This window comes from Apium graveolens, chromosome 7 (genome assembly GCF_009905375.1).
Source record: "Apium graveolens cultivar Ventura chromosome 7, ASM990537v1, whole genome shotgun sequence".
Classification (NCBI taxonomy): Eukaryota; Viridiplantae; Streptophyta; class Magnoliopsida; order Apiales; family Apiaceae; genus Apium; species Apium graveolens.
This window is the reverse complement of record NC_133653.1, coordinates 49,016,427-49,088,515: the sequence shown is the minus strand read 5'-3', so window position 1 is coordinate 49,088,515 and position 72,089 is coordinate 49,016,427. Positions and strand designations below refer to the sequence as shown.

The 72,089-nt window shown below is 36.4% G+C and overlaps 1 protein-coding gene, 1 long non-coding RNA gene and 1 other non-coding gene across 4 annotated transcripts; 2 read left to right on the top strand and 1 right to left on the bottom strand.

The window, feature by feature from the left end:
- Positions 1 to 1,091: 1,091 nt before the first annotated feature.
- LOC141670449 (uncharacterized) lies at positions 1,092 to 4,390 on the top strand. Of its 2 annotated transcripts, none has more exons than XR_012554543.1 (2): positions 1,092 to 2,551; positions 3,487 to 4,390. It is a non-coding gene; the product is annotated as an uncharacterized LOC141670449 (long non-coding RNA). The 2 variants fall into 2 exon arrangements; XR_012554544.1 differs by having other exon boundaries at positions 3,462 to 4,390.
- A 1,446-nt stretch (positions 4,391 to 5,836) lies between these two features.
- LOC141676224 (small nucleolar RNA R71) lies at positions 5,837 to 5,943 on the bottom strand. The gene has a single exon (XR_012556825.1). It is a non-coding gene; the product is annotated as a small nucleolar RNA R71 (small nucleolar RNA).
- A 47,082-nt stretch (positions 5,944 to 53,025) lies between these two features.
- LOC141673603 (uncharacterized) lies at positions 53,026 to 53,900 on the top strand. Its single transcript, XM_074480356.1, has 2 exons — positions 53,026 to 53,259; positions 53,373 to 53,900. Exons 1-2 carry the CDS (start codon positions 53,026 to 53,028, stop codon positions 53,898 to 53,900), a joined length of 762 nt encoding a protein of 253 aa, XP_074336457.1.
- Positions 53,901 to 72,089: the final 18,189 nt, after the last annotated feature.

Here is a 72,089-nt window from a genome sequence, read left to right as displayed (position 1 = left end):
CTCTAAGAGGGGAATAGAGGCCAACCCCGACAATATCAAAGCCATCCTAGACATGGAGCCACCACGCTCCATCAAGGATGTTCAAAAGCTGTCAGGAAGAATTGCAGCTCTAGGGAGGTTCATCTCCAAGTCTGAAAATAAATGCTTGCTGTTAAGTGGCATTTATATCCATATAGAACGCTTCGTAAAGGCTCAAATTGGTGTTTTGTACTCAAGTTATATATGTATTTGATGTGTTTTGTAGTGTTTTGCATTTCAGGGCATAATCGGAAGCAGGAAAGATTTTTACATTATTTTTATGCTAGAAGAGTGATAGGATGAAACCTCGTTCAAGTGCATAAAAGAAACCAGCAAGAAAAGCCAAGCAAATAAGTTTTTCCAGAGAGTCAGGGCGGCCGCGCCTAAGTCCAGGGCGGCCGAAGTGGCATTTATTATAATGATTCGTATACTTTTATATTATTTAAAGATATAATTATTAAATAATTAAATAAAAAAAATATGTGTATCGGTTTTGTTAGTTGTGTGTTGCTTTATTCTTAATTATGTGTGGTCTAGTGGTATTCGAGGATTATCCGTATAATTAATTACTGAGTTGTATTGTTTGTTTTCACTTTTAAAAGTGATTTATTGAAGATTTATTTTTCATAAATGTTTGAATTGTCTCTAAAATTATTTTTATGTTTTATAATCTCAATAATTATTTTTGGGATTTTATAAAATTTAGAAATTAATATTTCAGTAATTATTTAGCCCTAAATGATTTTCTGATTTCATTTAAGTGTAAATTCAATATTTAAATTTTCGAATACTTCAAAAATTACAAAACTCATATTTTATTAAGTTTTGAATATTTCGAGAATTTTAAAATTATTCTGGGAATTTTTAGGATTAATTCACCCACACGTTTGTTCGTTAAATTGTAAAATGCGGGTATGAGGTGAGACTGAAAAATGCTTTAAGAAGTATGAAAATTTTAATCTGCTAGTTTTTGATTATTTTAGGAATTTTGAGATTTATTTGAAGTTATTTTGACTTGTTTTATCGGCGAAATATATCGTTAATAATTAAAAAGGCAGTGTCAGACTTGGTAATAGGGGAAAGAAAACAGATAAGTATAATCACCTTATCCCCTGTTTTTGTTTATCTGGATCGACTTCTTCCCCTCTCTAATTCGCTCTCTCTCTCTCTCTCTATAATCTCTCCCTCTCTACACTCTTTTTTTCTCTCTCAATGTCTCTTCCATCTCCAATCCCTCAAGAACAGATATATACATGCTACTCTTAGTTCCTTTTTCTTCCATTTTCTCCTCGCTGGAATCTTCTTCCTTTCCGGTACTTGTGTCGCCGTCCGTACTCCATTTCCGGTGACCTTGTCACCGCCCCCCTCCCTCCTGTGCACGTGTATTCGCGTGTGGTAGTTTCTCTGCTGTTGCTATGGTTCACTGTGTGTGCCTAATTTCGATTCACTTGTATGATTTATAAGTTGTCCGAATTGTTGGTTTATGATGCTCGGTTTCTACAATTAAATTGTGATGAAACTATTCGATGTCTGCCTTTGATTTGTTTGAGTTATTTTCTGGAAAATCGAATGAATTTTTATGTTTATTCGAATTATTTTAAGAAAAATTCGAATAAATTCTTATGGTTATTCGAATCATTTGATTATTGGGATATCCATAGTTATTTGTCGGTGAAAGTTTGCGATGAAAAGCCGAATAACACGGGCACCCGCGAATTTTTGCCGCCGTCGGCGATGAGCCTTGGCGAGCCAACGGTGGACTGTGATGACGCGATTCTGAGTCCTAATATAATTATTAAAATAATAAAATAATAATAAGTGTGTAAAACTAGTTTCTCGGAATGAAAAATTTGTTATGTTATGTCGGAGTTGGGTAAATAAATGGGATTGTGAATTGTGATTGTGAATTGCGCAATTGATTTGATTTGGTGACGTTGATTATGTTTCGACGGGTAGGCTGATAAACAGAAGAGACGCTGCCCGATTTTCGGAAAATTAAATTCGAAAAACTCGGGAACGTATCTTGTAATTGTCGAAAATACCAGTCGAACATGAATAATTGTATAATTATAAATAAATATTTTACAAAACCTATTTCCGGATCGTTGTAAAACATTTTTGTAAAATATTTGACAACCTAGTTTGACGAAACGATGAGTATACGTATTTTCTGAAAGTGATTATTGAACCAAGTTTTGAATTCGTGAACCCTAATTGTTATGTGTATTATAATAGTATGTGTAATTTTGAGACGGAAATTGATATCGAATGGGTAGATTTGTTAGCGAGGATATGTCAATAATAATCGAATGTCTAAATTAGGGTATTTCGACTCTGTAGGTTCTAGTCGAATGGCCTGAGAGTTGAAGTTGGACTAAGGATAACCTAGTGATCAGTCAACAAGCTCAGCGAGGTTCCAATCGAAGGGCCTGAATATCAAAGTCGGATTCGGGATAGTCTAACAGTTGGATGATAAATCCGAGCGTTCAAATCGGTTCAAGGTCAATCAGAGATAGTTGTATAGCTCTGCAAGGTAAGTACCCCTGACCATACTTTTATGGTTCCGTATATATGAATAGCTGTTGTTTTATTCTCGTAATGGAACAGAACATTTTAAGTTACGTATCCCCTGTATTTGGGAAATGTTGTTTAAAATATGTTTTGGGGAAAAGTAACTTCTGAAAGTACCTATCTCTAACATGTGATTAAAATTAAAAGAAGTTTTGAATAGTGTACCGTGACAAAATTGTTTTAAAAAGAGATAGGTACAAGTGATTTTGGAAAACCGGATAAAGAGAATGTTTTGTCCACCTATGTCGTGGAATGTTTTGATCCACCTATGTCGTGGAATATTTTGATCCACCTATGTTATGGAATGTTTTGTCCACCTATGTCGTGGAATTTGGAAAGAGGTAAAAAGGGAATTCAGTTAATCTATTGGAGTTGCGTAAGATGCCCGTTATTCGGTAACGGCCCAACAGGTTGTGGCGTAAGAGGCTAATTCGGTTGTGCACACTGTGTAACCGATTAGTCCAATATGGGGGAGACCTAGCTAGTCTCCCAAGTTCCGGAACACATTCTTTATTCTGGACGACCGTTAATCGCTGTCCGGTGATGATAGACTGATCAACTATCTTCACCCGTTGAACGTCCAATACATTTGATTGATTCAATTTTGAAACTGTTTAACAAATTAACTTGTATAGAACAAATGATTTGAAAGTGAAATAGCATGCTAAAATTGAACTCTGATATTTATAAACAGCACACGATTGATGTTATTGTTTTACATAGCATGCTAGATGTTGATATCCTGTTTATACATGTTTTGCATATTTTGTAACATGTTATGAATTATGTTCCCATAATTGATTTATCATAAACTGTTTTACTTGTTATTCATATAGTGGTATTGCTGAGCAATTGATTGCTCACCCTTGCAGCATGTTTTATATATATGTATTGTAGATGCCTAGGAGACTCTTCCGTTGTAGTCAGGGCATGGTCCCAGTTCTTTCCGTATCAAGCTCCTCTGAGGTAATTGTTTCAGATCAAAGATGGTTTGTTGAGTTGCTGTATTAAGATAGTATTGCCAGGGTTGTTTGTAATAAGTTGGTTTTATAATAATTATAATCTAAGTCATACTTAAACCTGAAAAAGATAAAAAGGGGTCGAGTTTATGTAATAATATTGAATTGGATTATATTATGTTTGTTATTATGATGTGGGTGACGTCAACTCCTGACCCCAGGGTTGAGGCCGTCACATTTATATCCACTTAGAACACTTCGTAAAGGCTCAAATTGGTGTTTCGTACTCAAGTTATTTGTGTATTTGATGTATTTTTGTAGTGTGTTGCATTTCAGGGCATAATCGGAAGCAGGAAAGATTTCTACATTGTTTTTATGCTAGAAGAGTGTTAGGATGAAACCTCGTTCAAGTGCATAAAAGAAACCAGCAAGAAAAGCCAACCAAATAAGTTTTTTCAGAGAGTCAGGGCGGCCGCGCCCAAGTCCAGGGCGGCCGCGCCGGTTTAACACAATGTCAGGGCGGCCGCACGCTTCACAGAGCGGCCACGCCGGGTCGAAATCCTGGAATCCTGATTTGATTAGAAGGCTGATTCTTTGGACTCCTGATCAGATGGGCTGCTATATAAAGACCTTTTTAAGACATTTTTCACAACAGAGACTAAGGAGAAGACAGCAAGAAGACCTAGGAGTACAAATACAACGAAGGAGAAGAAAAGCTTGTTTTTACTTGTGATTCTTTGATTGAGTTTTATCTTGGATGCTTGTTTTCTTTTTTGTTGAACCTATTACTCTTGATTATGCACTTTGGTTATTTATTCAGTTTATAAAGACTTAGTTTATTATACCATGCTTTCATTGGAACCCACGGTGATGATGAGTTCAGTTATGAACTAATCGTTATCGTGGGGTTCTAACGGATTTACTTATTGATTTCAATATTTAATTTATTTCAATATCTTAGTGTGTGATGATTGTATGATTTCCTAGTATTGGTTGTGCTTATTCGTCTTATGAGCGTCACGAACTTATAAGATAGCTTGTTAATCTCCATTGAAGCGACAGTGAATTTAGAGGTTTAGAACTTGCCATGCTAGCATAGGTTCATGTATATGTTATGCATGATTCGTAGGTAATTTTAACCATCTTACTTGCCCTATGTAATAATGATAGATAACTTGTGCATTAAACCTTTATGTTGTCAAATTCTATACACATATAGGGTCTCAACATATTTGGCGTCTATTCAGCTTCTATCTTTTTTGTGGATGTCTGGTAGTAGGGTATTCGTGCAACTTAAATTGGCGTTTACTAGTTTCGTGTTATTGATTAGTTGTCATCACCATTGTATGCTAAGGTTAAGAACAATGACTTTGAATGAAGTATTTAATGAAGTTAGAATCCCATGATTGTCTCATATAAGTAATTTAACCTCAATTCTCTTAGTTAAAATTAGTTAGTATAATCTCTTAGTTTAATCAAAAACTAAATTGTTATTTGTCTTAGCATTGAACGATAGCCATACCATTGTTACATAAGTGCATAAATTGAATTTAACCTAAACCAGTCTCTGTGGGAACGAACTAGAAATAATTATATATTACTCGTGAACGCGTATACTTGCGTGTAATTTTTAGCGCGTGTTTTCGTCCTAACAAGTTTTTGGCGCAGCTGCCGGGGACTCGGTGTTAATTTTTAGTTTATGTGCTTGACATCAGTGGTCGTTAAAGTTCACTGACTCAGATATTTTACTTACTTGTTTGCTTGTTGCTTTATCAAGTACTCTAGGGAGCGTTTATGCTAACACATTCTCGATCTTGAAAGAGAACACTAGATAAAGAGGATGAAGTAGTTGAAGAAGTTTTTGTCGAGGTGAAAATTGAAGAAGTAGTTGTTATTGCAATGGCAGAACCAGCAGCGAATCCGAAGGCTTTGATGGATTACTCTCAACCGAAGATCAATGATATTCAGTCTAGCATTATCAGACCAACCATCACGGCTAATACGTTTGAAATCAAGGCTAGCATAATTCAGATGGTGTAGAACTAAGTCCAGTTTTGGGGTTCTCTAACGGAATATCCCAACATGCATATTAAAGATTTCATCAAGATCGGCGACACTTTCAAATTCAACAATGTTCCGAAGATGCTGTTCAGCTGAGGCTTTTCCCATTCTCTCTGAGGGATAAAGCTAAGTGTTGGTTGTATTATCTATTACCAGGCTCTATTACTACTTGGGAAGATTTTACTTACAAGTTTCTTACTAAATTTTTCCCTATGGCAAAGACAACTGCAATCAGAAATGCTCTTACACAATTTGCACAACAATCAGGTGAGTCTTTATATGAAGCTTGGGATCATTATAAGGAGATGCTTAGAAAGTGTCCTCATCATGGGATGCCTGACTTGTGACGGCCTCAACCCCGGGGTCAGGAGTTGACGTCATCAACAACAACCATAAGATAAATAATTCAATAACAGGATATAACTACGACCCCTTCGCGAAGATCTTTTCCAATTTTAAGTATGACTTAGGTTACTGAACTAACACAACCCAAATTACCTTACACAATCCTGACCACTAATTCAATGCAGCAACTCAACAGACCTCATCTGGTCTGAACACAACTACCTCAGAGGAGTCTGACACGAAAGGAGCTGGAACTTTGCCCTGACTACTGCGCAAGAATCTCCTAGGCATCTGCAATACATATAAAATATTCTGCAAGGGTGAGCAATTGCTTGCTCAGCAGCACCACTATATGAATAACAAGTAAAACAGTTTAAAGTAAAACAGTTATAGGAACAGAATTCATAACTTGCCAGAAACATGTAAAACATGATATAAACTGGATATCAAAACTAGCATGCTCTGTAAAATAAGATCAATAGTCGTGTGCTGTGCATAAAACCATAGTTCAATTTTAGCATGCTATTTCCATTTTCAAACCTTCTGTTCCATTACAGGAACCATAAAACCATCTTTCCCGTTACGGGGACCCAAAATCATTTGTTCCGTTACGGGAACCATAACACTTGTCTCATCACAGGACCTATAAAACTTGTTCCTCTCCGGGAATCTCAAAATCACTTGTTCCATTACTGGAACCACAACATCATTTATCTCAAACATGTTGATTTGTTAAATAATTTCAAAACTGAATCAATCAAATCTATTGGACGTTTAACGGGTGAAGATAGCTGATCAGTCTACCCTCACCGGATAGCGACTAGCGGCCATCCAGAAATAGAATGTGTTCCGGAATTCGGGAAAAGACTACCTAGGTCTTTCCCCCACACTGGACTAATCGGTTAAATAAAATGCCCAATCCAATTAGCCACTTACACAACCACATGCTGGGTCGTTACCGAATAATGGGCCTCTTACGCAACTCCAATAGATCAACTGAATTCCCTTTTTGTCTCTTTCCAAAATTCCACGACATAGGTGGATCAAAACCTTCCACGACATAGGTGGATTAAAACAGTCTCTTTATCTAGTTTCCAAAACACTTTTACCTATCTCTTTTTCAAAATCAATTCTGTCACATCACACTATTCAAATCCTCTTTTCATTTAAATCATGTTTAGAGATAGGTGTTTTCAGAAGTTACTTTTCCCCAAAACATAATTTTAAACAACATTTTCAAGTACAGGGGAATACGTAACTTGAAACGTTTCTGTTCCATTACGAGATTAAAACATTAGCTATTCACATATACTGAACCATAAAAGAATGGTCAGGGGTACTTGCCTTGCAGAGCTCTACAACTGATACTAATTGACTCTGAGCCGATTCGGACGCTCAGGCTTTATCGCTTTACTATTTGACTATCCTGGATCCGACCTCAATGCTCAGGTCCTTCGCTTAGGAACCTTGCTGCGCTTGTCGACTGATCACTAGGTTATCTTTAGTTCGACTTCAATTCTTGAGTCCTTCGACTAGAACCTACAGAGCCGAAATACCCTACGTTAGACGTCTAGGTATGCTTGACATATACTCAATACCAATTCTACCCAACGATATTCAAACCTGACTCGTAATTATGTATATATTATAATACAATAACACATTCAACAATTAGGGTTCACGTTCTCAAAATCGGTTTAGTGTTCGTTCCCAGAAAATACGTATACTCGTCATTTTACGAAATTAGGGTTATTGGTTTTGACAGAACATTCATCACAACATACAATCAGGTCTCGCACAATATATATATATATATATATATTCATACTCGCTCGACGTTCCGATAATTACAAGGTATGTCCCGAATTTCCAAATAATTTCCAAAACTTTGGGCAGTACCTCCTCTGTTTATCGGCCTACCTGTCGAATAACTCGACATCAAATCACAACAACAAATCCACAATTAATCCAAATACGATTCCAACCTCCGATTCAATTCAGTCAAAATTCCACACAATCCCAAGTTTGAATTTAAGTACACTTATTAATTATTATTCATATTTTATAATTATTTATTTTAAAATATTAGGACTCAGAACCGCGTCATCACAGTCCATCGTCCGCTCGTCAAAATTCATCGCGGACGGCGATAAAAATTTGTCGGTGCCCGATTAATTTCGGGTTTCCATACAAATTTTCACCGATTAATCATATTAATTCCCTGCACAACATTTTATTTTCATTACATAAATATGATCAATTATTTACTGCAGCAAATCAATTAAATAGATAAATAATAAAAATGCCAGAGAACAACCGAACAAAAACAGCCAACACGAAACAGATACACGCCCATGCGCCGTTCAATCCTCCGGCCACCTCACTGGAAAACCGGCGGCAACCGCGAAATCAAACGGAAACAACAACAAGAATGCGAAGTATTTCAACCAGACTGCACATATACATACAAAACGTGTGTGTATATACACAACCCAACCAATCAGAATAGCCATCGAGAACAGCAAGGGGCCGGAAAAACAAGGCGGCCGACTTACCAGACAAAAAGACGGGGATAGGCCATGGGAATGAAAGAAACAGATGAGAGACCAATAGAGAGAAAACAGAGTGATCAATGAGAAAGAGAGAAATACAGGAGAGATTAGAGAGAGTTCGAGAAGCTACCACACAAATAAAAACTGATACGTGTCCTTTCTTTTTTTATAAGAATTGGACACGTATCCTGATATCCCCGGGAACTGAATTTTGACTCGTTCTTTCAAGATAAACGAACCAAAGTCGCATAAAAATAAACTAGGAAAATTGTCAAAATAGTTTTAAAATTTTATAAATATTCTAAAGTTAATTAAACATAAATTTTGTAATTTTTAAATAGATTTTGAAACGCAACTTATACCCGCTTTTCTCAAATAAATGAATCAACGCGCGGGTCAAATTAATCCCGAAAATTCCCAAAATAATTTTAAAATTCCCGGAATATTCTCAACTTAAATAAATATGAGTTTCATAATTTTTGAAGAATTTGGGAATTAAATACAGATTTTACAGATAAATGCAACCAGAAAATCGTACAGGGTTAAATAATTGATAAAATATTGATTTCTAAATTTTATAAAATCCCAAAAATAAATATTGAGATTACAAAATCATAGAAACAATTTTAGAGAGATTCCAAGTATTTATGGAAATAAAACTACAATAACACCATTTTTAACAATGATACAAAATCATACAATTCATTAATTAACCACGCAATTTAATTCCATACACTAGTAAGCACATACACATAATGACAGGATAATAACCCACTGACCGAACTCACACAAATATTTTATTTATTTATTTATTCCATAATTACACATTTAAATAATAATAAAAATATACGGGTCGTTATATCTTTCCCCCCTTAAAAAGATTCTGTCCTCAGAATATGATCTAACTAAATCAGTGAGGATATTTGTCAAGCATATCTGGCTCTAACTTCCAGGTAGACTCTTCTACTCGGAGATTTATTCCAAAGCATACTCACTATAGACATAAATTCATTACTAAGGACTCGCTCTTAACGATCTAGGATTTGGATCGATTATTCCACGCAGAACAAGTTTGGATGAGAGCCCGTTGGCTCCTAATCAATGGATTGATTCAAATCAGAAACATATCGCTTTAACATTGACACTTATAACATATTATATATATACTGCGACTACGGCGGTGATACCAACTTATAGACAACTTTACCTATATTCCTTTATACCTCGAATGGTTCAATACAATTTGGACTTTACTCGTCCCTTCTATTCAAATTTAACCAATCTCTTTCAAGGTAAAACTTTGGCCTATACAACACTTCGCAAAGTAGTATTCTCTTACTAACAGGGTAACTATTATCATAAAAAAAACTTAATTCATGATAGGTGATTATCGCAGTTCACTTTTTAAACCCACCATAAATATATTCTCTCATGTCTTATGTTGTCCGAATCATCTTCTCACTTTGATCCTCTGTCTAGGGATGATAAGTAATATTTATTTTCAATTTAATTTCCAACATTCAAACACTCTTTACTCATTTCCAGCAATTTAGGCTGGAAAGTAACCTCATATCTTCACTTCTGCTCATCTTCTGGTATTCAAACTTCACATTCCACTCTTTCCCATTCTTTCATTAACTCCTCAGTGATCTTAATCACATTCAATCATTTCCTTCTGTGCAGGGCATCTGTTATTACACCGACTTTGCTTAGGTGATCTTTGATGAAATTATCGGAATCCCTTGTTTATCTCAGCTATAATTCATTCTGGAAAATTTAGCGTATAGTTTCTTCTCTTCTAATCTTCATAGGGAAATCCTTAAGCGTTCGACATAGACTTTCTTAATCTTTAAATAGCTGAGGATGTTATCAATAAATACAATTCACTTATCCACGTACTCCTTATACACCATGTCCCTTAATTCCTTATAGATAACATATACACTTGCTACTCCATATACTATCATCAGAACTTACAATACTCATAACTCGTTCTGATCGCAATCTTTGATACGTCCTCGAGCTGGATCTTAAGTCAATCCCGTAGAAATCACACACTCCTTGAATTAGGTCACATAAGTAATTAATTCCTAATAGGGGTTATTTATTCTTATTCGCCATTTTATTAAACTCCTGATAATCATTACACAACCTCATAATTCTATCCTCTTTCCTAGCAACATAATTGGTGCACCCCGAGAGAATTATATCTGGTATGCTCACTTCTCTTTCTAATAACTTTTATCATTATCAAACTAATTATTTCGTTCCACTGACCTCTAGGAACTTCAGGGCATTTATGTATTACTCAAAAGTCCTCCAGCTTAAGTATTCTCTTATTCGTATCTTTACAGATGGTGGATCTACCTTATATCCTTAGCTTATCACTTCTTTTCTCGCATGATTGGAAGAATTCCTTATATTGCTTCTACATCCAGAAACTTACCTTACTACTGGCTTCTGTACACTTTACACTTTGCTTCTTCTGAAACCACTCCTTGCCACAATACAGGACAACCAAATCAATCCTAAAATCATATCAAACCCCTCTAACTCGGAGGGTGTCAGATCAAATGCAATGACGTCCAACCTCTAAACGCTTGATTTCTTGATTCTTTTAATAGTTCTATTTCTAGCTGAGCTGGATGTTGGCCCTTGGGATGTAATATCTTGAATAACCGTTCTACAACTCCTTGCAATATGGCCACTCTTCCATAATTGTGATACATAACTCCTGCTTTTCTGGGTTGCATTCCGACACATGATGACCCTTATAACCATATTTGAAACATTGCACATTCTTTTTACACAACTGCTATGTCTCCTGCCACAGGACTCACAATCCACTGCTTACTTGACTAACTGGGTTGGAGTGGAAACAACTGACGTAGCAGTAGACCTAGCCGGAGAGGAACTCTGTCTCCGGAACCTCTTACTCATTCTCATCCGTCTAGGTTAGATAGTAATTTCATATATTCATTTTTTATCACCTTTCGGTATTCGAACTCCAACTTTAACTCTTTTCAATTTCCTCAGGAATCTTAATCACGTTCAATTCTTTTCTTCTTTATCTGCCTTGCCCCTAACACCACCAGACTTCCTTTTCTTATCATTCCCTTCCTTAGCAGCCAACTTCTAGTCATCTCCTATTACTAGGGTGGCATGAACCATAGAGGAGTATGTCTTGAGTTACAATGCCACAACTCCTCTATAAATTTCAGGCTTCAACCCTTGTTAGAACCTCCTTACCTTCTGACTCTCTGTACTTACATACTTAAGAACTAATCGGGCCAATTCTGTAAACTTGGACTCAAATTCCAACACACTTCTTTCACCTTGTTTTAGTTCTAGAAACTCGATTTCCATTTGACTCCACACACAATCTGGGAAATACCCTTCCAAAACAACTCAGTAATCATATCCTATGAAACAGGGCCTTCTCCTTCTACATTCTGAAAAGATTTAAAACTATTACTTTGATTCACTCCTTGCTGTTGCTGCTGCAACAGTAGTCACCACCACTAAACCCGTTAGATTAACTGCAACTGTTGTTGCTACGGCTGGCGCAACAAATCTAGAATTTCATTTATAGTTGGACCCTTCACAAAACTACTACTATTTTCTTTAGACTGGGTAGCTTTCATAGGTGGCATCTTCCTGAGATATATAAATGGGGTTATTCAAAACATAACAAAATATTACCGTTTTTAAACAGTGCACCTGTATCAGGAAAATGCTGCCCAATAAATTACCCATGTCCTTAATATCGGGGTCCATGTATAAAAGAAATCTAGATTAATAGCACTAGCAATCATAGTAACAATGACAATAACAGAATCAATAACAGTTCAGGAAAACTAAAATACAAAGGAACTAACACCGTAGCATGACTCCTCAATAAAATAGCAACTGACCAACTTCCGGTCATTGCTCTATTATCACACTACCACCAATCGGAAATACTACGAGACTTATCTGACTATATCAACCACCAATTACGCAGAGCCCCACTAGAATTCAAGTCACGCTTAAGGAATGCTAGACTCCTCTAGGCACCATGGTCCAAACTTCAACCAACCATTCCTCTAAGGATAATTTCTTAACACCCTCAAGTGATTCAACCATCACTGATTTACCTTTCCCGAGGCTATAAATCCATTATTAGATTCCGAATCCTCGCTGCTACCATTATTCTTAAATGATATCCTGATATAGGTCTCTCGTTCTTCTCAATAGTCGCTCTTACTTGCTTTCAATAACAAGGACCATCTAATCGCAGAAATTCATTACCATAGAATATCCAATGAAATTTCCGGCTCAAAGGAATCAAATAAGAAAGAAGTGAAGAGAATGCAGGTATGACTGAGAGCAACCATACAAGTACATAAGATGGCCAGTCTTAGTACCATACGGTCACAACACATAACTCGGTGGCGTCCCACCAGACCCTTTTATCACATAGACAAATGGTCAATTCATATGTATTGTTTTCCCCAATCAACCGAAAAAGTTACCGAGGAAAGAATAATATTCAAATAAGAATTTCACGAATAGAAAAGAAAGAATCTGATTTGTAAGGAGATCAACAAAACCCTAAGTAGCTTACCTCGAGTTCATAACTTTCTCACAAGAAAGATAAACAACTTATGGAATAGGAAACAATTACTCTGGAGGTAAAATACATTTCAAGGAAGAAATAAAAGAGTTCAACAATATCACTTCCCGTTCTGATCCACATTCACTACCAAACTTAATCGTCATAATAGTCCCTGACTATTATCACGCTATCCGAACTCACCAAGGTCACACAATCAGTCCAATAACATTCCTAGACACAGAAAATGTGATATTTAGAAATAACGTTGGCGTCTCTTCAGCTGGCACATCAAAGGTCTGCTCAAAAGCTGAATTCTCTCAATCAGACTCGAATTCTCGATAGGGAATCTAGAAATCTCTATCGAACATTACTAATAATACATATACGAAGAAATCATACTCTAAGTTAGGGCAGTTCCAGTCAATCCTCAATAAACGTCAGGGTTACACTTCTGAAACCCTTGACTAAACTCATAGACTCGCTCCTCTGGTTGAGTTGCTGACTCAAACCTATATATAAACCTTCCTGCACTCTTTTGACTCTACTCCTAACCTAAATCAGGGACTCAAACCTGTAGCTCTGATACCAACTGTGACGGCCTCAACCCCGGGGCCAGGAGTTGACGTCATCAACCACAACCATAAGATAAACAATTCAATAACAGGATATAACTACGACCCCTTTGCCAAGATCTTTTCCAGGTTTAAGTATGACTTAGGTTACTCAACTAACACAACCCAAATTACCTTACACAATCCTGACCACTAATTCAATGCAGCAACTCAACAGACCTCATCTGGTCTGAACACAACTACCTCAGAGGAGCCTAACACGAAAGGAGCTGGAACTTTGGCCTGACTACCGCGCAAGAATCTCTTAGGCATCTGCAATACATATAAAATATTCTGCAAGGGTGAGCAATTGCTTGCTCAGCAGCACCACTATATGAATAACAAGTAAAACAGTTTAAAGTAAAATAGTTATAGGAATAGAATTTATAACTTGCCAGAAACATGTAAAATATGATATAAACTGGATATCAAAACTAGCATGCTCTGTAAAACAAGATCAACAGTCGGGTGTTGTGCATAAAAACCATAGTTTAATTTTAGCATGCTATTTCCATTTTCAAACCTTCTGTTCCATTAGAGGAACCATAAAACCATCTGTCCCGTTACGGGGACCCACAATCATTTGTTCCGTTACGGGAACAATAAAACTTGTCCCATCACAGGACCTATAAAACTTGTTCCTCTCCGGGAACCTCAAAATCACTTGTTCCATTACTGGAACCACAACATCATTTATCTCAAACACGTTGATTTGTTAAACAATTTCAAAACTGAATCAATTAAATCTATTGGACGTATAATGGGTGAAGATAGCTGATCAGTCTGCCCTCACCGGACAGCGACTAACGGCCATCCAGAAATAGAATGTGTTCCGGAACTTGGGAAAAGACTAGCTAGGTCTTTCCCCCACGCTGGACTAATCGGTTAAACAGAATGCCCAATCCAATTAGCCACTTACGCAACCACATGCTGGGCCGTTACCAAATAACGGGCCTCTTACGCAACTCCAATAGATCAACTAAATTCTGTTTTTGTCTCTTTCCAAAATTCCATGACATAGGTGGATCAAAACCTTCCACGACATAGGTGGATTAAAACAATCTCTTTATCCAGTTTCGAAAACACTTTTATCTATCTCTTTTTCAAAATCATTTCTGTCACAACACACTATTCAAATCCTCTTTTCATTTAAATCACGTTTAGAGATAGGTATTTTCAGAAGTTACTTTTCCCCAAAACATAATTTTAAACAACATTTTCAAGTACAGGGGAATACGTAACTTAAAACTTTTTTGTTCCATTACGAGATTAAAACATTAGCCATTCACATATACTGAACCATAAAAGAATGGTCAGGGGTACTTGCCTTGCAGAGCTCTACAACTGATACTAATTGACTCTGAGCCGATTCGGACGCTCAGGCTTTATCGCTTTACTATTTGACTATCCTGGATCCGACCTCAATGCTCAGGTCCTTCGCTTAGGAACCTCGTTGCGCTTGTCGGCTGATCACTAGGTTATCTTTAGTTCAACTTCAATTTTTGAGTCCTTCGATTAGAACCTACAGAGCCGAAATACCCTACGTTAGATGTCTAGGTATGCTTGACATATCCTCAATACCAATTCTATCCAACGATATTCAAACCCGACTCGTAATTATGTATATATTATAATACAATAACACATCCAACAATTAGGGTTCACGTTCTCAAAATCGGTTTAGTGTTCATTCCCAAAAAATACTTATACTCTTCATTTTACGAAATTAGGGTTATTGGATTTTGACAGAACATTCATCACAACATACAATCAGGTCTCGCACAATATATATATATCATAAAGCTGGCTGATACTCAACAGATTGTGCTTGAGTCCATCCACTAGGGCAACCTCCTCAATGATGATATTATCCTTTGAAATCAAGCCATATCCCACAGTATAACCCTTACTGTCATCTCCAAAAGTGATACTTGGGCCCGCTCTTTCCTTGAACTCAGAGAGCAGGGTAGAATCTCCAGTCATGTGCCTTGAGAAACCACTATCCAGATACCAAAGATTCTATTTATTTCCCTGTACACATCAAAATCAAACCAAGTTAATTTTTGTACCCAAGTTTTCTTGGGTCCTTCCTTGTTAGCCTTTTTCTTTGGTTTCTTAAGTTTGACCTCATTTGACATGGGTATTTCAGATTCATCCTTAGTCATTTGAGTTGGACCTTTGAAACCATTCACTGAAGCAGAATTGTCATGCCAATTTTGGTTAACAGGAAAGGGCATTCTATGTGCAAACATGTTATTCTAGTAAGGCATGCTAAATGGAACTTGAGGCATACTAAATGCAGCATAATAAGGATTATGTGCAAATGGCATATTAGCAAATTATGCATTCATATTCTGTGCAGACATAACATTAACAGGCATTGTTGACATGTTGGGAAATGAAGGAAGTGTAGACATAGGAGTAGGCATAACAAGTTTGCAATTAACTGACAAATGGTTAACACTACAACACTTAACACATATTTTTCTTTGTGCATATTTATCAGGTGTGTAGTTGTTATGTTTGTTGATTCCTACTTTTCCATTTCTATCATTTTTCCTTTTGATTCTGTTTTAACCTCAATCTTTTCTAATTTGTCATTCAATTGCTGGATAGACAGATGACCAACATGGACTCTCTTTTCTTTTCTTACTTAACTTGATTCTCCTGGAACAAAGTTTTTAAAAACTGATCCATATCTATCATTCAACTTGGCTAGCTTAGCTTTGCTAACTGGCTTACTTACATTCAATAGATGTGGCTCATTGTCTTTCGACAGATAATCCTTTTGATTATTCGACAGATAATTTTCATCATCCATCAAATCCACATCCGTTGAAAGTCCTTCAACCAGATTGGAATCAAGCTTCTCTTTGTTCTTTTTCCAGGATGCATCACAAAAAGATTCTATACCTTGAACTTTAGTAATTTGAGCATGAACATCTCTAGATGATTTCCATTCCTTAATTACTTCCTGTTCTCATTCAAGTTGCTTTCTTAAAATCTCCTCTTTCTTTAAGGATTCAGTTAGTTCATCCTTAGCAATCTTGCATTTAATTTTCAATTTCTTAAACTCAATAAATTGAGTCTCTAGCACATTGTTTCTTTCACTTAAAAACACATTGTTCTCTTTAATTTTATTGTTTTATTTAGTGAGAGACTTGAGTGTAACACGCAAATGATATAATTCAGTAGACATGTCATTTATGACATCACTACACTCAGCTTTAGATAAATGAGCTAAGTTAGTTGTGATTACCTGATTGCTTAATGAACTTGTCTATGTTTCATCTGATATGGCCATTTGGGCTAGGTTGACATAGTTTATATGTTCATCCTCTTCCAATCCGTCCGCAGCCCAGTCATTTTCTTGTGTAATGAAAGCCCTTTCCTTTTTCTTGAGCAACTCAAAGTATTTCTGCTTATAATCAACAGGCTCAAACTTCTTTTTACCAGAATCAGGCTTTCTGCATTCACTAGCAAAATGACCTGCCAAGCCACACTTGAAACACTTGAATTTAGACTTATCAACCATGTTTCTGTTTGACTTAGCTGCTCCAAAATTCTTCTTGAATTTGAACTTGGCAAATCTCCTGGATAGAAAAGCAAGATGCTCATCTATGTCATCCATATCATCTTGGCTCAACTGTTCCTCATTTTCAGCTACCAGCCCTTTTCCCGTTGCTTTCACAAGCCCTTGAGTTTGATACAGATTCCACAGCTTTAAACTTCATCTCTTTTTCCTTTTCTTGCTCAGCAACTAGTGCAATGGATCCTCCTTTCTTCCTTCCTTTCTCCATATTTTCATCTTGCTCTATTTCAAGCTCATAGGTTTTTAGAATTCCACACAGTCTTCCCAAGGTGAATTCCTTGTAATCTTGAGAGTTTCTTAAAGAGACTGTCATGGGCTTCCATTCCTTTGGTAGAGATCTAAGGAATTTAAGGTTTGAGTCTTTTGTTTGATAGACCTTCCATGCAACTTGACAGAATTCAGTATCTTTTGAAATCTACTAAATATATCAGTGAGTGACTCACTTTCTTTACAGTAAAAATGCTCATATTACTGAATCAAGAGTTGCATCTTATTATCTCTAACTTGCTCAGTACCATCACAAATAATTTGAATTGTATCCCAAACCTCTTTAGTTGTTTTGCAGTTTATGAAGTTGTCAAACATATCACCATCAAGACCATTAAACAGTATGTTAATGGCCTTTTTACCTTTCCTGACTTGTTCAATGTCTAGATCAGGCCATTCATGCCTAGGCTTTGGAACTAATGGTTCATTTCCTATAGCAGCTCTCATAGGGACATGAGGACCTTTCGCATGCAGTCCACATAAGCTTCATCTTCAGAAAGAAAATGTAGGTGCATTTCACCTTCCAGTGGTGATAGTTGTCTTTGTCCAGAAACAGAATATCACTCCAGCATCCTTTCTGATCATCTTGTTGATTGTGGTGATCTTTACACTCTTTGTACTTCAAAAGCTTGCTCTGATACCAATTGTTATTCCCAAACAATGCAACAAGAATTACAGAAGGGGGGTTCAATGTAATTTTGGCTTCTTTTTCTGATTTTAAGAATGTTCTTACTTAATATATAACTGTGTTTGATTTTGCAAGAAGTGCGGAATGAAAGTAAAATAGAAATCAAAACACAAAGAAATAAAATACAAGGCTTTAAAACTTTCTGGTGGATTTGAACTTATCCATCAAAGATATATATAAAGATGAGAACTCTGTGATGCTTGAATAGCACACAGCTTCTTACAAGAGAACTTACAGAATTACAAAGAGATTTTTAACAGATACAGCTTTTTCAATCTCTCTGAAAATAATGTTTACTCAGTTAGTTGTTCTATTTGCTACTCTTGGTTTATATTTAACCAAGATACATGATAAAAATACAAACTAATAAGTCAAAATAAATCTAGATTAATATCATGCTTCTTCACTTCTCTTTCCAGCATCCTTAAATATCTTCAGTTTAGCATGGAAATGGAAATGCTTCTTTGTTCTCTAAATCTTACTAACAGGTTGCCACATTCTAATCACATACAATCAACACATGTGACTGTCAAGTCACTATCAATCGCTCTTTTGAATTTGAACATCCATTGAAACTTCATTGAATCATCCATTGAAACTGTGGATGATCATCCGTTGATATTTTTGCTGATCATCCGTTGAAGCTTTGTAGATCATCCGTTGAAGCTTTATCTGAGCATCCGTTGAAGCTTTGAGAATCATCTGTTGAGACTATTTCCTTGACAGTTAACTCCATTTCATTTATACAAGATTTCAAGGCATCATCTATTTACAATTAACCAACTTATCTTGCATATCAATCTGGTAGTCAACATGACTTAAGTATTTCTCAAAGATCTAGTTCACTAAGCTATTTAAGTATGTAGAAATGTGCTACTAATATTATTGTACATAAGCTACTCTTTCAACGGATGTTGGATGATCATCCGTTGAAAGTTACAAAACACTAAGTTAAATCTACTAAGGTTTTTTGCTCAACTTATCGTCAAGTTCACAACATATTCCTAACACTCTTGAACATATGCCTATCTATGTGAAGTTTATGAAAGGTATTCTCTCTCTGAAAGTGAAGCTTGATGACTTAGAGACCGTTGCTCTCATGGAGGAATGCAGTGATGTGCTGCAACAGAAGTTGCCTCCAAAGCTTAAAGATCTTGGAAGCTTCACTATTTCTTACACCATTGGAAACTTGTCATTCGACAAGTGTTTAAGTGACTTGGGAGCTAGCATTAATCTGATACCTTTGTCTATCTTCAAGAAGTTGGATTTAACTGGTCCTAAGCCTATATATATGTCCTTGCAGTTGGCCGATCGTTCTATTACATATCCACAAGGTATTGTGGAGGATGTCTTGGTCAAGGTGGACAAACTCATCTTTCCTGATGACTTTGTAATTCTTGATTTCGAGGAGGATAAAAATATTCCCATGATCTTGGGAAGACCATTCTTGGCTACTGGCCGAACCTTGATTGATGTGCAGAAGGGTGATCTCACTATGCGAGTACTGGATCAGGATGTGACTTTTAATGTATTCAATGCCATGAAATTCCCTACTGATAATGAGGAGTGCTTAAAGTGGAATTGGTCGATTTTGTGGTTACTCTAGAACTTGATAAAATGCTAAGGTCTGATGCCTTAGAGAAAGCCTTGTTGGGAAATTCAGATAGTGAAGATGATGAAGGTGATTAGCAGTTATAGTATTTGAATGCTTCTCCTTGTAAGCGAAGGCGAATCTCTTGGAATGTCAGAAGTCAAAAATGCTAAGGGGCGTCTCAAGCCATCTATTGAGGAAGCTCCTACGCTCGAGCTTAAACCATTTCCTAAACACTTAAGGTATGTTTTTTTAGGTGATGCATCTACTTTGCCTGTTATTATTGCATCTGACCTTTCAGGTAGTGATGAGGAAAAGCTCTTGAGAATTCTGAGAGAGTTCAAATCGGCAATTGAATGGACTATAGCAGATATCAAGGGAATCGGCCCTTCATATTGCATGCATAAAATTTTGCTAGAGGAAGGAAGTAAGCCGACTAATGAGCAACAAAGAAGGCTAAATTTGATCATGAAGGAGGTCGTGAAGAAGGAAATTCTCAAGTGGCTAGATGTAGGGATCATCTATCCTATTTCTGACAGTTCCTGTGTGAGCACAGTTCAGTGTGCCGAAGAAAGAAGGCATTACCGTGGTCGCGAATGAAAAAAATGAGCTCATTCCTACTCGAACAGTCACGGGGTGGAGAGTTTGCATGGATTACAGGAAGCTGAACAAGGCCATAAGGAAGGATCACTTCCCTCTTCCTGTCATTGATCATATGCTTGACAGGTTGGCTGGGCATGAGTACCACTGTCTTCTGGATGGCTATTCGGGTTATAATCAGATTTGCATTGCTCCAGAAGATCAGGAAAATACTACCTTCACCTATTCATTTGACACTTTTGCCTTCAGAAGAGTTTTTTTTGGGTTATGTGGTGTACCTTCCATATTTTAGAGATGCATGATGTCTATCTTCTCTGACATGATTGGTTAGAATGTGGAGGTGTTCATGGATGATTTTTCTGTATTCGAGTATTCTTTCGACGAGTGCTTGCAAAATCTGGGCGCATTGCTTAAAAGGTGTGTTGAGACCAATCTAGTTCTCAATTGGGAGAAATGTCACTTAATGGTGCAATATGGCATCATTCTTGGGCACAAGGTCTCTAGTAAGGTCTTGAGGTGGACAAAGCCAATGTGGGGGTCATTGAAAACCTTCCGCCACCAATTTCTGTTAAGGGAATCCGTAGTTTCCTTGGTCATGCAGGTTTCTATCGACGGTTCATCAAGGACTTCTCTAAGTCTGGAATGAGCCCTTTGAAAGATGCCCCTTTCAAGTTTGATGATGAGTGTCGAGCTACATTTGAGAGCTTAAAGAAGAGTTTGATCACGACACCTGTCATAATTGCACCTGATTGGAATGAGCCTTTTAAAATGATGTGCGATGCAAGTGACTATATAGTTGGAGCAGTTCTTGGGCAAAGGGAGAACAATATATTTCATGTGGTCTACTATGCTAGTAAGACCCTCAATGGTGCTCAACTGAACAATACTACTACTGAGAAGGAACCCTTAGCCATTGTCTACGGTTTTGAGAAGTGTCGATCTTATTTGCTTATAACGAAGGTGACAGTTTTCACTAATCACGCTGCTATTCGCTATCTCGTCTCGAAGAAGGAATCGAATCCTAGATTGATTCGATGGGTTCTTTTACTTCAGGAGTTTGAGTTGAAGATCAAGGATAGGAAAGGTACTGAGAATCAAGTTGCTGATCATCTATCTCGGTTAGAAGATCCAAGTACGGCTTCATAGGATAAGATATTAATAAATGAGTCTTTTCCCGATGAGCAGTTGTTTGGGGTGCAAGAAGAAGAACCGTGGTTTGCAGACTACCTTGTGAGCAACATTATGCCTCCAGACTTATCTTTTGCTCAAAGGAAGAAGTTTCTTCACGAGGTGAAGTGGTACATGTGGGATGAGCCATTTTTGTTTCGTCAAGGAGCTGACCAAATCATCAGGAGATGTATTCCGTATAGCAAAACAGAGGGTATCTTGCAAGACTGTCATTCGACTGTTAATGGAGGCCACTATGGCGGAGAAAAGACAACAGCTCGTATCCTTCAAGCAGGATTCTTCTGGCCTACATTATTTAAGGATGCGCATCGGTTCGTTTTGAAGTGTGATCGCTGCCAGCGTGTTGGCAATATGTCCAAGAGGGATGAGATTCCTTTTAATGTGCTTCTCGAGGTTAAGGTCTTCGATATTTGGGGAATTGACTTCATGGGGCCGTTTATCTCATCATATAATAATCATTATATCTTGTTGGCGGTTGATTATGTCTCAAAATGGGTGGAAGTTAAAGCTTTACGATGAATAATGCGAAGATAGTGCTAAATTTTCTTCACAAGCAGATATTCACAAGATTTAGAACTCCAAGAATCATAATCAGTGACGAGGGATCGCATTTCTACAATCACAAGTTCACTGCCATGATGCAGAGATATAATGTGAATCATCGCATTGCTATAGCCTACCATCCTCAGACTAATGGTCAAGCTGAGGTGTCTAACAAAGAAATTAAGCGTATTTTGGAGAAAGTTGTATGTCCATCAAGAAAGGATTGGTATTTGAAGCTGGATGAAGCTGTTTGGGCTTATCGAACAACATTCAAGACTCCGCTAGGCATGTCTTCGTTTCAATTGGTTTATGGTAAGGGATGTCATTTGCCAGTGGAGCTAGAGCATAAGGCATATTAGGCTTTGAAGAAATTGAACCTTGATATGGATGTAGCTGGTAAGAAGAGGATGTTATTCCCTAAAAATACAACAAGAATTACAGAAGGGGGGTTGAATGTAATTCTGGCTTCTTTTTTTTTTGATTTTAAAAATGTTCTAACTCAATACATATAACATTGTTTGATTTGCTGAAGTACGGAATAGAAAGATAATTGAAATCGAAACACCAAGTAATAAAACACAAGGCTTTAAAACTTTTTGTTGGATTTGAATATATCCACCATATATATATATCAGAATGAGAACTCTGTGAAGCTTTGAATATCTCACAGCTGCTTTACAAGTTAAACAAACAAATTATAGAGAAATTCTTGCAGAATACAGCTTGATATATTTCTCTGAAAATAAACTTGCTTGGTTTTTGTTGTTAAAAGTTCTACTTGCTACTCTTGGTTTATATATCACCAAGTTACATCGTAGTAAGACAAGATAATAAAACAAAATATATCTAGCCTAACTCCATGCTACTTCACTACTCTATTCCAGTATCTTTGAATTTCTTCACATTTGCATGGAAATGGTAATGCTTCTTTGTTCTCAAAATCCTGCTTAACAGGTTGCCACATTCCTTTTGCAAACACCCAACACATGTGACTGTATTGTCACTGTCAACAGCTATTATGAATTTGATCATCTGTCGGGACTATGTTGGTCATCCGTCGGGAACTTTATTGATCATCCGTCGGGAGTCTTGTAGATCATCTGTCGGGAGTCTATCTGCCACTTGACTCTATTTTACTTATACAGAATTACAAGACATCTCATATTTACAATTAGTCAACCTATTCAGCATATCAATCTAGTAGTTAATATGACTCAGAGAACCCTACACAATCTACCAGACTAAAACATGTTGTTTGCAGAAATGTGCTACAATACATATTTGTTACATAAGCTACACTCTCGATGGATGTCAAAATGTCATCCGTCGGGACTATAAAGTTCATCTGTCGGGACTATAAAGTTCATCTGTCGGGACTATATCAGATCATTCGTCGAGAGTTACAAGTTTTACTAAGTTAAATCTACTAAGGTGTTTTGTTTGACTTATCATCAAGTTCACAATATATTCCTAACAATCTCCCCCAATTTATGTCTACTGGAATTGTAGCCATCAATTAAGAGAAACTTGATGATAACAAAACACCCTAAAAATACAGATTAAAATGTAGTAGATAAAACTGATAAGTGCTACAACTTTATTAAAAATTGAACAAAGCAAAGTGTACAAAGATTTCTCACAATCATAATCAAGGTGCTCCTCTAGTCTGAGCAGATGATTCTATTTCCTTGATTTTCTGGATTTCTTCCCAAGCTTCCTGTTGTTTTCTTCTATTTGATTCTGGAGTTGTCTGTGGAATTCAAGTTCATCAGCTTCAGATAGATCCAGGTTTGCTTGCATTTCCAAAAGAGTCTCATTGCTAGAGATGCTCAATTGGTCATCTAGTGTGAAGAATCTTTTAACTCCCTTATCATCTCTGAATTCCATCAGCCAATAAGGCCTTAAATGCACTCTTTTTCCTGTGAAGGGAATTATAAGAGATCTTAGAAGTGCATTCTTGGCTTTATCACCCCTTAGATCTTGTATCTTCTTTAGAACCAACTTCTTTGCAATTATATTGAAACCAAAGTTCTTCTTGAAGGATGAGAAGATCTTAATCAGTACAGAGCAGCTTTCCTGAGGAATCATGTGAAGTGGCAATGTAAATTCTTTCCCTCCCTTGTACTTGAACACCAGCCTTTCAGGAAGATGTCTATGAGCATCAATCCCTCTTACTTCTTCCAATTCATCCAAGTAGAGGTTTATTTCAGAAAACTCCTTGATGTCACAGATGTATAAGAGATCTCCCTTGTTGACTGTAGGTTGAGATTTGGTTAGGGTCTTGGACCTGAAAGTCACATGCTTCACTTTCTTGGTTGCTTTAATCTTTGTCTTCTTTGGCTTGTTGAAGATAGGTAAATTGAATTCAGGAATTGGCAAGCTTTCCCAGTCTATTGGCTCATCCTTGGGAATTATAGGTTCACCATGAAAGTTCTTTGTTGGATCTACCTTGAATTACTCATGTACCACTGAGGGCTGGGATGTTTGAGCTGAAGTTATAGACTGTTTGGGAATGTAGTCTTCCATTTCCTCGTCACTAAAGTCCAATTTTCTTTTGAAGTGAAGCTTGTATCTGAATTTTCTTTTCCGTGGAGGTTCATTTTGCATTTGTTGATCTTGAGCTTTCAGTAATCACAGGCGGTTTTTCGGAAATCTCAGTTGTAGACTTGATAGCTTGAAGTTTGGCCAAGATAGCAACTTGCTCCTTCTTCTGTTTGAGCTTCTTAGCATCTAAAGTAACCTGCTTCTTTTCTTGCTTGATCCTTTCTTTCTCTTCCTTCTTAGATTCTACAAACAGAGGGTGTCCGGCCACCACACAGATTTCTTTTCCATTCCTGTAAATTTTGGTAATTCTCTTCCTTTGAACTGAATCAGATGGATCTTTGTAAAATGCAATTGACCTCTCTAACAGCTTCTTTTCATCTAGCCTAGGTGTCTCAAACATAAGATCCACAGGGTTTTAGTCTGAGAACTTTGAATAGTTCCTTTTAGGCTTCAGAATTAGATAGGCTTTTGGAGATCTGATGCATGAAGTTTGGCCTTTTTCCAAGCTACCAAGACTCATTTCATTCACTGGGATTTGTGTGACTTGTGAGTGGTGATGAAAAATCTTGTCTGGTTTCTGTATCTGACCAAATTTCTTTTAAATATCTGCATCAATCTTCTTCCATTTATCATCTAGATCCTTCTCAGCTGCTGCTACATCAATCTTTGCCAGTTTGTCATTTGATTCCAGTTTTGCTGCTACTAGATTGATGAGATCAATGATGTCCATAGCTGGTGGCTTAGTGAAAGCAATTGCTGGCACAATTACTTTGTTGACTTGAATTTTGAGCGGTTTCTCCCCCTCACTTGATGAGCCTTTCTCCCCCTTTTTGTTAGCAACAAGTTATTGAGAAGAAGGGAGTTATGCAGCCATCAACTGTTGGAGCAGAGCAGTCTGAGCTTCCTGATTTGCAAGTATGCTGGCCATTGACTTCTCCACATTAGAAAACCTAGAGTCCATGGCCTCAACCTTTATGTTTAGATCAGTTTCTTTCCTTAGCTTTTGAGCTATCTCAGTCATGGTGGTTCCTGGAAGTCTGGCATCCAACCTTGCCACAAAATCTTGTTTGACTTCAGAAGTTTCTTACTTCATTTCATCCATACTTTGACTGTGTTGGAGAGCTTGAATCTTGTGCAGTTGTAGAGCTTCAAGATGTGCTGTGAGTAATCTTTTAGTGCTGGCACTTGTGGATGCCTGAATTGCTGTTTGGGAGTCATGAATCAGATTGAATAAGGTGGATTGGAGATGTGAATATGAACACTCTTTAGTCAGCATCCAGGAAGGAATATCTGCATCTCCCCCTATGCTCATGCTGTCATCCTCCACATCTTCACCATCATCCCCAAAAGAGACTTCAGCCATTTCAGGATCACTGCTAGTTATAGATGGCATAGCAGTGATTGCATCCTTTGCCCTTTGCCCTTTGTAGAGAAGTAGTTGTATGCACTAGATTCAGCATCCTCTCAGCATCCTCATTACCCTGTCCAGCTAGAATTTGATAAGCTGGAATATGATGAGTAAATGTCTCAGCATCCAGGGAGATAAAATCTATGATAGCTTGATATTCTTGTTGAAATAGTCTCTCCCTTTCTGCATCACTGACATTTATTGACTCACTAGCAATGGTTTCCATCCTTATAACTCATGTACCTGCATTTCTCTCATTTTCTCTCTTTTGTTACATCAAGGGCTCCCCTTGGCTCACCACCCTCACACCCTTACCTTCACCTTCTAAGGTGGGACTCCTCTCACTCTCTTTTGCCAGACTAGAAGAAATAGCTTGCATGAGTTCACTCATTTCCTCTCCTTTTGCCTGGAAGCAATCCAGCCTCTCACTCATTTCAATCCCTTTCCTCAGTCCTAAGAGTGATTGTACAACTACTAACTCATCTACACTTGTAACAATTGTTGAAATTTCAGAGTGTATAGAGAGTACCGACGGATGAGGAACATCTATCGGAATAGTAGTTAGGCTAGCCGACGGATGACTGCTGTTAGGCACATCCGTCGGGATACAATCACTAACCGACGGATGAACAATATCCATCGGAACAGAAAAAATGAATGAGTTTGGAGTGGATACTATTGTAGACTCTGTGCAGATTGATGAAAATTTGGGCACAGATGTCTCAATAGTTCCTGAAAGAATTGGCAAATGCGCCGACAAATCGTGCAAAAGATGATGCTAACTTGTACTAGATTTTGGCTTCCCTAACATAGTTAAAGAAATCAGCAATTGATGTGTTGATCATATCCACATCCAGATAATTTGTGGGAGAGTTTAGTGTTTGTGGTGCTTCTATTACTAAAGATTTTGGCTGTGACTCCACATTTATTGGAGCCACATCAAACTGACTTTGAGATGGTGTAGTGACTGAGTCTTTAGCTTCAGTTTGCACTATGTGTGTTCCCTGTGCATCCCCAAGGGTTTTAGATCTCTTCTTTCTGGCATAGGTTTGAGGTGAACTAGTGTCCCTTACCTTTTTGGCTTGTGCTCCTGGTTGGGAGCTTGTTTCAATAGTAACATCCTTTTAAGAGGATAAAACTAGAGTTGTGCTAATTTCCTTATTAACTACCACAGTTTGTTGGGAAACTGTGGTGTGGCTAGGTTTGGGTACACTTACCTCACCAACCTTATCCTTAGGGTTTCTTTCATTTTCACCCTGTCCCTCACCTATCTCACCACCCTTCACACTCCCCTCTTTAGGTTTGGTAGATTTTGCAACTGGTTTCTTTTGAGAGAAACTAGAGGGGGCTTTCTTTGTTTTGGATTTTGAAGATTTTGTTTTGGTAGCTTGGGTAGGTATTTATTGGATCATTGACACAGATACCATAGCTACATTTAAAGGCAAAGAAATTTGTGAGGTTGGAAGAGTAGTGACAGTGGTGCTTACCTCACTTACCTGAGGGCCCTTCAGGATCGATAAGTAGAAGAGGGGCACCTCTTTGTGGTGACTTGCTCTGTTCAGATCTACAATTATTCTTCTTTCTTGAACCCAACAATCCAGTTTGTTGGTTAGGTTCTTAATAGCAATATTCTCAATAAGATGGTTAGCAATAATCATAAAGAATCTAGCATAATAGACACTTTTACCTCTCTTACTAACTTCCCCTAACTTATAGCCTAATTCAAACATAACCATGTCATTGAAATTATGATAATTATCAGTAACTAGCATATAAAGCATGTTAAGCATGGCAGTATTGACAGAATCAAAATTACTTATTTTTCCAGAAAAAACCTTGGTAACTACATCACACAAATAACTCCATTCCTTTATAAGGCCTAGCCTTCTAATCTCACATAACTTAGAGGTAGGAAGTGCATAGCCAATAGAATTAAGCATGATAACTAAATCAGCATCTGTGTGTGGAACAGTAGTAGTGTTTTCAGTAATTATAATGCATGCTTGAATTATGTCACTGTTAATGCAGTATTGCTTACCTTTGAGTGTGAAAGTTATGGTTTTGTCTATAGAGTGGTACACAGTAGTTTTCCATATCTCCTCCACAACTTCACAGTAGATTGTGGGTGATTCCAGCATCGTATAATCGAGTTTGCAACTTTTCACAAAATCCATCATTTTGTGAAAATCTTCAGATGCCGGAATTTCCTTGTTCACAAGAGCTACAAATTTGTTCTTCTCATAGATGAGTCCAGACTGAGACGTGATTTTGACTACTGGTGCCATTGTTAGAGTAAGGGAATTTGCAGAGAGAAAGAGGGTATTTGCTTTGGAGAAGAAGAGAGTTAGAGCAATTGATTTGAGAATGATAAAAGAAAAGAATGAAAATGAATTTTGCTTTTATACTATCTCATAATTAAACTATCAAAAGTAATAAAGTGAAATAAAGTAACCAATCAAAATAGCCCAAAATAGCCGTTTAAAAATAAATAAACTGTCAAAATTCTGTCAATTATCCGTCGTGATATACTTACAGACTGTAAGTATATCCGATTGATAATGTTCAGAGTTCCAACAGCCATGATGAAAGCAATTCAACGGATGAGAATAAAACAATCATCCGTCGGGTATAAAATAATCCAGAAAAGTAATTGATTTTTATTAAGCTATTCTATTCCGACGGATCATCAAACTCGATGGATAATGAGCATCCATCGAGATATAAATTTTGACTTAGCCAAAATTTCATCTAAAACAGAAAAATAAATTAAGTTTCTGGCTGCATTACAACTTGCAAAAATGTCTGTAATGATTTAAGAGTAATTAAGCATACCTAACTCACTTACCAACCTGGAAAAGGTGGATTCATCAAGTGGCTTGGTAAAGAATCTACAAGCTACTTTTCATTTGGAACAAAATGAAGTTCCACAGTACCATTCATCACATGTTCTCTAATGAAGTGGTACTTGATGTCTATATGCTTTGTTCTTGAATGATGTACTGGATTTTCAGTGATGGCAATTGCACTTGTGTTATCACATAAAATAGGAATTCTGTCCACTTGTAGACCATATTCCAACAATTGGTTTCTCATCCATAAAATCTGTGCACAGCAACTACCCGCAATAATATATTCAGCTTCATCTATAGAAGTAGAAACTGAATTTTGCTTTTTAATGAACCAGGACACAAGCTTGTTTCCTAAAAATTGACAAGTTCCTGTTGTACTTTTTCTATCAATTTTACAACCTGCATAATCTGCATCTCAATAACCAGTTAGATCAAAACCAGAATCTCTAGGGTACCAAATGCCAAGTTTTGGTGTTCCCTTAAGATATCTGAAAATTCTCTTAATAGCTACTAAATGAGATTCTTTATGATCAGCCTGAAATCTAGCACAAAGAGAGGTGGCAAACATTATATATGGCCTACTAGCTGTTAAGTACAGAAGTGAGCCAACCATGCCCCTATAGCTTGAAATGTCCATAAACTTTTCAATAGTGTTTAATTCAAGTTTAGTTGCAGTGGCCATGGGAGTTTTTGTAGATGTGCAATCCATTAGATCAAACTTCTTTAAAAGATCAAAAATATATTTGGTTTGACTAATGAATATTCCATCACTAACTTGCTTAACGTGTAAACCAAGAAAGTAAGTTAGTTCTCCCATCATGCTCATTTCATCCTCGAAATCACACTAAGGATCAGATAATGATACATTTAAGTATCTCACTTCTATTTTCTCAGGTTGATCCCTCAACTTTACAAATTTTCATAAACTTTAACTCACAACATCAATCATTACTCAACAACCTCTTCCTGAGTATACACATATAAACACCTATGAACCTGCTATACGTGTGGCGGTGAAGTCAACTCACGTACAATTATCCTGCCTATTTTACTGTCTCAAAAGGACCAGCATAATGCATTTTATTTTTCTTTTCTTTCTAATTCTAGTAATTCATGCTCAGGAACGTTTCCAATAGTTTTTGGTTGTCAAACCTCATTCCCACATATTTCTTTGTTCAATTAACCTAGTTTGTAATCATTTCCAATCGCATTCGCGGCTCTTTAATCGTTCCCTTAATCTTTTTGTCCATCTGCGAATGATAAACTGAGACCATGGCGTATTCATTTTCTAACATTCTTGAAATTACTTTAGAATAAGAATTAACGAGAAAATCTTGACTGGATATAATTGACGCATAAAGTTATCATTATATCTTTATTTCCTTGAATCACAATCGAGTATATTTACCAAGCGAAAATCTCTTACTATTTAGAAGAAAAATATACTAACCTGGAGGTATCACCCACATATTCTAGCATATATTATCATTTATTTTGGTCTTATGGAGTTCTCATATGAAACTGACTGCAATGCTCTTCCTTGACGTCTAGTCACATATAACGTTTATTCTTTTCTTCATGCCATGTTATCAGGAAGTCTTCTTTGACATCTATTTCTTGTATCATATTGTTGGAGTAACTTGAATCCCTTGAGTTATTATGTTTATCCAAATTCCTATCTTTTAGTTCTGCCTTACTTAATTTTCGTTCATCTAGGAGTGGTATATACTATTCTGGTTTGACATGATTCATCGTATTCTATATATTTCTGTCAAATCTCCAATCAATTAATATTGAACATTTACAATCAATTCCTAGATTTGATGACGTACCACCATTTCTTCAAGCAACAACTAACCCACTTATTGGATAAACTGTTTATTAATAAAAGAGAATGACTAGGTTTGGGATAACCTATCAGTAATGATTTAATTAACGCTTTCCCCCATTTTCTCTTCATGCCTGGTCACTAGATATATTCTTTTAGCCCTTGGTATTTAATCATACTCCTGGGATGTATTCCCTATCTCAATTTACAAATTTTTCATTAATTCTTCACTTCACTTCTGTCCCTCACAATACCCATATCTTACCTATATCATGGCATCTTATAATATATCTTTATCATCCTTCAATCAACTATTACTATCATCTTTAATCAATTCTAACCCGCATCTTTGTCTTATATTTAATTTTTTTTCTAGATGAAGATATACCTTAACCTGTTGGAGTCTATGTAATTTCCATACTTTTTCCTTCAATAACCGTTGCTTTCACATACTTCATTCATATACTATCATTATTAAATTCTACCATATGTCAGATACTTGTATTCGCGAGTGTTCCGGTATTTTGGAGTAATTCTCATTACCTCGTCATTCTATATTGTTATACTTTCAAGTCCTTTAATAAAACATTATTGCAGATGATAAAATTTCTTTAATTGTTTGACAAAATTCATATTGTTGTAGTTACTAATCTCTTCTTTATTCCACCTCACTTCTTCCTTTCCCTCATTCCTTCTCTTTGCTCTATCTCGAATCTTTATTTTTTAAAAACATTCTTCTAACTTGTCTATACAGATAACTTTTTATTTCTCTTGTCTATTACAGGGGCATATTCATCCAAGTAAAGCCTCACACACTTGCAGCAAATTCTGAATTCTAATGGTGTCCTTACCTTCTCCAAATTCCTCATTGCTTTGATTTCGGATTTGAAAATCACATTAAAATTTGACTTAATCTAATTGGAATCGATTTCCATCAAACTGACCATTAATTGATAAAATTAACCAATTAACTCACTTAATTGATCAATTGCACCAAGTGATGACTAGCTAAATGAAATCAAAGACCAATTATATATAGTCAGGTTGATGGTAACAACCTCTTTCAAGAACCGAGATCACCATTATTTGGAGTATCAACAGGAATATCAATAACACGCGGAAGTATATTTTCTATCTTTAAAAGTAGGATATTTTCCGAAAATTTGGCCAGCATCTCCTTTATATTATTGACTACCAGTAGGACTCAAGCCGACACCAACAATCAATAAAAAAACCAACAATCAATCCACAAGTGTATCAATCAAATACCACCTTCTAAACTCACCATTTTACCATCACATATAATACTAACCAGTACAACCCATATTTTTAGTTCAACTTAAGATTATAGCGAACAATTCTTATGAAACCATACAATTTCTCATATCTTCTGATTATGACAGAATATCACTAATGAGTACAATTACAAATTAATCTAGTTCATGTTTCAATTCAATCTCTCTAATTAACAATTCATCTATCCTTGACAATATACACATATTCTTATTAGTTCACTTGTTCAACTTCTGATAACCAACACATGGTCTCAACCAACACTATCATAATCTTGTGAAAGAATTCAATTGGTTTTAAAGCATCACTTCTTAAAAATTTCGTAGTTATTCACCATATCTTCATCTTCACTTATGTCTTTCCATACTGAACCTTCTTCACTGGCTCAGTTATGAGCATCAAATTTACCATAACTCACTTACTTGAGTGGGAAAGCCCAACCATTCCTTGAACAACACACTCAAAGTTTATTCGTAACTAGAATTTCTTCGATCTTGAACCTGAAGGGTTGTTAGCACATAAACGCAACGAAAACGTAAATTTAAATCTTAAAAAAAAACCGAAACCCTCCGCATGATCCATGCAAAAAATAATATTTAATTCGTAGTTCAGTATGTTTATCTTAAGAAGCTTTACGTTAATGGAAAGATGGAGGTCTTTAATAGCGATCTAAGAACGATGAACGGAAATCCCTAGCAACTGCTCCTCAAGTGTGAAGCACTCTACCGGTATCCACCAAGAGTAGAATGTGATGGAGGAGGAAGAGGTTGAGAGAATTAGTTGCCTCCCTCTTGTTCTACTTTAGAATTAGGGTTAATTATTTGGGTTGAGGCAAATAGGGTTTATAATAGTATATTTATAGGCAAAATTTCCAGTTGAAAATTTTCCATAAAATATTATTTTTATTATTAACCCTTTAATTGATTATTCTTATTAACCAATTAACTAATAATTAAAACACCTTTTAATCATTAATCCCTTTTCTAAACACTTTAGAAAAATAATTCTCTCACTTGTTTAATTTCCGAAATTAAATTCTTAATTAATAATATTAAGAATTAATTAAATCTCATTTAAGCAATTATTAAATCTGCTAATTAAATATTTATTTCACAAATAAATAATTACCAGCCATTATTAATTAGTTCCTCCACCATTAAATCATTCTCTTTTATGGTGTGACCCTGTAGGTTCAATATTAAGCCGGTAGTAGAAATAAATAATAATAAAACTATTATATCATTATTTATATAAATTCTCTAATTCATTAAATATGATTAATTAATAAATTAATCATATTTATTCTACATCGTGATGGATACTTCTCAGCATATCACGACTATCCGGATAATACGAATTTCACTGCTTAGAATAACAAGAACCTATTCAGTGAATAGTTACCGTACAATCAATTCCTTCTACCCTGCAATGTCATGATTAAATACAAGGCATGGAACTTGTGTCAAGCCTATCTTATTTAATCATTTGCTTTTCCATTCACTATGCTTAGTTCTATTTAATGTAAATTAGAAACTCCTTTCTAATTTCATTCACTCTGGCCAGAGATTCCTGAACTAGCATAAGTGGATCATCATTGTACATTCTCTTTCTTCACTGGAAGGGGTAGATCCTTTATTGATCATACACTATCTTCGTGTACAAATTTCTATACCCAGCAGAGCCCTTATAATTGTCCCTGGAGACTAAGAACTAAACCAAAGCATAGTTCAGTGTACACAAGATGACTATGATGACCTCAAGTCTAAGGATACTTGTGCAACTATCACCATGTGAACAACTGCTGACACGTGAGTGAACTCCATCAGTTGTTCAGCTGTGTGAGTCATGTTCAGTGAACTTATTCTATAATAAGCACCTACATACTAGCTATAGTGTCACCACACAAATGTCTATGAGAACAGACATCCTTCATAATGAAGCAAGCATAGTATGTACCGTTCTTTCCGGATTACTAATTACCAGTTAGTAATCCTACGATCAGGAAATATTTAAGTTTAGAGTTATCATCTTTTAGGTCTCATTATTATGATCTCATCATAATCCATAAAAAGCTTTACTCTAAACTATGGTATATCTTATTTAAACACTTAAATAGATAAAGCCCGCAATAAAACCAAAACAAGTCTTTTATTAATATCAATGAAATCAAAACATATTACATAAAAGTTATTCCTAAATCATCATACATGATTGGACTTAGGACACATTTCTTTCAATCTCCCACTTGTACTAAAGCCAATCACTCTGGTATCTAATACCCATCTTGTCTTTATGACGATCAAAGTGACTTTGAGAAAGTGGCTTTGTGAGTGGGTCTGCTACGTTCTTATTTGTGTCAACTCTCTTGACGTCTCCTCTTTCATTACAATACAAGAAATGTTACCGCGCTCCCACTAACCTTCTGTAGACACATGGTTCATCTATGTTTTTGATAAAACCAAACTCTTTGATTGTCTCATTAAAACGGTTGTTCCATCTATGAGAAGCTTGCTTTAAACCATATATGGTTCGCAGCAGCTTACATACTAGATGTTCATTTCCCTTGGAAAGAAAACCCTTTGGCTGTGTCATACTTCCTCTTCAAGTTTCCCATTGAGGAAGTCCATTTTCACATCCATTTGCCAGATCTCATAGTCGTAGTAAGCAGCAATCGCAAGCAAAATCCGAATTGATTTTAACAGGGCTACATGCAAAAAAGTTTCATCAAAGTCAATCCCTTGCCTTTGTCTGAATCCTTTTGCCACGAGCCTGGCCTTATAGGTCTCCACCTACCCATCTGTTCCAATCTTTCTTTTTTATACCCACTTGCACCCAATAGGCTTAACACCTTCAGGCGCCTCAACTAGAGTCCATACTTGGTTGGTATACATAGATTCCATTTCGGATTTCATGGCACTATGCCATTTCTCCGAGTCAACACTACTCATAGCCTCATTATAGGTCAAAGGGTCGTCATCATCAATGATTGACAACTCATTGTCATTCTCAATGACAAGGCCATAATACCTCTCAGGTTGGCGAGACATTCTCCCTGACCTACGAATGGGTTGTTCCACAGAAGGTTGTTCAGTCTGAACAGGTATTTCCACTTGATCCGTAGTAGTTTGTGCTTCTTGAACTTCATCAAGTTCAATTTCTCTCCCACTGTTTCCTTCAAGGATAAACTCCTTTTCCAAGAAGGTAGCATGTCTGGAGACAAACACCCGATGATCGGTGTAAAAGTAGTACCCTAAAGTCTCTTTAGGATATCCCATAAAATTATATTTTACAGATCGGGATTCCAGCTTATCTGGGTCAACTTTCTTGACATAAGCTGGACATCCCCAAATCTTAACGTGTTTAAGACTCGGTTTCCTTTCTTTCCATATCTCATATGGAGTTTGAGGAACAGATTTGGAAGGCACCTTATTCAGTAAATATGCTGAGGTTTCCAATGCATAACACCACAGGAATACTGGAAGATTCGCATAGCTCAACATGAACCGAACCATGTCTAACAAAGTTCGATTTCTCCTTTCAGATACCCCATTCAATTGTAGAGTATATGGAGGAGTCCACTGGGAGACTATACCATTTTCTTTGAGATAAGCTAGAAACTCTCCATTCAAGTATTCACCACCTCGATCTGATCGAAGAGTTATAATAATATGTTTGGTTTGTTTCTCCACTTCAAACTTATATTCTTTAAACTTTTCAAAGGCTTCAGACTTGTGTTTCATCAAATACACATATCTGAATCTAGATCGATCATCTATGAAAGCAATGAAGTATGAAAATCCACTCATGGCTTGCGTAGACATTGGTCCACATACATCTGTGTGTACCAATCCTAGAAAATCTGCAGCCCTCTCTCCATGTCCACTAAATGGAGATTCGGTCATTTTACCCAATAGACAAGACTCGCATGTAGGATATGATTCAAAATCAAAAGGGTCAAGTAACCCTTCCTTATGCAATGTCCGCAGTCTATTTTCACTAATATGACCAAGTCCGCAGTGCCACAAGAAAGTGAGATTTTCATCATCCCTTTTTCTTTTATTAGTATGTTCAATTTGTAGTAAATTATGCTCTACGTCACATACATACAGACCATTGTTTAAAATACCACTTCCATAAAGAAAGTTATCTCTAAGAATTGAACATTTATTATTCTGAATAACAAACGAAAATCCAGCCAAGTCTAACGTGGAATAGAAATAATATTCCTCATAATTGAGGGAACAAAATAACAATTATTTAGAACAATAGTCTTGCCCGTAGGCATATATAAATGAAATGATCCTACAGCTTCAGCAGCAACTCTTGCTCTATTTCCCATCCATAGAATCACCTCCTCTTCTTCAAGAGTCCTACTTCTCCTTAGTCCCTGCAATGAATTGCAAATATGAGAACCACAAGCGGTATCTAATACCCAAGTAGAAATTTGACTTAGTGACATATTAACTTCGATCATGAACATACCTGAATCAGAAGCGGTAGTCTCACTACCCTTCTTCTTCTTCAATTCTGCAAGGTAAACCTTGCAGTTCCTCTTCCAGTGCCCCACCTTGTTACAGTGAAAGCAAACAGCTTTGTTCTTAGGGTCTTCATCTTTTGGTGGAACCGGCTTTTTCTCACCTACTTTCTTTTCTTGGAAGGGTTCTTCTTCCTTTTCTTAGGATTGGAACCTTCACCAATTAGAAGAACAGAACTCTTCTTAGGGGGAAAATTTGATTCCGCAGTTTTCAACATGTTGTGGAGTTCAGGCAGGCTGACATCCAGCTTATTCATGTGAAAGTTCACAACAAACTGCGAGAACGAACTCGGAAGTGATTGCAAGACCAATTTTTGGCTCAGCTCCCCATTAATGGAAAAACCAAGTTGTCCAAGACGTTCAATCAAATTGATCATCTTAAGTACATGGTCATTCACAGATGATCCCTCAGACATCCTACAACCGAACAGTTCCTTCGATATCTCATATCGAGCTATCCTCCCTGCCACATCATACAACTCTTGTAGATGCATAAGGATAGTGTGAGCATCCATATGCTCATGTTGCTTCTGTAGCTCAATGTTCATGGAAGCTAGCATGATGCATTGAGCAACATTTTCATCATCTATCCACTTACAATACACAATATGTTCATCATTATGTGCATCGCTAGCAGGTTCAGTAGGCTTAGGTGAGTCAAGCACATATTCCAGCTTCTCAACCCTGAGAACAATTCTTAAGTTTCGAAGCCAGTCATCAAAATTAGGACCAGTCAACTTGTGAGCATCTAATATACTCCGGAGTGATAGTGTAGAAGACATAACGAATATAGTAAATCCGTAAATGATGAACACATAACAACACTTAACAAATATTCAATTTCATTTCAAGACACTATATGAATCGGGTCTTTATTCATAAATGGCTCCCACTAGTTTATCTAATTTATATAACCCCTAAGTGAAAATTAAGCATTCATAATGCTAGTGGGAATAGGGATCCTACATTCCATCACACAACCTCGGCTGTAGCACGAAACGTCATGTGATATTCAATAGGCAGACAACTCTTATCAATTACATCTTATGTTATTCCCTAATAAAACTTTAGCCTCTTGAATAATTGAGTCACGGCTGTAGCACGACAAACTCAATATTCTAAGTCAAGTCTAACCCAACATTGCGTACAATTGAATCAGTCTCCAACGGCCCACGGCTGTAGCACGTAACGACCTTTAGATTCTAATTCAATGTACACATCTCTATGTAATAGATAAGTATTTCTTATTTCGAAATCAAAGCCCTCGGCTGTAGCACGAAACGACAATGATTTAAAAATAAGAACCACTTTCTACCATGTTGGAAGGCTATGACCGACACAAGCCCGTTGTGTCATTGGCCAATTACTACTTGATATTATTTAATTTTAGAGGGATTATATTATGTTACAATCATAATCATATTATAAAGAGATTCTTCCTTTTAAATTAAATATTTCAAATCAATAATCGATAATCAGATGATTCCCAGATCGGGGGGAGCATTGTCAAGATGTGTCACTTAATACCCCTTTCTTATAGATAGAAATCTGCTTTTGACTCCTTTCTTTCAATATTGAAAATTCATATTTAATTACGTGTTTCATAAACTAAAGAATATCATGATTGTATTCATAATATTATTGTTAAGGCAAGAAATGATTTCTATTCTAGATTTTCTAGAGCAGGCCTTATATTGATTTAAGTTCACCTAAATTTATCATCGCATGGTAAACATAGGCATATATCTCATATATAAAATTAAATAAACAAGTAAATGTAAAGTTCAATAAAGTAAATGTGTTTGGTTATGGCCCCATCCTATGTGATCTTTATCAAGCTCATGATAAAGATCAAGGTCAATCTAATATGGTGATGGAAATAAATACAACTACTTATTACATAAGTCTTCTTCTTTGTTTAGACTTCTTGTATGCCTCGTCTTCTTCTTTGTATCACCTCCATTGGATAGCCTTCTTGAGTCTTCAATTACATTATATAGATTGAAAGTAAAACTAATCTAATGAACTTACAAGAATAACTCGAGTTACATTCGAGATTTATGATTACGAAGACTGACGACATGCAAGTCGTATTTAAAACCAAAACCAAAACCATTACACTAAGGTCGAAAGACCATAACCATCCACCATGCTCATACAACACATAAAAGCATTTTAAAACATATAATCCGATCTTAACATATCATATTATCCATGATCTAATCATAAAAAAATATGACAAAAATCAGAAAAATCAGAATCAAATCAGAAAAACAAGAATCACTATTTACGGGCAGTAAACGACGTCAAACGCCTTACAGACGAGTCGTTGATAACTTTAGCTATCAGTTTTGTTCAGACGCTCGTTTACCTATGGAATAGGGTATTCGTTTGCGTAAATCAGACACCAGACCCAGATTTCAGCAAATCTGCAGCAGCCAATTCAGAATCCGTATCTAATATGATTCTCATAATTAGAACAAACATAAATCATGTATATATCAGTATATATACAGATTACATAATCATCTTATGATTATACAACTCACATGAATATCATATATTCAAAACCATACATATATAAGCATATTATATCAACATCAAATCATGGTGAATCACATACATGCTCATATATCGAAAACAGTTAAACACATAAACGAATTAAAAACTTTTCGCAAGTTGTTCTGATACCATTGAAGGGTTTTTAGCACATAAACGTAACGAAAACGTAAATTTAAATCTAAAAAAAAACCGAAACCCTCCGCAGGATCCATGCGAAAAATAATACTTAATTCGTAGTTCAGTATGTTTACCTTAAGAAACTTTACGTTAATGGAAAGATGGAGGTCTTTAATAGCGATCCAAGAACGATGAACGTAAATCCCTAGCAGCTGTTCCTCAAGTGTGAAGCACTCCACCGGTATCCACCAAGAGTAGAATGTGATAGAGGAGGAAGAGGTTGAGAGAATGAGTTGCCTCCCTCTTGTTCTACTTTAGAATTATGGTTAATTATTTGGGTTGAGGCAAATAGGGTTTATAATAGTATATTTATAGGCAAAATTTTCAGCTGAAAATTTTCCATAAATATTATTATTATTAACCCTTTAATTGATTATTCTTATTAACCAATTAACTAATAATTAAAATACCTTTTAATCATTAATCCCTTTTCTAAACACTTTAGAAAAATAATTCTCTCACTTGTTTAATTTCCAAAATTAAATTCTTAATTAATAATATTAAGAATTAATTAAATCTCATTTAATCAATTATTAAATCTGCTAATTAAATATTTATTTCACAAATAAATAATTACCAACCATTATTAATTAGTTCCTCCACCATTAAATCATTCTCTTTTATGGTGTGACCCTGTAGGTTCAATATTAAGCCGGTAGTAGAAATAAATAATAATAAAACTATTTTATCATTATTTATATAAATTCTCTAATTCATCAAATATGATTAATTAATAAATTAATCATATTTATTCTACATCGTGAGGGATACTTCTCAGCATATCGCGACTATCCGGATAATACGAATTTCACTGCTTAGAATACCAAGAACCTATTCAGTGCGTAGTTACCGTACAATCAATTCCTTCTACCCTGTTATGTCACGATTAAATACAAGGCATGGAACTTGTGTCAAGCCTATCTTATTTAATCATTTGCTTTCCCATTCACTATGCTTAGTTCTATTTAATGTAAATTAAAAACTCCTTTCTAATTTCATTCACTCTGGCCAGAGATTCCTGAACTAGCTTAAGTGGATCAGCATTGAACATTCTCTTTCTTCACTGGAAGGGGTAGATCCTTTATTGATCATACACTATCTTCGTGTACAAATTCCTATACCCAGTAGAGCCCTTATAATTGTCCCTGGAGACTAAGAACTAAACCAAAGCATAGTTCAGTGTACACAAGATGACTATGATGACCTCAAGTCTAAGGATACTTGTACAACTATCACTATGTGAATAACTGCTGACATGTGAGTGAACTCCATCAGTTGTTCAGCTGTGTGAGTCATGTTCAGTGAACTTATTCTATAATAAGCACCTATATACTAGCTATAGTGTCACCACACAAATGTCTATGAGAACAGACATCCTTCATAATGAAGCAAGCATAGTATGTACCGATCTTTACGGATTACTAATTACCAGTTAGTAATCCTACGACCAGGAAATATTTAAATTTAGAGTTATCATCTTTTAAGTCTCATTATTATGATCTCATCATAATCCATAAAAAGCTTTACTCTAAACTATGGTATATCTTATTTAAACACTTAAATAGATAAAGCCCGCAATAAAACCAAAATAAGTCTTTTATTAATATCAATGAAATCAAAACGGATTACATAAAAGTTATTCCTAAATCATCATACATGATTGGACTTAGGACACGTCTCTTTCAATCTCCCACTTGTACTAAAGCCAATCACTCTGGTATCTAATACCCATCTTGTCTTTATGACGATCAAAGTGACTTTGAGAAAGTGGCTTTGTGAGTGGGTCTGCTACGTTATTATGTGTGTCAACTCTCTTGACGTCTCCTCTTTCAATACAATACAAGAAATGTTACCGCGCTCCCACTAACCTTCTGTAGACACATGGTTCATCTATGTTTTTGATAAAACCAAACTCTTTGATTGTCTCATCAAAACGGTTGTTCCATCTATGAGAAGTTTGCTTTAAACCATATATGGTTCGCAGCAGCTTACACACTAGGTGTTCATTTCCCTTGGAAAGAAAACCCTCTGGCTGTGTCATATACACTTCCTCTTCAAGTTTCCCATTGAGGAAGTCCGTTTTCACGTCCATTTGCCAGATCTCATAGTCGTAGTAAGCAGTAATCGCAAGCAAAATCCGAATTGATTTTAACAGGGCTACAGGCAAAAAAGTTTCATCAAAGTCAATCCCTTGCCTTTGTCTGAATCCTTTTACCACGAGCCTGGCCTTATAGGTCTCCACCTGCCCATCTGCTCCAATCTTTCTTTTGTATACCCACTTGCACCCAATAGGCTTAACACCTTCAGGCGCCTCAACCAGAGTCCATACTTGGTTGGTATACATAGATTCCATTTCAGATTTCATGGAACTATGCCATTTCTCTGAGTCAACACTACTTATAGCCTCATTATAGGTCACAGGGTCGTCATCATCAATGATTGACAACTCATTGTCATTCTCAATGACAAGGCCATAATACCTCTCAGGTTGGCGAGACACTCTCCCTGACCTACAAATGGGTTGTTTCACAGAAGGTTGTTCAGTCTGAACATGTATTTCCACTTGATCGGTAGTTGTTTGTGCTTCTTGAACTTCATCAAGTTCAATTTTTCTCCCACTGTTTCGTTCAAGGATAAACTGCTTTTCCAAGAAGGTGGCATGTCTGGAGACAAACACCAGATGATCGGTGTAAAAGTAATACCCTAAAGTCTCTTTAGGATATCTCACAAAATTATATTTTACAGATCGAGATTCCAGCTTATCTGGTTCAACTTTCTTGACATAAGCTGGACATCCCCAAATCTTAACGTATTTAAGACTCGGTTTCCTTTTTTTCCATATCTCATATGGAGTTTGAGGAACAGATTTGGAAGGCACCTTATTCAGTAGATATGCTGAGGTTTCCAATGCATAACCCCACAGGAATACTGGAAGATTCGCATAGCTCAACATGGACCGAACCATGTCTAACAAAGTTCGATTTCTCCTTTCAGATACCCCATTCAATTGTAGAGTATATGGAGGAGTCCACTGGGAGACTATACCATTTTCTTTGAGATAAGCTAGAAACTCTCCATTCAAGTATTCACCACCTCGATCTGATCGAAGAGTTATAATACTATGTTTGGTTTGTTTCTCCACTTCATACTTATATTCTTTGAACTTTTCAAAGGCTTCAGACTTGTGTTTCATCAAATACACATATCTGAATCTAGATCGATCATCTTTGAAAGCAATGGAGTATGAAAATCCACCCGGCTTGCGTAGATATAGGTCCACATACATCTCTGTGTACCAATCCTAGCAAATCTGCAGCCCTCTCTCCATGTCCACTAAATGGAGATTTGGTCATTTTACCGAATAGACAAGACTCGCATGTAGGATATGATTCAAAATCAAAAGGGTCAAGCAACCCTTCCTTATGCAATGTCCGCAGTCTATTTTCACTAATATGACCAAGTTCGCAGTGCCACAAGAAAGTGAGATTTTCATCATCCCTTTTTCTTTTATTAGTATGTTCAATTTGTAGTAAATTATGCTCTATGTCACATACATACAGACCATTGTTTAAAATACCACTTCCATAAAGAACGTTATCTCTAAGAATTGAACATTTATTATTCTGAATAACAAATGAAAATTCAGCCAAGTCTAACGTGGAATAGAAATAATATTCCTCACAATCGAGGGAACAAAGTAACAATTATTTAGAACAATAGTCTTGCCCGTAAGCATATGTAAATGAAATGATCCTACAGCTTCATAATGTATTAATCGTTGTCTGGTTATTATTAAAAATTCTTCTTTCGCTTCTGCTGTCCAATCAATCATTTGCCTTATCCAATATACGCAGCTTTACTTTCTTATTTCTCTAGTTAATTTACCTCACACGGTTCGCTAACTACTTCAATTTAATCCAAAATCTCAGACTTGAACCGTATCATGTATACATATTTCCGCTTCTGATTTGATGTCATTGTGACAACTACGTTATTGGCATAATGATTCTTCTTTGCATGTATATGTCCACCATTTATTGGCTTACAATTATCCATACTCAACATGTAACTCCATCTGCTACACGGGATCATTTCACTTCCTTTTAAAACATTCAAATAATAGACCTTATATAAGAAGGGAATTTGTTTATATAATTCTGATTGAAAATGTTTCATAAAAAATAACAGTACAAGGAAACAATCGGAAGGATCCATAAATCAATAAGTCATAATTGAAGAGGAAAGAATGAATGATGATTTAGATATGAGTGAGACAACTATATTTATACTCAAGATGGCCAGTCTTTCATACTATATGGCATACAACACATGATTAGGTGGCGTCCCATCAGACTCTTTGTTATTTCGACAAGGAGTCACACCATAACACTGTTTGTCTCAATCAGAAAACAAGACTTGAGGGGAAAATAATTTTGAAAGAAATACAACAATTTTCTTATAACCTCATAGAACTGATCATGAAAGAAGTTAATACTTTATTTAAGATTCATATGAATATATAGTATTATAGAAAATAATAATATCATTGGTCGCCATCCACATTTCATCTATTTACAGCTTCAACGATTGTTCGTTCAATATATCCCATTCCGGGTCATATATTAACTTTAGAAAGTTCTCTGAAATGCCTTCTTAAATTGACCATTAGAATAAATTCTCATTTATTAGGTCTTGTATCTTTAGCGTCGCGCTTCCATGTTCAATATTTTTATAATTCGACCCTATTTGCACTCTTACGAGATTTACAGTCATAACTTCAAATTTCGCTTACGCTACTGATCATTCAACATATCGACTCATTTGCTAATAAAATTCTTCCTTTAAAAAGTCTGAAAATTTTCTCAATCTTTTTTGATCATACTCGGCTTCTTGTAAATTGACGTATTCTTTAAACTCTAATCGTCTCATGAATTAAATAGTGTCTCCGCACGCTGAGTCTGTTATTAACATTGTCAAATAAAACTTGCATTTCTCTACTGAGAACAATCGAAACTTCTTCGTAATAGCGGGTCTACTTGACCCTTTAAATTAATAATACTAATTCTAGAACAAGTATTTTTCTGGATAATCCGGATCTTATAACAAACAAGAAACTCAAGTAATAGTTTGACTACCAAGTTTTAAAACTTGGTTTGTTTAAAGGACTTTTAGAAAAAAATTTGTTAAGAAAATCTCTTTTGAAAACTGGTTTAAAATTTTGAAAATCATACACCTGGTCGTCGTTACTATATGAGTTGGTTATCGTTCTTCTCAACTACCACAAGGAATTCAATTAGAAAAATAATCGAATAAGAGCCCATTCATTTCCATATATCTTCTACCTCTTATTGAGTCCATTTTGCCTTCATTGGTCGACAAAAACTCCAGTTACCATTGCATATTATATTATTCGTAACTTCACTTCTAGTCTTCCATACTGGTAACACTCCCATCATCATCTCTTATAATTATTAAGTATAACAGGTCTATCCAGTAATAATAAAATCTATTTCATAAAACAAGGTCGACTAATATCGCATCACATTACTACTATACATATCATGTTTGGTCATAACACCATCATCTAATTTCAAGAAAACTCTTAATTTTCAATATTCTCAAACTCCTTTAAAATTCATCTAGCTCACTCCACAAGATAATCATGGGTGGCATACTTACTAGTAGCTCCATATAAACTGGTAGCAGCTATCCTTCTGAACACATAAATCCTCTCTCTAAGTTACTTCTCACATTTCTTAATATCTCGTATACTCATCATATGCTATAGCTCTCGAATCCATCCTCATAGATGTCGTTACTCCATAAAATAGGCTTCAAATGGATGGTATGGAATAAGGTGTGGGGTAAATTGAAAAGTTGCACTTATAGCTGAAGGTCCGGTAGAACCAGAATCAGCAGGTGGGGATCCTCGAATAGGTGGTCTTACATCAGGGGATGGAACAATAGCTTGAAAAGGTGCAACCGTCGCAACAGGAGGTAATATGGCTAACACCGGTGGAAGAGCAGGGTGTAAATCAGATGATGGTCCTCCGACTGAAGGCTCCGAATAATCAACGGATTCGAAATTGTAACCAAGCGTTTCCAGACGATCCCGGGATAAAAGAATTTGTCATCGCCGCTATCTGAAAATCACATCACTAGATAAGAATCCCGAATCTCATCACGAATCATACCAAAACCTATTATACAGTCGCACTCAACCTTTTGACATCCTACCTTTCTATTTCTTAGTCCTAATCCTAACCCTCTATCAATCCCGACAAACTAGGCTTGTTTCAGTTTGTTATCAAAACTGTGTTTCCATATGGAGCGGTGGAGATTTTTGAGAATGATCCAGGCCAGTCATTCAAGGTAAATGGACAACGACTGAAGCACTACTATGGGAATACGAAAAACACTGAGGTGGTTAGTGCCATTTTATTGTTCACTTGATCTCAGAATTCTACGTCAAGCTAGTGACGTAAACCAAGTGCTTCTTGGGAGGCAACCCAAACTTGTTGTACATTAGTAGAAGATAGAAGGAAGAAAAAGCAGAAGAAAAGACAAAAAAATCAGAAAAATATAAAATATAGTGTTTTTTTCCAGAAGCACGGCGCGCCTACGTTGCCTGGTGGTGCGATTGCGCTGAAAGTACAGAAGCACGGTGCGCCCTCCCTAGGAAGTGGGGCGGCCGGGCTGGAACTCCAGAGATACGCCGCGCCCGCGCTGCCTTGCGGGACGGCCGCGCTGACCCCCTGTAAAAGAAAAAAAATCAGAAAAATAAAAATTCAAAACAAAAACAAACACACCAGCCGAATTTCCCTCCTCCACTTTCCTTAGATTGTGATGAAGCTTTGTGTGGCGGTTGGAGTTCATTGGCCCGCACATGAGCAACTTCAGTTGCCTAGTGCCCATATTGACAATTCGACGATCGCAGTGATGCAAGAGTGATACGGTGGGAAGGCTGATGAGAAGGGACTAGGTTACACCTATGATCAATTTCCGGGTGGCCAGCCAGCCGATCAGACATATGCTGGTGGTTCTTCTCAGGCACGCAGAGCGGCGTGGGGACATCAGATGGGTGAAGCCGGTTCTTCGCAGCAGCAACAGGAGGTAGATGACATTGCTGGTTTGGGTTCAGCGTAGTATAGGCGCTTGGCGAGGCGGATGGATGCGATGTATGATATCCATAACAGGTTTACGCAGGATCTTACCTAAGCGTTGGGTACAACTTTTAGAGCCAGGGGAGTTGACATTCACTGGCCAGTTTTTGGTGAGGATTCTGTGTACCCGCCTCCTAAAACTCCACCCGCGGAGGGTGATGACCATCCTTATTCCGAGTAGGTATGCCTTAATATGGCCCCCTCCAAACTCGGGTCAGAAGTTTGGGGTTCACAACACACAATCAATATATAAACCTGTATATAAAATATTATATGCATTGACCCTTCTTTACACAATCACGGATCGCAACAGGTTAAAGTATGAAAATAAACCACAACCTTAACTTTTATTACATCGTACCAAATCCCAACTAGTTAAACTTACAACTGATAATAATATCATTCTTACAATCTTACATAACTCATTTACAATATAAAGCTCTTGCTAGCTCGATCCAACTTAACCTGGAATCCTAGCTCGCACACTGGACGGGGAATCCTCGTTACCAATAATTTCCTTTTCAACTGTTGAAAACATAAAAAGGTTTGTAATAGTGAGCTAACTAGCTCAACAAGTCATAATAGCAATAACTGGGGTTAAACAATGATCAATTGAAATAACTTTGAAGAATCAAGTTTCTTGATAAGCAATGATTAGAATTGGATATTCACTTTTCATTTTAAAAACCAAGGTTAGGCTGCTGATCAGTCACGCACTAACCCCGAGCAGGGCAAACAACTTTGCTTTCTATACTGGATCCAAGGCACGCATTGGCCTAATATGTCCACGAATCTGGTCTGACCACGAATCTGGTCCACATTTATAAAACATCCAATTCTAAAATGATTTAATATAATAACCATTGTAATTCAATAAAATATAATCATAATTAACATCGATAAAATATTTATCTCCGAGCATAAGACATTTCATAAGTATCACCAGGGTATATCAAGGTATATGTATATGAAGAACGACTTCAAGTCTGTTGAAGAATCATTTATCTGATGAACAATGGTTCAATGATAAAACAAGATACAAATCTTTAATATCGTAGGGTATAACAAGGTATATAAGTTCCTGTATGCTTAAGTAATTCCGTTTCAGTATTTGGTTTATGGTGTGTATGTATTTGTGGAGTAGTATTGTATGTGTATGGTTTAATATCTGGAAAATCAACTGTTGATGGTTTACAAGAAAGAAAGATTACAGCTCAAGTTCATTGATATGATCAGGGTCAAGGTTGAATAGTTTAAAGCGCTTGCAATATAAAACATGATTTATTTTGAATACTAGCAACATGTTATGAGAAAGTTCAGAAATATTTATAATTTATCTCAAGAAAGGTTCAGAAGTACTTGCCTCATCACAGATGATTTCCAACTTTACTTGTACTCATCTAACAGCTCTACTCATCAATCACTTTCCTTCTTTTTCTATGCCTTGCTTCTATTCATCGATCACTTGCCTTCTTTTTCTACGCTTCAGTTCTATTTACTGATCACTTGCTCTTCTTTCCTATGCCTTGCTTTTCTCTATTGGGTATCACGAGTATCTATCAATACTCAATCTCATATTATTTTAATCATCACATAGACGTCATAAGCTTTTATCTACCCTACGTTTTACCCAAATCCGATTTACGGATTGAAAGTTATAGCAAAAACCGTCCAACAATAACCACATAGGCATATAACATATCAATAAGATAGCACGTAGCACATAACATGCGAGATGTTCGATCAAAATAAATTTTCAAAGAAGATTCGGGGTTAAAATGATATTCCATGTATTTAATACGATTTTTTGAACATTTTTTGGAATTAAAACAGGTCTCCAAATCATTTTATAATTAAAAAATAGAGTCTGAACACCCGAATCAGATTTATATCATTTAATAATAATTATCGAGTCTTAAAAATAATTTAAAATAATATTTTAAAACTCGAAACTATTTTTCGAAATTTTTAAATAAAAAATAAATAATTAAATCTAATTAAATAATTAATTAAAATTAATTAATAACTAATTAAATTAATTATTCAATTAACATTTAAATTAATGGAATAATTAAATAATTAATTATCAACGAAAATCAATTATTTATTTAATTAATTAGGATTTATTTTAAAATGAAAAATAATTTCAGAATAATAAATAATAAATTTTGGAATTTTAAAATAATTAAAATCAATTTTATGAAATTAGAATAAATAGAAAATACAGTTTTTAAAAATTTTTAAAACAAAAATACAGAATTTGCAAATTTTACAAACTATAGGGATTCAACTGCATCTCTTACAAAACCCTAGGGGTTAAACGGATATTTGTCCGCCGCCACCCCAGGTCGCCGGAAAACGGCGTCGGAGACGACGCAGCAGGCGTCTCGTCGCCCATAACTCAACCAAAAGCTCCAGAACTGTTCTATAGCTCACCAGAGTCTCACCCGTGGGTTTGAAATCGACTGCAACATAGTTATATGACCAGGAAATTTGAAATAAAAACCCCTTTCGCCGTCGTGTTCTTCAATTCTGGCGAGTCGATTCTGTATATCAACACACGAGTTGTTTACATAAATTGATTGCAAATGGAACGATCTATCTGTTGGTGCAATTTGTTTCAACCCAGAATCACCAGAAATGAAACCCCCAGTACCAATTAACAATATTCATATGAACATAAACCCTTATTTAATGTTTCGAGAATCAAACACCTTTTTCAACATGTTATTGAACTCCAGATACGTCATATAATATATCAAAATGACCAGGATAAAATTATCTATATGATTCAAGTATCAAATCATAAAAAAAACATCAACATCAAAAATTCCTATTTAACTTATTAATAAATTCGAAATAAAACAAATAAATAAGATCAAAACCTTGATTTCTGCACTGAAATTGATGACTGATTTAGAAAGAGCTTTTCGAGAGCTTCGATTCGGTATATGGCACGCTTGATTCCGAGTTCAATAACGCTTTCGTTTGTAAGTTCAATTTTTAAGAACGCGATGATTTTACGGGTTTTTCTCTATAATTTATCGGTTTCTACTGGTTGATTATGATTATACGAAGAAAATGAAATAAGAAAAAGGCTATTTATAATTATGAAATATTAATACCCGTTGGATCGTATTGGATCGAAAAATAAGTTATTTGGCCGCTAAGTAACTACAAAAATGATCCGATTTGATACACGTATTGGATAATTATCCAAACCAGGCTTCTTATAATACACTTTATATGAAAATAATGTAATAATATCCCGTCTTTAGAAAATACGCGTTTTATTGATCTATCAAAATGATTATCGTATCGAAAATTTTGCACCGGAACGCGTACGGGTCAAACCGTACTCCGGATCAAAAAAGTCAAACAAGAAAAATGTCCGGAATTACCAGATTCGGTTAGGTAGGAGTTTTCCGAAGAGTTTTGGATTGTAAAAACGCAAAAACAGTTGAAGTTCGACGATTCCCGGCTTTATAAAATAGTTTTGTAATTATTCAGAAAATAAATAATAAATTCATAAATTATTATAAAATCATTTAACACTCCAAAAATTACCAGAAAAATACCATAATTATCTATATTTTATTCTGGACATAATAAAATTAACATACCTATACTTTACCACATATAAACATCCACATATCAAACAAATCATCAGATAATTCAACAAAAATCACATAATAATCACATAATAATTATTTATTGATAACAATAATTACACGCTATGTCCTGGATATTACACTTTATTCCTTACTATTAGCTTCACTGAGGACAGTGAAAATTTTAAGTTTGGGGTGGTAGTTAAGGAATATGTTTGTGTGAGTCCATATAGATGCATATTCATGCTAGTTTAGTTTATATAGTTGCATATTTGTCATGTAGTTTTTTATATTTATTTAAATCTTTTATTTTACATATTTATTTTGCATGTTAGTATGTTGCATATAGTTGCATGGGCATTTTATCATGATCCCTGAAGTTTATCTTCCGACTGATTTGTGATATTGATTCGAGTGTAGTGAAGTCGTATAAAGGGATGGTAAGTCCTATCGAATTGATTTGCATGCTAGAAACAAGAAATTTTTCACTAAGTCTTATAGGTTGCTTAAGTGCTAGATCATGGTCATGTCTTGTTATTTGCTAGGTTTAATCACTTGTTTATGTCTAGAATTTGGGATATTCTCTTAGTGACGAAATAACATGGATTTTTAAAATTAGAGAAAATCATTGGATTTAGTGCTAGTTGTGGCGAGGTGTCAAATGGCTAGTAGCTGGCTCATATTTATATGAGTAGTCTAGGGTTGAGCAAGATGGAGCGAAACACACTCGTTCAGAAATTGTTAAAAAAGACAGAAAAAAAGAAAAAAAAAGAAAAAAAATATGTGTTACGTATAATTGATCACGAGTGGGCTATTTAATACTCGAGTTATTATGTTCTCAGGGGACTTTGTGCCTAATGACCTAAGGCTTTTATAGTCCGGGATCCACTAACCTAACGCTCGCTACATGGGTATTATTACATAAGTCTTTTGTGGACCTCACTCATTGCACGATCAAATAAGCATATTTGTGTTTGTTATGTGTTATAAATAAAAGCATGAATCCTTGTATAACTCCGATAAAAATTGAAGTGTTGTCAGTCATTTTGAGTTTATCATTTATTCTATTTATAACCTTGTGATTGCCTTGATGAGTGGCGGGTTATGATTATTGATCTAGTTGCGAAAGTATATTTGTTAAGCAATTGCACACACACATATTTCTAGCTTGTGAGTTAATTTGTGGGATTTAATTGAACTTTGTGCGAATAATTGCATTTGTTGAGATGTTGCTCATTTGTTGGTTTAGTTATTCTAAGGGGATCGTTGCATTCATGTAGTTGCATTCATACATTTTTATTTTTTGTTTTTGAGTCTATTTATGCTTGAGGACAAGCATCGATTCAAGTCTGAGGGTGTGTTAAGTGGCATTTATATCCACTTAGAACGCTTCGTAAAGGCTTGAAGTGGTGTTTTGTACTCAAGTTATTTGTGTATTTGATTTGTAATTATAGTGTTTTGCATTTCAGGGCATAATCGGAAGCAGGAAATATATTTACATTAATTTTATGCTAGAAGAGTGTTAGGATGAAGCCTCGTTCAAGTACACAAAAGATACTAGCAAGAAAAGCCAAGAAAATAAGTTTTTCCAGAGAGTCAAGGCAGTCGCGCCCAAGTCCAGGGCGGCCGCGCCGGTTTAACAGAATGTCAGGGCAGCCGCGCCGCTTCACAGAGCGGCCGCGCCGGGTTGAAATCCTGGAATCTTGATTTAATTAGAAGGCTGATTCTTTGGACTCCTGATCAGATGGGCTGCTATATAAAGACCTTTTTAAGACATTTTTCACAACAGAGGCTAAGGAGAAGACAACGAGAAGACCTGGGAGCACAAATACAACGAAGGAGAAGAAAAGCTTATTTTTACTTGTGATTCTTTGATTGAGTTGTAATCTTGGATGCTTGTTTTCTTGTTTGTTGAACCTATTACTCTTGGTTACGTACTTTGGTTATTTATTCAGTTTATAAAGACTTAGTTTATTATACCATGCTTTCATCGGAACCCATGGTGATGATGAGTTCTTTTATGAACTAATCGTTATCGTAGGGTTCTAACGGATTTACTTATGGATTTCAATATTTAATTTGTTTTGATATCTTAGTGTGTGGTGATTGTATGATTTCCTAGTATTGGTTGTGCTTATTCATCTTATGAGTGTCATGAACTTATAAGATAGCTTGTTAATCTCTATTGAAGCGACAGTGAATTTAAAGGTTTAAAACTTGCCATGCTAGCATAGGTTCATGTAATTGTTATGCATGATTCGTAGGTAATTTTAACCATCTTACCCTATGTAATAATGATAGATAACTTGCGCTTTAAACCTTTATGTTTTCAAATTCTATAAACATATAGGGTCTCGATATATTTGGTGTCTATTCAGCTTCTATCTCTTTTGTGGATGTCTGGTAGTAGGGTATTCGTGCAACAAAAGTTGGCGTTTACTAGTTTCGTGTTATCTGATTAGTTATCATCACCATTGCATGCTAAGGTTAAGACCAATGACTTTGAATGGAGTATATAATGAAGTTAGAATCCCATGTTTGTCTCATATAAGTAATTCAACCTCAATTCTCTTAGTTAAAGTTAGTTAGTATAATCTCTTAGTTTAATCAAAACCCAAATTGTTATTTGTCTTAGTATTGAACGATAGTCATACCATTGTTGCATAAGTGCATAAATTGAACTTAACCTAAACCAGTCTCTGTGAGAATGAACTAGAAAGAATTCTATATTACTTGCGAACGCGTATACTTGCGTGTAATTTTAGCGCGTGTTTTCGTCCTAACACCTGCCCTTCTTCAAAACCCTTAAGAAGGTGAAGAATTATGAATGGAAAGCTAAGAGCCAAGAGGCCTTTGAACAGCTAAAGAAGTACATGACTGAAGCCCCGTTGTTTGCCAAACCAGGTCCGGAGGACACCCTTTATTTGTACCTCGCGGTATCTGAACAAGACGTGAGGGCAGTTCTCATGAAGGAAGAAAAGAAGATCCAGAATCCTTTATACTATGTAAGCAAGGTGCTCCATCGAGCAGAGTTGAATTACTCCACCACGGAGAAGTTCCAGCTTGCTCTCATCACAACCTCGAGGAAGTTGAGACCATACTTCCAGGCTCACAAGATCGAAGTCCTGACGGACCAACCCTTGAGGAACATTCTTCATAGCCCGAAGGCCAGTGGAAGGCTCATCAAGTGGGCAATTAAGTTGGGAGAATTTGATATAAGTACAAGCCTCGAACGGCCATCAAGGCTAAGGACTTAGCAGACTTCATTGTCGAATGCACCATTAACGACCATGAAGTCGGGGGGCAAGAGATAGTAACCCTAGAAGGAGGAGAGAAAGAGAAGGATAAAGAAACAACCCTGAAAGAGTATTGGGTTCTCCATTTTGACGGGGCGTCTAAAACAAAATCTAGTGATGCAGGCCTAGTCTTGAAAAGCCCTGATGGGTTTATGATTGAGTATGTTTGGGAGTTGGACTTCCCAACTACGAACAACGAAGCAGGATACGAAGCATTGATAGCCGGCTTAGGCTTGGCTAGAGCCGTGAGGGCCAAAAATCTGAAGGTCTATGGAGACTCAAGACTTGTAGTTGCTCAAGTTAATGGAGAGTTTGAGGCCAAAGATGATACTATGGCCAAGTACCTGAGAGTTATAAAGAGAATACTGACTCAGTTTGATGAATGGTATGCAGAACATGTTCCGAGAGAGGAACACTACGGCGGATGCCTTGTCCCATTTTGCCTCGTCTGAAATCGAGAATTATCCGAGAAGTATCTACTTCCAGGTCATGAAGAACCGTACTATTCATGTGATAAATCTGATAGCACCAGTTGGTATGAAAAGATATTGGATAGACCCGATCAAGACCCACTTAGAGACTGGGTGGCTCCCCCATGATTCCCAGGAGGCACGCAAGTTGTCAGTTAGAGCATTGAGATATTCATTGATTGAAGGCCTTCTCTACAAAAGGTCCTTTGTTATTCTATTCCTGAAGTGCTTGAGACCTCTTGAAGCAGAGGAGGCACTTAAAGAAGCACGTGAAGGGATTTGCGGACAACACTTAGGGGGAAGGGCCTCACTCACAAGATAAATTGGTTGGGATTTTACTGGCCAACTATGTTGTCCGATGCAAAGGCTTATATGAAGAAATATGAAAGGTTCCATAGGCACGCTCCAATAGTACGATAACCCCGAGAGAGGCTTACATCTATTAGAACACCCATCCCTTTTGCAATGTGGGGAATGGACATACTTGGACCATTTCCTGTAGTATCGGAATAGAGGAATTTCATTGTAGTAGCCATAGACTACTTCACTAAGTGGATTGAGGTTAAGGCACTAGCCAAGATAACCACCAAGCAGATTACCCAATTCTTTATGCAAGTTTATTTCTATCATCTTGTCTACCAATTTATTTGAGTACGAGCATCTAAAGAATGTAAGTCTCGAAGGACCAAATTCCGAAAATAAAAGACAAGTATGAAATGATACTAAACGAATTGCATAGATAGGGATCTCGAAGGATCATAAGTTAAAGTCCCGAAGGACCAATAGTTTACAATCAATGAAGTTCAAATAAATAAGTTTTGAAAACATGGTCATAAGAGGCAACTAAAGCCATGCAAGGCCACACAAATCACTAGTCAGAAGAACCTTCCCCCTCATCTGACCCTGAGCTTCTGTTTCCTGAAACTGGCTCCCTAATCTTCCTGTGAAGGGCTGCTCTAGAGTTAGGGCTACCCGAGAAGGCAAGAGAACCCCTGTGACTAGAACTCGATTGAGACCTCACGCGAGGAGTCGAGGGCATAGGCCCAAAAGTTTGTTCGGATGGGTCTATTGTGGGTATCTCCCAAGGATAAGATAGAAGACTCGGATCAACCACATCGGGGTATATGCCGTAAGCAACTGAAACTTCCCTATTCCAGCCTAGAGCTATGTTAACAGGACGCATCTCATCATCATGCTCATCCATCATCTAAGAGAAGGATGAGGATCTGTGATATGAGTCCACGAGGTCTTTCCATTCATTTTTCCTCTTCGCCTAGGCTTAAGATCACTTCTTCTCCAGGGATGGAACCTTGCCTTTCACTTTATTCGCCTTGGACTCCCACTCATCTGAAGAAATCTTCATTTTATTCATGGAGACATGTAGCACAGCATAGTCGCCTCTCATCTTAATAGCCTGAGTGGAGGACGCCGCGAAATAGGCGTTAGCCTGACAAGCAAAACATAGATGGAATTAGAAAAAGCTTAAGTAAGAAGGGTCGAGTTCCCAAGGAGTAATTTCTATAACATTTTTCAAGTTCTAAGAAAAAGTGCACTTAAACGGAAATTTATACAAGGAGAAGTGTACCTGGTGCAGTTCTTCGACCACTTAAGGGCAAGACCCGGACTGCTGAATACAGTCATTAATAGAGATACCCCATCCTGGTTCAAAAGGGGTCCTTGCATTCCCATCAAAGTCCTTAGTCCTCTTCTAACCGGATCCCGATGCCTCAAGGAAGGCAGGGATCTTAGGAACATGGTTGGCCTTCTTGGATGCATCTCTGGCCATCAAATCCGTAACAATACTCATGTTGACATTGGCGTCGAGAGCCTTAGCAGCTGAAATAAGAAGAAAAGAAAGCAGATATAAGAATAAACTTACACAAAGTCAAGGAGAAATAAAAATAAATACCCTCTATAGAGAGGCTACTAAGGCCAGCTTCGACGAGCTTTGTTTCTGTTATAAACTCCCAATAAGGGTTTTCCCATCATCATCAATGAAGAGGTCTCGGGCTAGAAGTTCAGCATCCGAAAGATGAAGAATGTAATGAGAACTATCAATTGGGTTGCTGAAGTCACGTCTGAAGTACATCACCTAGTCGCCACCCATTTAACGACCACAAACTTCTTGTTCCATATGTGGTATAAGTCATGAAGAGAGCTGATGTTCACCATATGAGGAACATGAGCTCTGTGTTGTATCACAACCCAACCATGTCAGTTCAAAGGAGAAGCTTTCATCATGAAAATGCTTCAAAACATCGTTACACTCAAGGGGATGCCCAAGTCATGACATCTCACTATGGACAAAATAATGAAAGCCCACACGTTGGGGTAAAGCTAGCATGGATGAACCTTGAGCTCAGCCAGAAGCCTCGGAATAAAAGGGTGCAGGGGAAACCGTAGCCCAGACTTAAGGGCTGCCTTATACACGAATAGCCTTTGGTGGCAAAGGTTGCAAGCCCTCTCACCAGGCTTAGCTATACGAATCTTTAAGCAGTCAGGCCAGGAGTAAGTCAACTGAATCTCTTCGATATCTTTCTCACGGAGCATACTCCTATGATGAAACGCATCAAAATGGACGGTACTTGGGTACTCGTCCACCCACTCATCTAACATACTCTTTAGGCTGTTTGAACAATGGTTAATGGAGAAGGGAGAGACGAGAGCTATACCTTGAAGGGAGCGAACAGTAGCCCTCTTGTGCAGAGCTTCCTTTTGGGAGAAATAGGATTTGCTAGGACCTTGTCTTCTAGACATTCTTGAAGAGCTTGAAGAAAGATAGAAACTTGAGAGAGTTTGAGAATCTGAGAAGTTGAGAAATGGGTCACCTGCTACAACAGGTCGTAAGTGTTATTCCCTAACAATACAACAAGAATTACAGAAGGGAGGGGGGTTGAATGTAATTCTGGCTTCTTTTTGAGATTTATGAAAAATGGTTCCAACTCAATTTATATCTGACTGTTTGATTTTCAAAGTGTGGAATACATAGTTAAGTAAATCAAACATAAAGTAATAAAAATTCAAGTCTTTAAAACTTTCTGGTGGATTTGAATGTATCCACCATATATAAATATATATATATATATATCAAGAGAACCTTGTGAAGCTTGAATAACTTATAGCTGCTTTACAAGTGAACAAACAAACTTGTGATTGTGTTGTCACTGTCAACAGATATTTGAATTGATCATTCGTCGGGTACATGCTTGTTATCCGTCGGGTAGCCTTGTTGATCATCCGTTGGGTAGCTTTGTTGATCATCCGTCGGGTAGTCATTTATCCCTTGACTCCATTTCATTTGTGCAGAATTACAAGACATCTTATATTTACATTTAATCAACCTATTCTGCACATCTACTAGTAGTCTACATGATTCATAAGCTACTACAGAATCTTATACAAAGTTGTTTGCAAAAATGTGCTACATGACTTATTGTTACATAAGCTACTCACCCGATGGATATCAATTAGTCATCCGTCGGGACTATATTGAATCCTCCGTCGGGACTATAATTGATCATCCGTCGGGTGCTACAAAATTTACTAAGTTAAATCTACTAAGGTGTTTTGTTTAGCTTATCATCAAGTACACAACATATTCCTAACAATCTCCCCCAATTTATATCTACTGGAATTATAGCCATAAATTAAGAGAGACTTGATGATAACAAAACATCCTAAAGATACAGATTCAAAAATAGTAGATAAAACTAATAAGTGTTGCAAATTGCTGAAAGTTGAACAATGCAAAGTACACAAAGAGATTGCTCACAATTGTTATTAAGATGCTCCTTTAGTCTGAGCAGATAGATCTATTTCCTTGATTGTCTGGATTTCTTCCCAAGCCTTCTGTTGTTTTCTTCAGTTTGATTCTGAAGTTGTCTGTGGAATTCAGGTTCAACACCTTCTGAGAGATTTAGCATTTCTTGCATTTCCAAAAGAGTATCGTTGCTAGAGATACTCAATTGGTCCTCCAATCTGAAGAATCTTCTAACACCTTTGTCATCCATGAATTCCATCAGCCAATAGGGCCTTAGATGCATTCTTTTTCCTGTAAAGGGAATAGATAGAGTTTTTGGAATTGCATCTTTGGCTCTAGTACTCCTTAGTTCCTCAATCCTCATTAGAACTATTCTTCTTGCAGTCACATTGTATCCAAAGTTCTTTTTGAAGGATGAGTAAACTTTAATAAGAACAGATTGTCTTTCTTGGAGAATCCTGTGAAGAGGCCATGTTATCTGTTTCCCTTCCTTGTATCTAAATACCAGTCTTTCATGAAGATGTCTGTAAGCATTAATTCCTCTTACTTCTTCCAGTTCATCCAAGTAGAGATTTAAGTCTGAAAATTCCTTGATATCATAAATGTATATGAGATCCCTCTTGTTGACTGTGGGTTGGGATTTGGTTAGAGCTTTGGATCTGAGAGATACAGGATTCACTTTCTTGCTAGCTCTAGTCTTTGTCTTCCTTGTCTTGAAGATGGGTAAATTTAGCTCAAAAATTGGTAAACTATCCCAGTCTACTGGCTCATCCTTAGGAACAATTGGTTCACCATGAATATTTCTTGTTGGATCAACCACTTTGAATTCTTCAAATACCAATGAGGGTTTTGATGTCTGAGTTGTAGTTGTAGACTTTTTGGGAAATTGGTCTTCCAATTCCTCATCATTAAAGTTCACCTTCCTCTTAGAATGGAGTTTGTATCTAAATCTTCTATTCTACTGTGATTCTTCTTGTATTTTCAGATTCTTAGGTTCAGTAATTACAGTTAGTTGTACAGGAAGTTCTGTTGTGGTTTTTACAGCTTGAAGTTTGGCCAAGATAACAGCTTGTTCTTTCTTTTGCTTTTGCTTCTTAGCATCCAAAGCAACTTGTTTCTTTTCTAGCCTGATTCCTTCTTTCTCTTCCTTCTTAGCTTCCACAAAAAGTGGGTGTCCAACCACCACACAAATCTCCTTACCATTTCTGTAAATTTTAGCAATTCTCCTTTTAAGCACTGAATCAGTTGGATCCTTGTAGAATGCAATGGACCTACCCAGCAGCTTCTTCTCATCTGGCCTAGGTGTTTCAAACACTGTACCCATAGGATTCTCATCTGAAAATTTAGAGTAGTTCCTTTTGGCCTTCATAATGAGATCTTTTTTAGGAGATTTGATGCAGGAAGTGTGACCCCTTTCCAGATAGTTCATACTTATGTCATTCACATAAATTTTCATGACTTTAGAGTGATGACTGAAGACTCTGTCTGGCTTCTGAATTGGCCCAAACTTTTATTGGATATCAGCATCTATCTTTCTCCGTTTTTCTTTTATTTCCTTCTCTAAAGCTGTAATATCAAGCATCTTGGGATTTGATTTCAACTCAAGCTTTTCAGCTGCTCTTTGGATTAGATCAATGATATCCAACACATATGGCTTTGTGAAAGCAATTGTTGGCACAATCACTTTGCTGACTTGTATGTTTAGCACTTTTTGCTCCCCCTCACTTCTTGATTCCCCTTGACTGAATAAGACAATTGAGCTTGCTTTCTCCCCCTTAGAAGAGGTTTCTTTCTCTCCCTTTTTGTTATCAACAAGTTGAGTAGAAGAAGGGGTTTGTGCTTCCACTAGCCTTTGAAGCATATCTGTTTGCTGTGCCTGATGTAGATGTATAGCTGTTAGAGAGGCTTTCATTGCTATCATTTTTTCTCCAAGGAGTCCACCTTGGTTGCAAGATCAGTGTTCTTCCTTAATTGTCTTTTAACATCAAGCATTGTAGCTTATGGAAGTTTTGCATCTAATCTTTCAGCTATATCCTTCTTCACTTGAGTGATCTCTGTTTTGATAGAAGTGATATCCTGATTGTATTGGAAGCCTTGGATTTGATGCAGATGTAGAGAATTAAGATGTGCTTGTAGAAGCTGATCGGTGCCTGCATTTGTTATAGATTGAATGTTATTATGTATTTCCTGGATTTGATGAATGAGAGTGACCTTAAAATGTTGAAGATCATAATCCTTGGAGAATGCCCATGAGGGAAGGCCAGATCTAGAACCGGTGCCTACTTCTCCCCCTATGTTCATGATTTTCTCACTTGCACTATCATCTCTAAAGAAATCAGCAGTCGCACCTGTTCCATAGTCAATATCATCATCACCTTTAGGTGGCATAGCTGTAATAGCATCCTTAGCTCTTTACATTGACTGAGTGGTGTGCACCAAGTTCAGCATCCTTTTTGCATTCTCATTGCTCTGGCTAGCCAAAATTTGATATGCTGGGACAGGATGAGTAAATGCCTCAGCATCCAAAGAGAATGAACATATAACAACTTGATTGTGTTGAGATAGTTTCTCTAAGTCTGCATCATTGGCATTCATTGACTCACTTGAAATGGATTCCACCCTTATTTCTCCTTTACCTGCATTTATCTCATTTTCTCTCTCTTTTTGCATCAAGGGCTCCCCTTGGCTCCCCACCTCACACCCTCACCTTCAACATCTAAGGTGTGACTCCTTTCACTCACTTTTGCCAGTCCTGAAGAAATGGACTGGATTAGATCACTCTTTTCCTCTCCTTTTTCCTTGGAGCAACCCAGACTCTCACTCAAATCACTACCTTCCCTCAATCCAAAAAGTGATTGTACAATTACTAAGTCATCTGCACTTGTGACTATAGTTGAACTTTGAAGTTGTGCAGAGACTCCCGACGGATGAGAAATATCCATCGGGGTAGTAATTTGGCTATCCGACGGATGACTGCTGTTAGGCACATCCGTCGGGATACAAGAAATGAATGAGTGTGGAGTGGAGACTATTGTAGACTCTGTGCAAATTGATGAAAATTTTGGCACAGATGTCTCAACAGTCTCAGAAAGAAATGGCAAGTGAGCCAACAAATCATCTAGAAGATGATGCTCACTTGCATAGATTTTTGGCTTCTCCAACAGAGAATTTGGTTGAGATGTATGAATCATATCAACATCTAACGAGTGTGTGGGAGAGTTTGGTGTTTCAGGTGCTTCTATTATGGGAGATTTTGGCTGTGACTCTACATTATTGGAGCCACATCAACCTAACTTAGAGAAGGTGCAGTGGCTGTGTCTTTAGCACTAGTTTGCACAGTGTGTGAGCCCGGTGAATCCCCAAGGGTTTTTGATCTTTTCTTTCTAGCATAAGTTTGTGGTGAGCTAGTGTCCCTACCCCTCTTGGCCTGTGCTCCTGGTTGGGAGCTTGTTTCAATGGTAACATCCTTTTGGGACGATGAAACTAGTGATGAGCTAATTTCCTTATTAACAACCACAATATGTTGGAAAACTGTGGTGTGGCTAGGTTTGGGTACACTCTTCTCACCAGCCTTATCCTTAGGGCTTCTTTGATTTTCACCCTGTCCCTCACCTTTCTTGCCCACCTTCACACTCCCCTATTTAGGTTTGGTGGATTTTACAACTGATTTATTTTGAAAGAAATCAGAGGGGGCTTTCTTAGCTTTGGATTTAGGAACTTTTGTTGGTTTGGTAGCTTGGGTAGGAAACTGTTGGGTCATTGACACAGTTTCCATAGCTACACTAGAAAGCAAAGAAATTTGTGAGGTTGGAAGAGTGGAGACAGAAGAAATTACCTCACTTACCTGAGGTCCCTCCATTACTAGAAAGTACTATAAGGGAACCTCCTTGTGATGGTTTGCTCTGTTTAAATCTGTAATGATCCTTCTTTCTTGAACCCAACAATTTAACTTGTTGGTTGGGTTCTCAATTACAATATCTTCAATAAGATGGTTAGCAAGCATCATAAAGAATCTAGCATAATAGACACTTTTACCTCTCTTATTGATCTCTCCTAACTTAAATCCTAACTCAAACAAAACCAAATCACAGAAATTAAAGTACTTATCAGTAACTAGCATGTTAAGTATAGAAATGTTTATAGAGTAAAAGTTACTAATTTTACCAGAAAACACCTTAGTTACTACATCACACAGATAACTCCATTCTTTCCTAAGACCTAACCTCCTAATTTTACTTAATTTAGAAGTAATGAGTGCATAGCCCATGGAATTAAGCATATTAACAATGTCAGTGTCTGTGTGTGGAGCAGTTACTGTATTATCAGGAAGCTTAAAGCATGCTTTAACAATATCACTATTTATGCAAAACTGCTTACCTTTCAGAGTGAATGTGATGGTCTTGTCTGTCGAGTTGTACACTGCAGTTATCCATATTTCTTCAACAACCTCACAGTAAATGGTGGGTGATTCCAGCATGACATAGTTGAGTTTGCAAATCTTCACAAAATCCATCATTTTGTGATAGTCACTAGACTGTTGAATCTCCTTGTTCACCAAAGCTGAGAAGTTGTTTTCCTCATAGATATAACCGGTTTGAGACATGATTTTCATTACAGGTGCTATTGTTAGAGATTTGGAATTTGCAGAGAGAGAGTTTGCTTTTGAGAAGAAAGAAATTAGAGCAATTGAATCTTGAGAATGATAAAGGAAATGATTAAAAGTGAATTTGCTTTTATACTATCTCAGAAATTAACTGTCAAAAATAATAAAGTAAAATAAAGTAACCAATAAAAATTTCCCAAAATAGCCGTTTAAAAATAAATAAACTATAAAAATTCCGTCATCTATCCGTCATGTCATGCTTACAAGCTGTAAGTTTATTCGATGGATAATGTTCAGGGAATTAACGGCTAAGATTGAGATAATTCAACGGATGAGGATAAATCAGTTATCCGTCGAGTTATAAAATATTCCAGAAAAATAATTGATTTTATTGACAAATTGTATTCCGACGGATGATCAAACTCGATGGATAATGATCATCCGCCGGGATGTAAATTTTGACTTAGCTAAAATTTTCATCCAAAAGAGAAAAATCAATTAAATTTCTAGCTACATAACCACTTGCAAAAAAATATGAAATCATTCAAGAGAAATTAAGCATACCTAATTCACTTACCAACCTTGAAAAGGTGGATTCATTAAGTGGTTTGGTAAATATATCTGCAAGTTGCTTTTCACTTGGAATAAAATGCAGTTCCAGAGTACCATTCATCACATGTTCCCTTATGAAGTGGTACTTGATGTCTATGTACTTTGTTATTGAATGATGTACTGGATTTTCAGTGATGGCAATTGCACTTGTGTTATCACAGAAAATAGGAATCCTATCCACTTGTAGACCTTAGTCCAACAATTGGTTTTTCATCCACAAAATCTGTTCACAGCAACTACCAGCAGCAATATATTCAGCTTCAGCTGTAGAAGTGGAAACTGAATTTTGCTTTTTACTGAACTAGGACACAAGCTTGTTCCCTAGAAATTGACAGGTTCCTGTTGTACTTTTTCTTTCTATTTTACAACCTGCATAACCTGCATCTGAATAACCAGTTAGATCAAAACAAGAATCTCTAGGATACCAAATGCCAAGTTTTGGTGTTCCATTGAGATATTTGAAAATTCTCTTAATAGCCACTAGGTGAGATTCTCTAGAATCAGCCTGAAATCTAGCACAAAGAAAAGTAGCAAACATTATATATGGCCTGCTAGTTGTTAAGTACAGAAGTGAGCCAACCATGCCCCTATAACTTAAAATATCCACAGACTTTTCAATAGTGTTTAATTCAAGCGTAGTTGCAGTGGCCATGGGAGTTTTTGCAGATGTGCAATCCATTAGATCAAACTTCTTTAAAAGATCATGAATGTATTTAGTTTGACTAATGAATATTCCATCACTAACTTGCTTAACTTGTAAACCAAGAAAGTAAGTTAGTTCTCCAATCATGCTCATTTCATACTTACTTTGCATCAATTTGGAAAACTTTTTGCAAACTTTTTCATCTGTAGAGCCAAATATAGTATCATCTATATAAATCTGAACAAGTATACTGGAGCCATTAACATTTCTAAAGAATAAAGTTTTATCCACAGTACCTCTTGTGAAGTGATTTTCCAAAATAAACTTTGATAAAGTGTCATACCAGGCTCTAGGTGCTTGCTTCAGTCCATAGAGCGCTTTCAAAAGATAGTAGACATGATTTGGGAAATTTGGATCTTCAAAACCAAGAGGCTGACTAACATAGACTTTCTCCTCCAAATCTCTATTTAGAACAACACTCTTGACATCCATTTGATAGACCTTGAAATTGGCATGGGCTGCATAGGCTAAGAAAATTCTGATGGCTTCAAGTCTTGCAACAGGAGCAAAAGTTTCATCAAAATCTATTCCTTTTTGTTGACAATAGCCCTTAGAAACCAATCTAGCTTTTTTCCTGACCACTATGCCATTTTCATCCATCTTGTTTCTGAATACCCATTTGGTGTCAATTGGATTCTTTCCTTTAGGCTTGGGTACCAGCTTCCATACTTTATTCCTTTCAAATTGGTTTAGCTCCTCCTGCATAGCTAAAATCCAATCAGGATCCAACAAAGCTTCTTCTACCTTCTTTGGTTCTTCCTTAGATAGGAAGCTGCTATATAGATATTCTTCTTGAGTTGCTCTTCTTGTTTGAACTCTAAAAGACACATCACCAATGATGAGCTCAAAGGGGCGATCTTTTGTCCATTTCCTTTGTTGAGGTAGATTAGCTCTAGATGAAGTAGCCTCATTGTTGTCTTGATGTGTGACTGAGTTTTGATTATTAGAAACTCCCCCTGAGTTTTCGAATCTTTGATTTGAGAAAGGAGAATTTTTTGTAAATGATCTATTCTGACTTTCAGCTTCTCTTAATGACCCAACGGATGGTGCACTTTGTGTTCCAACGGATGAGGCTGATTGTCTCCCGACGGATAAATCAGATTGTTTCCCGATGGATGAAGCATTTTGCAACTCAACAGATGTTGAATTTTGTGCTTCATTAGTAGTTGAATTTTCTGCATTATCCTTTTCCATTATTTCCTGATCACTTTCATCATCACTGTCATCACTGACCATCTCCACATTATCAAATTTAAGACTCTCATGAGAATCTTCATCTTGCAGTCCTTCAATCTTTTTATCATCAAACACAACATGTATTGATTCCACAATAAAGTTGGTTCTTAGATTGTAGACTCTATATGCTTTTCCCATAGCATATCCAACAAAAATTCCTTCATCTGCTTTAGCATCAAACTTCCCATGTTGATCAGTCTGATTTCTCAATATATAACATTTGTATCCAAAGACATGAAGAAAATTTAGAGTTGGTTTCTTGTTCTTGAACAATTAATATGGTGTCATGCACTTTGCTTGATTAACCAATGAAATATTCTGAGTGTAGCAGGCAGTATTCATAGCTTCAGCCCAGAAATATGTTGGTAACTTTGATTCTTCAAGCATTGTCCTTGTAGCTTCAATAAGAGATATATTTTTCCTTTCTACCACTCCATTTTATTGTGGAGTTCTTGTTGCAGAGAACTCATGCATTATCCCATTTTTTTTCACAAAATGATCTTACTACAGAATTCTTGAACTCAGTTCCATTATCGCTCCTGATTCTTCTTACTTTGAAATCAGGATGATTATTGACTTGCCTTATGTGATTGATGATGATTTCACTAGCTTCATCTTTAGACTTTAGGAAATATGTACAAGATAACCTTGAGAAATCATCTACAATTACTAGGCAAAATCTTTTCCTAGAGTTGGACAATACATTGACTGGTCCAAACGAATCCATGTGTAGCAATGACAAAGGTTCTTTAATTGTTGAATCAAGCTTCTTTCTGAATGATGCTTTGATCTGCTTCCATTTTTGGGAGGCATCACACAGTCCATCCTTAGAAAAATCCATTTGAGGAATGCCTCTAACCAGTTCTTTCTTGACAAGCTCATTCATGGTCTTGAAGTTTAGATGGGATAGCTTCTTGTGCCACAACCAACTTTCATCTTGACTTGCTTTACTGACAAGGCAAGTAACAGATTCTACATTTGATGAGTTGAAGTCAGCTAGATACACATTTCCTTTTCTCACTCCAGTGAGAACCACTTTGTTGCTCCTTTTGTTTGTCACAACACAAGCTTCTGAATTGAAGGTTACTGAATTGCCTTTATCATAAAGCTGGCTGATACTCAACAAATTGTGCTTGACACCATCCACTAAGGCAACCTCCTCAATGATGACATTGTCTTTATAAATCAAGCCATATCCCACAATATAACCCTTGCTGTCATCTCCAAAAGTAATACTTGGCCAGCTATCTCCTAGAACTCTATGAGCAGGGTAGAATCTCCAGTCATGTGTCTTGAACAACCACTATCCAAGTACCACAGATTCTTTCTGTTTTCCTGCACACATCAAAACTAAATCAAGTTGATTTTGGTACCCAAGTTTCCTTGGGTCCATCCTTGTTAGCTTTCTTCTTTTGTTTCTTAGGTTTGATCTCATTTGACTTGGGGATATCAGATTTGTAAGATCCAGGATGTACTGTGTAATTATTTTGCTAATAAATAATTATTATGTATTTCAGTATTTATTTTGTGAATTATTTGTTAAGTGTTAAATGTGTTTGGATGTTTAAAAATAATATTAATTGAGTATTTTAAATTTTATATGTCCAAAATAAAATATAGATAATTGTCATATCTTCCTATTTATTTTTATATTGATTTATGATTTTATAGGAAATGTATGGACTTTATAAAATCTTTTTCTGAGTATTTAAAAACTATTTTATACAATCGGGAACCAACCGACGTCATCCGCTTTTACATTTTAATAACCCGAAACTCTTCCGAAAACTCCTTCCTTACCTAATTACAATATTCCAAGCATTTTCCGTGTTTCAACTTTTTCGATCCGGTGTACTGTTTGTCCTGCGCGGGTCCCGGCGCAACATTTTCGATATATTATTCATTTCGGTAAATCAATAAAACTCGTATTTTTGATAATTGGGGTCTTTTTATTAAACTATCACAATTATTACCTCGTAATATGTGTAACCAGGCGCTGAGACCAGGATCACAGTACAAATTATACCGATTTAGATAAGTATCCCGAAAACTGGTACCGTTTGGATCAGTTTTTATAAATAAACGTACCATTTTATATCTGGAATGATCCAACGGGATACTAATTTTCCGTAATTATAAATAGCCTTTACCATATTTTATTTTGTACCAGAAATCATTTAGAGACAGTATTTACAGAGAAAATATATTATATTCAAAGTGTTTTTCATAATCAAACCTAGATTTGAAGGCGTTAGCGATATCCGATTCTGGAGTTCAAGTAACCGAATTGAAGGTCTTGAAGAGTACTTTCAGAATCTGTGATCCATACACCTGTAGAATCAAAGAGTAAGCAAGGCATAGGAAAGGGAAGCAAGCGATCAGAAAACAGAATCGACATGTAGAAAATACAGCAAGTGATCAGAAGATAGAATCGAGGCATAGGAAAAGTAGACGAGTGGTTGTTGAAGATAGTCATTTGTCGAGTACAAGTGAAATTGGAATCGATTGTGATAAGGCAAGTACTTCTAAACATTTTTCGAAATATAATGCAAATATTTCTAAACTTTCTCTTAACATATTGTTAAGTGTTCAAAATAGCTTTGTTTTATATTGTAAATACATTGAATCCTTCAGCCTTGAACCTGAGCCACATCATTTGATCTTTGAGCCATAAGCCTTATTCTTTGTGAACCATTTCTTGTTGATTTCCAGATACTAAACCGCGCAAATATGACACTACTCTCCAAATATACAACCACCAAACACCAAACAATGGAATAGAATTGTTTGAACATTCAGAAACTTTTATACTCAACCATACCTTGTGACATTAAAGAACTAAACCTTGTAAACTATTGTTCATCTAATACCCGATTATCCTACAGGCTGAAGGTCATTTCTTATACATACTTCGATACCCCCTTGCGATACTCATGAAATGCATCATGCCTCTATACAAATGTTTCATCACTGTTGATTATGATCTTGTTTTATTGAATTATATTGTTTATCATATTGAACTGCTTTAGAATTGGATAGTTTTTTTATATAGGGACCAGATTCATGGTCAGACCATATCAATGGTCAAGTTAGGCCAATGTGTGCCTTGGATCCAGTAATTAGAGCAGTGCTGTGTGCTTTGCTCGGGATTAGTGCGTGACTAATCAGCAGCCTAACCTTGGTTTTAAAACTTAAAATGAATATCCAATTCTAATGATTGTTTAGCAATAAATTTGATTCCTCTGAACCATTTAGTTTGATCACTGATTAACCTCAATTATTGTCATTGTGACTTGCTGAGCTAGTTAGCTCACTCTTGCGAATCTTTTTATGTATTCTACAGTTAAGAAGAATACGGTTGATAGCGAGGTTTCCAAGTTCAATGTACGAGCTAGGATTCCAGATTGAGTTGGATCGAGCTAGTAGGAGCTTATTGCGGTAGTGAGATAGTAAGATCATAAGAATAATTTCATTATCAGTTGTAAGTTAAATTAGTTGGGATTTTGGTACATTGTAATAATAAGTTAAGGTTGTGGCTTGTTTTCATACTTTAACCTGTTGCGATCCGTGGTTATGTAAAGCAGGGTCATTGCGAATAATATTTCTTATACAGGTTTATATATTTTGTATGTGTTATGGACCCCAAACTTCTGACTCGGGTTTGGAGGGCGCCACAGGTTGGTATCAGAGCTACAGGTTATAAGTCACTGAAACAAGCCTAGATTGTCGAGATTGGATTGAGGGTTAGGATTAGGAATAAGAAATAGAAAGATAAGTCATCATGAGGTTGAGTGCGACTGTATAGTAGGTCTCCGGCACGGTTCGTGTTGCGATTCGGGATTCTTAGCTTGCGACGTGATTTTCAAACAACGAAAATGGCAGATCCTGTTTTCCCTGCATCATCTAATCATTTGGAGCCTTCCGTTTGAGGATCGTCATCTTCTTCTAAATTTGATTTGCACTTTGTTCTTCCATCGGTATTAATGGTATTACCTTCTGTTATGACAGTTGTGCCTTTCCAAGTTATTCCACGCTATTCTATCACCTCTTAATACGAGACTACCTATTAAAGAACCTTCATTTGCTTATTCTTGTTCTTCTGTACATCCAACTATGAATGTATCTTTTCAGTTTACTCTACTCCATGTTCTATGCTTTCAGTTTAAAACCTATCTTATGGAGCAACAGTATTTACGAGGATGGATTCGATAGTTACAGTAAATGATTAGTGCATGAGATATTAATAAAGGTGAAAAGAAGTTTAGAAAGAAGATTCAAGTGTTCCAGAGGATAGCTGTTATCAGGTTAACAGAAGCCATTAGTGATTAGGCCACCCATGACTAGCTTATGGAATGGAGTAGATAAGTGTTGAAAAGAGAAAGTTAAAGGAGATTATGGATCTGGAGATTTCTTGAAGTGAGATAATGATGTTATGATGATGTGATATATATTTTAACAGGGTGATGTGACATTAGCCGATTTGTTGACAATTGGATAGCCTGTTCTACTTAACTACTGCAACGATAATGTCGGGAGTACTACCCGTATGGGAGCTTTGAAATGAAGCCACGAATAAGACAATATGTAACGACAGCTGAAGTTTTCATTGATTAAGGAAAGTAATAGACCCAAGGAAGGAGAGGAGATAAATGGAAGTGAATGGACTTTTGCGTGATCGTTTCTTTAATTGGGTATCTGGTTATAAAAAAAAAGACAACAACCAACTCATATAGTAAGGACAACCAGATTTGTGATTTTCAAAATTTTTAAACAAGTTTTCGAAAAAGATTTTTCCTTACAAAATTTCTAAAAACCTTTTTGGAATAAAATAAGTTTCAAACATCGGTTGTCAAGTTACTACTTGAGTTTCTTATTTGTTAAAAGACCCGGATTACCTGGAAGGATGCTGTTTCAGACTTAGTATTGCTAATTCGGAGAACGAAGTAACCTGCGATTATGAAGAAGTTGATTATTCCTAACAGTAAGGTGCAAGTATTATTTGACAAGGTTAATAACAAAATCCGTGTACGGAGTAATTATTCATCCAGTGGCAGAGACCCTTAAAGTTTAAAGAATTCATTGATATAAAAGGAGCCTGGGCGTGATTGAAGAAGATTAAGAAGATTTCCAGACCTCTCTAAAAGAAGAATATTATTAACAAAAGGATTGTTATGTTGAATGGTTCGTGGTTATTCTAAATAAAAAGAGGAAACCCGAAGTTATCTGATAAGAACGCCATTATGATCGAATTGTTAAAATATTATACGTGTAGGTGCGATGGTAAAGACACAAGACTTAGCAAGTAAGAATCTACCATAAAGCTTAATTTGTGAAGGCATTTCAGTGTACCTTCTAAAGTTGTTATATGACGCGATTGGGATATGATCGAACAAGCTCGAAAGATGAATACAAGTGAAATGTGGATGGTGACCAATGGTATCGTTTTTGTCTTCAATATTACAGCATATATTCCTTTTTGATTCCTAAATAAATATGAACTTCTTTTCTAAAATAAACTCTTTGCTATGATATCGAAAAGGAGGATGTTGCATTCCTTTCAAATTTAATTGTTCCCCTCAAGTTTTGCTCTCTGATTGGGACAAACAGTGTTATGGTGAGACACTTTGTCAGAATGACGAAGAGTCGGGTGGGACGCCACCTAATCATGTGCTGTATGCCATATGGTATGAAAGACTGGCCATCTTAAGTACCAATGTGGTTGTCTCATTCATATCCAAATCATTATTTCTTCCTTCTTTTCAACTTCAAGTTTATTGAATTATGAATCCTTCTAGTTATTTCGTTATACCATCGTTCTTCGCAACAGTTTTTCACACAAATCAACGTATTATGAACCAAGCGGACGCAGTTCCATCTACCTCTCATACATGGAAAGGAAACAAAGGTATATGGCGAGGATTGCAAATCACTAGCCCCAGTCAGGGATGTGCTAAGAGTCAAGGGAATCTACTCCAATAAGGAATACATCTCCGAGAACGAGAAATTGTGATTTTCCTGTGAAATATGTTATTCAGAATACGAATGTGGTGATGTGAATGATTATCGTGGATACCTTATGTGTTAAAGTATTGAAAGATGTGGGAGCAACTTGACTGTTTAGCTCTCAAGGTTTTGTTGATAAGATGAATTACCCTGTTGAATTGATAAGATTATGATTAAAGGACTAGCAAATCAAGAACGTGTAATTGTTAAATAAGTGAGTACCAATGGTGGAATTGAGATTTCTGGCAATAAGTTGTGAAGAATTGATATCATTTGAGATAAGAGGATTTGACATTATTTTAAGGAATGGATTAACTATTTAAGCATGATGCCCAGACAAACCGTCATGATAAAAAGATAGTCCTGAAGACGTCAAATGAGAATATAATGAGATATAAAGGGAGAAGGAGGGTAAAGAATTTGTTAATGATGATTACGGTGATCAAGATTTGAGCATTATGGTGATTATGAGATAAATAAAAGTCAGAAGCAAACAAAATTTAAAGGTTTTATAGCAATTAAGGAGTTTCAAGATATGTTTCCAGATGAGTTATCAATATTTCCTCTAGAGAGAAAAATGAAGCTCGTGATTGATTTAGCACCTGAGACGAAGCCAGTGACCAAGGCCTTACACAAAATGGCACCAGTAAAAATGAGGAAGTTAGCAAAGCAGAGGCAATGGATGCTAGATGAAGAAGTGATTAAACCCAGTGTATCCCATGAGGTGCACCAGTATTAATTGTTAACAAGAAAGATGGAAGTATGAGATTATGTGTCGACTAGTGAAAGATCAACAAGTTTACTATCAAGAGCAAGTATCTGTTACCTCGAATCAATGATTTGTTTGATCAAACGAAATAGCAAAGTACTTTTACAAGATGATTTAAGACTTAGTATTTCACCAGTTAAAGATTAAACCTATGGACATATCAAAGATAATTTTCAGAACTAAGTACTATTCTCGTATTGTCATTTGGATTAACCAATATACCAGTAATATTTGAACTCGATGGACAACATCTTAAAGGAATATCTGGATACACTCTAGTTGTGTTACTTAAAGTCAACGGAGGGCCATGCAAAGCATTTAATGATAGCCGGGAAGTCGAAGAAGAGAGATGTTGTATGAAATGCTTACAAGGTGAAAGTTTTGATGGTAGGAAGCATAAATAGTCAGAGAGGAGGAGACAAAAAGGGGATCCAGCAGAAACTAAAGTGGCTATGAATAAAGAAAGATCAAAAGCACCAGCAAAG

Excerpts from the sequence above, each read along its gene's own strand:
- LOC141673603 (XM_074480356.1), top strand. The coding sequence starts at position 53,026 with ATGACTGAAGCCCCGTTGTTTGCCAAACCAGGTCCGGAGGACACCCTT. Across the intron at positions 53,260-53,372 it reads AGTTGAGACCATACTTCCAG|TACAAGCCTCGAACGGCCAT; the intron begins GCTCACAAGATC and ends ATTTGATATAAG.